The following is a 72,089-nucleotide window of genomic DNA, read 5'->3' as shown; positions in this document are numbered from 1 at the left end:
AATATCATTGAACAAAAATATATGGAAACAATCCATAGAAATACAGACTTCACAGTTAACACTATGTCAATAAAAACATATCTTTCAATAATCACTCTCAACATGAATGGCCTAAATGCATCAATAAAACCATACAGGGTTGCAGATTGGATAAAATGACAGTACCCATCCATATGTTGTCTACAAGAGACCCATTTTGAACCTAAGGATACATTCAGACTGAAAGTGAAGGGATGGAGAAGAAACTTTCATGCCAATGGGCCTCAAAAGAAGGCTGGGGTAGTGATTCTCATATCAAATAAATTAGATTTTAAACTAAAGACTGTAGTCAGAGATACAGAAGGACACTACATAATTCTTAAAGAGATTATCCACCAAGAAGATCTAACAATTGTAAATATTTATGCCCCCAATATGGGAGCAGCCAACTACATAAGACAACTGTTAATCAAGATAAAGAGTCATATTGATATGAATACATCAATAGTAGGAGATCTTAACATGCCACTCTCAGCAGGATACAGATCATACAAGCAGAAAATCAATAAAGAAACAAGAGCACTGAATGACACATTGGACCAGATGGACCTCATAGATATATACAGAACATTCCACCCTAAAACAACAGAATACTCATTCTTCTCCAGTGCGCATGGAACCTTCTCCAGAATAGACAACATACTGGGTCACAAGTCAAGGCTCAACGGATACCAAAAGATTGAAATTGTTCCCTGCATATTCTCAGATCACAGTGCATTGAAACTGGAGCTCCACCACAGGGAAAAGTTTGGAAGGAATTCAAATACCTGGAAGCTAAAGACCACCTTGCTTAAGAATGCTTGGATCTGCCAGAAAATCAAAGAAGAACTTAAACAATTCATGGAAACCAATGAATGAAGACACTTTGATCCAAAACTTATGGGATACAGCAAAGGCGGTCCTAAGGGGGAAATACATAGCCATCCAAGCCTCCCTCAGAAAAATTGAAAAATCCAGAATATACCAGCTGTATCTACACCTTAAAGAACTGAAAAATCAACAACGAATTAAGCCAATTCCACACAGAAGAAGGAAAATAATCAAGATTAGAGCAGAGCTCAATGAGATAGAAACTAGAGATCTGGTAGAAGGGATCAATGAAACTAAAGCTGGTTTTTTGAGAGAACCAATAAGATCAATAAATTATTGGCCAAACTAATCCAAAAGAAAAGAGAGAAGGCCCAAATTAATAAAATTATGAATGAAAAGGGAGAGATCACAACTAACACCAAGGAAATAGAAACAATCATCAGAAATTTTTATCAACAGTTATATGCCAATAAGTTAAGCAACCTAGAAGAAATGGATGCATGCCTGGAAAACTATAAACTTCCAAAACTAAACCAGGAAGAAATTGACAACATGAATAGACCAATAGCTCATAAAGAGATTGAAGCAGTGATCAAAAATCTCTCCAAATCAGGGGCCAAGAACCTGAGAGATTCCCAGGGGAATTCTACCAAACATTCAAAGAAGAAATAATACCTATTCTCCTGAAGCTGATTCAAAAAATTGAAGCAGAAGGAAAACTTCCAGTCTCTTTTTATGAAGCCAACATTACCCTGATCCCCAAACCAGGCAAAGACCCCACCTAAAAGGAGAATTTCAGACCAATATCCCTGATGAATATGGATGTTAAGATTCTCAACAAGATCCTAGCTCATAGATCCAACAGCACTTTAAAAAGATTATCCACCATGACTAGGTGGGATGCATCCCTGGGTTGCAAGTGTGGTTCAACATTCGCAAATCAATCAATGTGATAGAACAAATCAATAAGAGAAGAGAGAAGAACCACATGGTTCTCTCAATTGATGCAGAAAAAGCATTTGACAAAATCCAGCATCCGTTCCTGATGAAAACGCTTCAAAGTATACGGATAGAAGGAACATTCCTGAACTTCATAAAATCTATGAAAAACCCACAGTGAATATCATCCTCAATGGGAAAAAGCTGACAGCCTTCCCTTTGAGATCAGGAACACGACATGGATGCCCACTCTCACCACTCTTATTCAACATAGTATTATAAGTCCTAGCAACAGCAACAGCAACAACAAAGAGAAATAAAAAGTATTCAAATTGGCAAGGAAGAAGTCAAACTCTCTCTCTTCGCAGATGACATGATACTTTATATGGAAAACCCAAAAGACTCCACGCCCAAACTACTAGAACTCACACAGCAATTCAGTAATGTGGTAGGATAAAAAGTCAATGCACAGAAATCAGTTGCTTTCTTATACACTAACAATGAAAATACAGAAAGGGAAATGAGAGAATCGATTTCATTTACTATAGCACCAAGAACCATAAGATACCTGGGAATAAACCTAACCAAAGAGGTAAAGGATCTGTACTCGAGGAACTACAGAACACTCATGAAAGAAATTGAAGAGGACACAAAAAGATGGAAGACCATTCCATGCTCTTGGATCAGAAGAATAAACATTGTTAAAATGTCTATACTGCCTAGAGCAATCTATACTTTCCATGCCATTCCGACCAAAACTCCACCGGCATTTTTCAAAGAGCTGGAGCAAACAATCCTAAAATTTATATGCAATCAGAAGAGACCCCGATTTGCTAAGGAAATGTTGAAAAAGAAAAACAAAACTGGGGGCATCGCATTGCCTGATTTCAAGCTTTAGTACAAAGCTGTGATCACCAAGACAGCATGGTACTGGTATAAAAACAGAAACATAGTCCAGTGGAACAAAGTAGAGAGCCCAGATGTGGACCCTCAATTCTAAGGTCAAATAATCTTCGACAAAGCAGAAAAAAATATGTGGCGGGAAAAAGACAGTCTCTTCAATAAAAGGTGCTGGGAAAATTGGACAGCTATATGTGGAAGAATGAAATTCGACCATTCTCTTACACCATACACAAAGATAAACTCAAAATGGATAAAGGACCTCAACATGAGGCAGGAATCCATCAGAATCCTAGAGGAGAACATAGGCAGCAGTAACCTCTTCAACATCAGCCACAGCAACTTCTTTCAAGATACATCTCCAAAGGCAAAGGAAACAAAAGCAAAAATGAATTTGGGGGACTTCATCAAGATCAAAAGCTTCTACAGCAAAGGAAACAGTCAGCAAAACAAAGAGGCAACCCACAAAATGACAATAGGTATTCGCAAATGGCAGTACAGACAAAAAGCTGATATCCAGGATCTATAAAGAACTCCTCAAACTCAACACACAAAAAACAGATAATCATGTCAAAAAATGGGCAGAAGACATAAACAGACACTTCTCCAATGAAGAAATACAAATGGCTAACAGACACATGAAAAAACGTACATCATCAGTGGCCATCAGGGAGATTCAAATCAAAACCATATTGAGATACCACCTGACACCAGTTAGAATGGCCAAAATTAAGAAGACAGCAAACAACATGTGTTGGAGAGGATGTGGAGAAAGAGGAACCCTCTTACACTGTTGGTGGGAATGCAAGTGCGTACAGCCACTTTGGAAAACAGTGTGGAGATTCCTTAAGAAATTAAAAATAGAGGGCGCCTGGGTGGCTCAGAGGGTTGAGCCACTGCCTTTGGCACAGGTCATGATCTCAGGGTCCTGGGATCGAGTCCCGCATCAGGCTCTCTGCTCAGCGGGGAGCCTGCTTCCCTCTCTCTCTCTCTGCCTGCTTCTCTGTCTACTTGTGATCTCTCTCTGTCAAATAGCTAAATAAAAAATCTTAAAAAAAAAAGAAATTAAAAATAGAGCTTCCCTATGACCCTGCAATTGCACTACTGGGTATTTACCCCAAAGATACAGAGGTAGTGAAAGGAAGGGCCATTTGAACCCCAATGTTCATAGCAGCAATGACCACAGTCACCAAACTGGAAAGAACCAAGATGCCCTTCAACAAATGAATGGATAAGGAAGATATGGTCCATATACACTATGGAGTATTATGCCTCCATCAGAAAGGATGAATACCCCACTTTTGTATCAACATGGATGGGACTGGAAGAGATTATGCTGAGTGAAATAAGTCAAGCAGAGAATGTCAGTTATCATATAGTTTCACTTATTTGTGGAGCATAAGAAATAACACGGAGGACATGGGGAGATAAAGAGCAGAAGGGAGTTGGGGGAAATTGGAGGGGAAGATGAACCATGAGAGACTATGGACTCTGGTAAACAATCTTAGGGTTTTGAAGGGGCGGGGGGTGGGAGGCTGGGTGAGTCTGGTGGTGGGTATTATGGATGGCACACATTGCATGGAACACTGGGTGTGGTACATAAATGATGAATTCTGGTACACCAAAAAGAAATTAAAAAGAAATAAATTTTAAAATATAAAAATAATAATAAAAAATGAAAGAAAAAAAGGAAAAGGTAAATGAGTCATAGAAGAAAAAGCCAATTTTGGATATGGTGACACCACCACTGTTTGGGGAGGTTTAATGTATGAAGACATAACACAACCGAAGGCAGTTGCCCAAATAACTGAGCCACCCAGGCGCTCTCCCTCTGTTTTCATCTAATTTTTTCATCCTTTTCCCTGTGTTCATCTGTTTTCTTAAATTACACATATGAGTGAAACTACAGAGTTGTCTTTCTCTGATTGACTTATTTCACTGAGCATACTATTTTCCAGTTCCACCCACATCATTGTAAATGGCAAGATTTCATTCTTTTTGGTGGCTGAGTAATAGTGCTTGTGTGTGTGTGTGTGTGTGTGTGTGTGTACATATATACATATATGTGTATATAATCCATCTGTCAATGGATGTCTGGGCTTTTTCCATGTTTTGGCTATTGTGGACAATGCTGCTATGAACATTGGGGTAAATGGGCCCCTTTGACTCACTGTGTCCCTTGGATAAATACCTAGTAGTACAATTCCTGGGTCCTAGGTGAGTTCTATTTTTAACATTGTTTTTAAGATTTTATTTATTTATTTGACAGAGAGAGATCGCAAGTAGGCAAAGAGGCAGGCAGAGAGAGAGGAGGGGAAGCAGGCTCCCTGCTGAGCAGAGAGCCTGATACGGGGCTCGATACCAGGACCCTGAGATCATGACCTGAGCCGAAGGAACCTTCATATTGTTATCCAGTGTGGTGGCACCAGTTTGCATTCCCACTAATAGTGTAAGAGGGTTCCCCTTTCTCTGTACCCTCGCCAACATCTGTTTTTTCCTTGAGCTTTTCATTTTAGTTATGCTGACCGGTATGAGGTGGTATCTTATGGTAGTTTTGATTTGTTTTTCCCTGATGATGAGTGATGTTGAGCATTTTTTCATGTCTCTGTTGGCCTTTTGTATGAAGAGGAATGTTAGAGGTAGGATGGTTTTTGAGGCCTCACTTTTTTTTTTCCATTTTATTTATTTTTTTTTTCAGCGTAACAGTATTCATTGTTTTTGCACAACACCCAGTGCTACATGCAAAACGTGCCCTCCCTATTACCCACCAGCTGTTCCCCCAACCTCCCACCCCTGACCCTTCAAAACCCTCAGGTTGTTTTTCAGAGTCCATAGTCTCTTTCGGTTCGCCTCCCCTCCCCAATGTCCATAGCCCCCTCCCCCTCTCCCAATCCCACCTTCCCCCAGCAACCCCCAGTTTGTTTTGTGAGATTAAGAGTCATTTATGGTTTGTCTCCCCCCCAATCCCATCTTGTTTCATTTATTCTTCTCCTATCCCCCTAAACCCCCATGTTGCTTCTCCATGTCCTCATATCAGGGAGATCATATGATAGTTGTCTTTCTCCGATTGACTTATTTCACTAAGCATGATACGCTCTAGTTCCATCCACATCGTCACAAATGGCAAGATTTCATTTCTTTTGATGGCTGCATAGTATTCCATTGTGTATATATACCACTTCTTCTTTATCCATTCATCTGTTGATGGACATCTAGGTTCTTTCCATAGTTTGGCTATCGTAGACATTGCTGCTATAAACATTCGGAAACACGTGCCCCTTCGGATCACTGTTTGTATCTTTAGGGTAAATACCCAGTAGTGCAATTGCTGGGTCATAGGGTAGTTCTATTTTCAACATTTTGAGGAACCTCCATGCTGTTTTCCAGAGTGGTTGCACCAGCTTGCATTCCCACCAAGAGTGTAGGAGGGGTCCCCTTTCTCCGCATCGTCGCCAGCATCTGTCATTTCCTAACTTGTTCATTTTAGCCATTCTGACTGGTGTGAGGTGATATCTCATTGTGGTTTTGATTTGTATTTCCCTGATGCCGAGTGACATGGAGCACTTTTTCATGTGTCTGTTGGCCATCTGGATGTCTTCTTTGCAGAAATGTCTGTTCATGTCCTCTGCCCATTTCTTCATTGGATTGTTTGTTCTTTGGGTGTTGAGTTTGCTAAGTTCCTTATAGATTTTGGATACTAGCCCTTTATCTGATATGTCGTTTGCAAATATCTTCTCCCATTCTGTCAGTTGTCTTTTGGTTTTGTTAACTGTTTCCTTTGCTGTGCAAAAGCTTTTGATCTTGATGAAACCCCAATAGTTCATTTTTGCCCTTGCTTCCCTTGCCTTTGCCGTTGTTCCTAGGAAGATGTTGCTACAGCTGAGGTCGAAGAGGTTGCCGCCTGCATTCTCCTCAAGGATTTTGATGGATTCCTTTCTCACATTGAGGTCCTTCATCCATTTTGAGTCTATTTTCGTGGGTGGTGTAAGGAAGTGGTCCAATTTCATTTTTCTGCATGTGGCTGTCCAATGTTCCCAGCACCATTTATTGAAGAGGCTTTCTTTTTTCCACTGGACATTCTTTCCTGCTTTGTCGAAGATTAGTTGACCATAGAGTTGAGGGTCGATTTCTGGGCTCTCTATTCTGTTCCACTGATCTATGTGTCTGTTTTTGTGCCAGTACCATGTTGTCTTGATGATGACAGCTTTGTAATAGAGCTTGAAGTCCGGAATTGTGATGCCACCAACTTTGGCTTTCTTTTTCAATATTCCTTTGGCTATTCGAGGTCTTTTCTGGTTCCATATAAATTTTAGGATTATTTGTTCCATTTCTTTGAAAAAAATGGACGGTATTTTGATAGGGATTGCATTAAATATGTAGATTGGTTTAGGTAGCATGGACATTTTCACAATATTTATTCTTCCAATCCAGGAGCATGGAACATTTTTCCATTTCTTTGTGTCTTCCTCAATTTCTTTCATGAGTACATTATAATTTTCTGTGTATAGATTCTTAGCCTCTTTGGTTAGGTTTATTCCTAGGTATCTTATAGTTTTGGGTACAATTGTAAATGGGATTGACTCCTTAATTTCTCTTTCTTCAGTCTTGTTGTTGGTGTACAGAAATGCAACTGATTTCTGTGCATTGATTTTATATCCTGACACTTTACTGAATTCCTGTACAAGTTCTAGCAGTTTTGGAGTGGAGTCTTTTGGGTTTTCCACATATAGTATCATATCATCTGCGAAGAGTGATAGTTTGACTTCTTCTTTACCAATTTGGATGCCTTTAATTTCTTTTTGTTGTCTGATTGCTGAGGCTAGGACTTCTAGTACTATGTTGAACAAGAGTGGTGATAATGGACATCCCTGCCGTGTTCCTGACCTTAGCGGAAAAGCTTTCAGTTTTTCTCCATTGAGAATGATATTTGCGGTGGGTTTTTCAGAGATGGCTTTGATAATATTGAGGTATGTGCCCTCTATCGCTACACTTTGAAGACTTTTGATCAGGAAGAGATGCTGTACTTTGTCAAATGCTTTTTCAGCATCTATTGAGAGTATCATATGGTTCTTGTTCTTTCTTTTATTAATGTGTTGTATCACATTGATTGATTTGCGGATGTTGAACCAACCCTGCAGCCCTGGAATAAATCCCACTTGATCGTGGTGAATAATCCTTTTAATGTACTGTTGAATCCTATTGGCTAGTATTTTGGCGAGAATTTTTGCGTCTGTGTTCATCAAGGATATTGGTCTGTAGTTCTCTTTTTTGGTGGGATCCTTGTCTGGTTTTGGGATCAAGGTGATGCTGGCCTCATAAAATGAGTTTGGAAGTTTTCCTTCCATTTCTATTTTTTGGAACAGTTTCAGGAGAATAGGAATTAATTCTTCTTTAAATGTTTGGTAGAATTGCCCTGGGAAGCCATCTGGCCCTGGGCTTTTGTTTGTTTGGAGATTTTTGATGACTGTTTCAATCTCCTTACTGGTTATGGGCCTGTTCAGGTTTTGTATTTCTTCCTGGTTCAGTTGTGGTAGTTTATATGTCTCTAGGAATGCATCCATTTCTTCCAGATTGTCCAATTTGTTGGCGTAGAGTTGCTCATAGTATGTTCTTATAATTGTCTGTATTTCTTTGGTGTTAGTTGTGATCTCTCCTCTTTCATTCATGATTTTATTTATTTGGGTCCTTTCTCTTTTCTTTTTGATGAGTCTGGCCAGGGGTTTATCAATCTTATTGATTCTTTCAAAGAACCAGCTCCTAGTTTCATTGATTTTTTCTATTGTTTTTTTTTGGTTTCTATTTCATTGATTTCTGCTCTGATCTTTATGATTTCTCTTCTCCTGCTGGGTTTAGGGTTTCTTTCTTGTTCTTTCTCCAGCTCCTTTACGTGTAGGGTTAGGTTGTGTACTTGAGACCTTTCTTGTTTCTTGAGAAAGGCTTGTACCGCTATATATTTTCCTCTCAGGACTGCCTTTGCCGTGTCCCACAGATTTTGAACTGTTGTGTTTTCATTATCATTTGTTTCCATGAATTTTTTCAGTTCTTCTTTAATTTCCTGGTTGACCCATTCATTCTTTAGAAGGATGCTGTTTATTCTCCATGTATTTGGGTTCTTTCCAGCTTTCCTCTTGTGATTGAGTTCTAGCTTCAGAGCATTGTGGTCTGAAAATATGCAGGGAATGATCCCAATCTTTTGATACCGGTTGAGACCTGATTTGTGACCCAGGATGTGATCTATTCTGGAGAAGGTTCCATGTGCACTAGAGAAGAATGTGTATTCTGTTGCTTTGGGATGAAATGTTCTGAATAGATCTGTGATGTCCATCTGGTCCAGTGTGTCATTTAAGGCCTTTATTTCCTTGTTGATCTTTGGCTTGGATGATCTGTCCATTTCAGTGAGGGGAGTGTTAAAGTCCCCTACTATTATTGTATTATTATTGATGTGTTTCTTTGATTTGTTATTAATTGGTTGATATAGTTGGCTGCTCCCACGTTAGGGGCATAGATATTTAAAATTGTTAGATCTTCTTTGTGGACAGACCCTTTGAGTAGGATATAGTGTCCTTCCTCATCTCTTATTATAGTCTTTGGCTTAAAATCTAATTGATCTGATATAAGGATTGCCACCCCAGCTTTCTTCTGATGCACATTAGCATGGTAAATTTTTTTCCACCCCCTCACTTTAAATCTGGAGGTGTCTTCGCGTCTAAAATGAGTTTCTTGTAGGCAACATACTGATGGGTTTTGTTTTTTTATCCATTCTGATACCCTGTGTCTTTTGATTGGGGCATTTAGCCCATTAACATTCAGGGTAACAATTGAGAGATATGAATTTAGTGCCATTATTAGTCTGTAAGGTGACTGTTACTGTATATTGTCTCTGTACCTTTCTGATCTACTACTTTTAGGCTCTCTCTTTGCTTAGAGGACCCCTTTCAATATTTCCTGTAGAGCTGGTTTCAGTTTTTGTTTGTCCTGGAAGCTTTTTATCTCTCCTTCTATTTTCAATGATAGCCTAGCTGGATAGAGTATTCTTGGCTGCATGTTTTTCTCGTTGAGTGCTCTGAATATAGAGGCCAGCTCTTCCTGGCCTGCCAGGTCTCTGTGGATAACTCTGCTGCCAATCTAATATTCTTACCATTGTATGTTACAGACTTCTTTTCTCGGGCTGCTTTCAGGATTTTCTCTTTGTCACTAAGACTTGTAAACTTTACTATTAGGTGACGGGGTGTGGACCTATTCTTGTTGACTTTGAGGGGGGTTCTCTGCATCTCCTGGATTTTGATGCTTGTTCCCTTTGCCATATTAGGGAAATTCTCTCCAATAATTCTCTCCAATAGGCCTTCTGCTCCCCTCTCTGTTGCTTCTTCTTCTGGAATCCCAATTATTCTAATATTGTTTCGTCTTATGGTGTCACTTATCTCTCGAATTCTCCCCTCATGGTCCAGTAGCTGTTTGTCCCTCTTTTGTTCGGCTTCTTTATTCTCTGTCATTTGGTCTTCTATATGACTAATTCTTTCTTCTGCCTCATTTATCCTAGCAGTGAGAGCCTCCATTTTTTTTTCCACCTCATTAATAGCTTTTTTGATTTCAACTTGGTTAGATTTTAGTTCTTTAATTTCTCCAGAAAGGGCTTTAATATCTCCAGAGAGGGTTTCTCTAATATCTTCCATGCCTTTTTCGAGCCCGGCTAGAATGTTCAGAATCATCATTCTGAACTCTTGATCTGACATATTACCAATGTCTGTGTTGATTAGGTCCCTAGCCTTTGGTACTGTCTCTTGTTCTTTTGTTTGTGGTGATTTTTTCTGCCTTGTCATTTTGTCCAGATAAGAGGATATGAAGGAGCAAATAAAATACTAAAAGGGTGGCAAAGACCCCAGAAAAATGCGCTGTAACCAAATGAGAAGAGACCCCAAATTGTGGGAGGGAGAAAGGGGATAAAAAGAGGTTCAGAAAAAAAAAAGAAAAAAATTTAAAAAATAAAATAAAGAAAAAATATAAAAAAGAAAGAAAAAATATATATATTTAGATAAACTAGTCAAAAACCGTTAAAAAAGAAAAGGGTAAAAGTTTTAAAAAATTTAGCAGAAGAAGAAAAAAGAAAAAAAATTGAAAAAAAAGAAAAAAAAAATTGAAGTAGCCGCAAGACTAAAGAATCATGGGGAGAAAGCCATGAGTTCCGTGCTTTGCTTTCTCCTCCTCTGGAATTGGGCTGCTGTCTTAGGAATTGAACCTACTTTCCTTGATAGATGAACTTCGTCCTGGCTGGATATTTTGTTGATCTTCTGGGGGAGGGGCCTGTTGTAGTGACTCTCAAGTGTCTTTGCCCGAGGCGGGATTGCACCGCCCTTACCGGCGGCCGGACTAAGTAATCAGCTCGGGTTCGCTTTGGGGAGCTTCTGTTCCCTGAATGCTTTCCGTAGAGTTCCGGAGGACAGGAATGAAAATGGCGGCCTCCTAGTCTCCGGCCCGGAGGAGTCGAGAGCCCGGGGCCCCACTCCTCAGTGCGCCCCCAGAGGACAGCACCCAATCACTCCCGTATCCCCAGCCTCTAGCCGCGCTCCGAGCTCACCCAGCCCGCGACCAGTTCAAGGTAACCCCGAGCTGAGAGTTCAGTCCTCAGCTCTGTCTCTGTAGCCGGCTTCTCTGTTCTAATACCTGGGAGCTCTGTGACACTCCGACATCCCCGATCCTTCTGTGACCCTGCGGGACCTGGGGCCACACTGACCCCGCGTGGGCTTCACCCTGGTTTAGCCCCTGGAGCAATGTCCCTCAGTGGAACAGACTTTTAAAAGTCCTGATTTTGTGCTCTGTTCCTCCGCCGCTTGCCGGGAGCCGGCCCCTCCCCCCGCGGTCTATCTTCCCGTCGTTTTAGATTCACTTCTCCGCCAGTCCTACCTTTCAGAAAGTGGTTGATTTTCTGTTTCTAGAGTTAGTGTTCTTCTTCTCTTCGCTCTCCCGTTGGATTTGTAGGTGTTTGCAATGTTTAGATAAGCTATCGAGCTGATCTCCTGCTACCTGATGCAGTCTCAGCCTGCTACTTCTCCGCCATCTTGACTCCACTCGAGGCCTCACTTTTTAATAGACAAGAATCAATTAACTCTATCTCCCCAGACCTAGAGTAAATTCCATCCCCTTTTAATTTCAGAATTTTTTTTAACAGTCAATGATTCTGAAAAATCCCTGGAATGCCATCTATGTTTTTAGAATAGAGAAAGAGATGTGGAATCCATTTATGATGGTGAGCTACTATGCCCTTCCATTCCCATGGGACATTTGGCAATAATGCTGGAGGTTAAGAAACTGCTCTTTTGTGACTGTAGCTGGACTCATATTCATAGTGTGGTGGTTTAATCCCTCACTCCAGTTAAATTCCACTGTATTTTGTGCAGGAGGGTGTTAGTGATGTAATTCTCAGAGTAATGAGAATTTGTGTATATAAAAACACTTAAGAAAGACCAGGTACCTGAAATCCAGAAAACATGACTTGCTCAATGTCACAATATAAATATAGCTGAGGTGAACCCAGATCTAAGATCGCTTGACATCTAAATTAGTCCTTTTCTCACTATATATTCCATATAGCCTCTTTTATGAGAAGGGGAACATTTTTATAAGAAGAGTTTGGATGATGAATAGCGTATAGTTGAGAGTAGCTCTCCCTAATTATAACTAACCTTTAGCAGAGTGCTTCATGTCATGTTCATGGAGAAAGTCTTAAAGAATACCCAAAAGCATGATTATAGTAATTGTTCAGCATTCTTGGGAATCATTGCCTGAGTTTATGTTTTGCTTTTGCCACTTACTATGCTGCTATTAAATCTCTGCTTTTGTTTCCTCATTAATAAGATTGAGATGATGACAGTACCTATCTCATTTAAAGATTCAAAGATGCATGTAAGTACAACCAAAGAATGGGCCAAAAAGCCTTTGAGAAACCACAGTTTGCCCATGATCTTACAGTTATTTTTATGCATACGGTCCTCTTGGACCTGTAAGGGAGAACTTGCCATTTTTACTATATGTAAAAACATTGTTGCAAGGGGAGAGATACTATTCAAGTAAGAGGATTGTGAAAAATATGTGTCTACAAAGGACAGGATTTGAAACTTGGGATATTTTTTATATCTCTTCATGTGTGATTCACATTTTACCTCAACTCGAAGCAGATGCAGGAGTCTGCCTAGCAAATCCTGTTATAGACCAAATGGAAAAAAAAATGCAGTGACCTTCAAATTACCATGACAACGAGGCACCTCTAGTTCAGGTGAATCTTCCAGTCTTGGAATATGATTGAACCTGGAATTGAAAGTCAAGGGGTCATGAAGGAGCTCTTTGGCATTGATACAAATTTCTAGCCCTGAAGACATGGACAAAAATGGATTATTAAAGATCCCCTAGGAAATGATTATAAACTTAGATCTTCCAGACCCTAGAGGATCCTTCAAATGATGCCTCCTGCTCTGCTGAGTGGGGGTGGTTGTGGTTCAAATTTGGTATCTAAAACAAAAGTCTGAACAGTTTGGAGAAAGACAAAATGTTCTATCCACCCCCTTTCCTCTGATCCCAGCCCATACCTCCTGTAGGTCAGAAAGAGGTAGGGTCTGAAGCAAGCAAAATCTATTTTTCTTCTATTACTCCTAGGCAGCTGACACTATCAAATTCCTTCTCTCCTTCACTTCCTCATTGTTACCTCCCTTTCTATATCCATTTTTTTGCACTGTTACTGTATCACTATAAAACAGGACAAGAAGTGCCTGGGGCTAGGCAAGAATTGAACTGAGAACAGTCTGAAGAAACCCTTTCTTGGACTTGCTCATGGTGAAAATCCAGTGATTTGGCTAGAGTACTCTTCAGGAGCTACTGCCTGAAGAACTGGAGGGCTTTTCTGGCTTAATAACCAACCAGTGGTATTCGATATGTGGACATAGGATAGTAGTTGAAACCTGAGTCTGCAGGGAGGTAAGAAGACCATGAGAGAAGATGATGAGAGAGATAGTTGTCAGAGCACCTTGGTTGAAACCATTTTATTTTATTTTTTTTGAAGATTTTATTTATTTATTTGACAGACAGATCACAAGTAGTCAGAGAGGCAGGCAGAGAGAGAAGAGGAAGCAGGCTCCCCGCTGAGCAGAGAGCCCGATGTGGGGCTCGATCCCAGGACCCTGGGATCATGACCTGAGCCGAAGGCAGAGGCTTTAACCCACTGAGCCACCCAGGCGCCCTGAAACCATTTTATTATCCCAAATCCATCTTCTCACTGTTACCCCTTTCTTGCCTGAATAATCATTGGGAAGAATAGGGCTTAGCTGGGAATTAAGTTATTCCTGAACTCCAAGATGTGGTGAAAGATACAGAAGTGTTTTTAGCTATCTTGATCACTCAGCTAGTGCCTTCAAAGGGAAGAGAATCAAGAATATAGCTGCCACTGACTAATATTGGCTCAACCACACTCTGATGGAGGAGACCTTCTTTAAAAGCTACTACATATTTCTTGATACAGCAGCTGGCATTATTTTTGGGTTAGAACCCAAAAGCTCCATTAAGACAAGGGCTCTGGCCATGGGCACCTAAGGGTTGAGAAACAGGATATGAGTTAAGGGACTTAAATGAATTATTGCCAAATAGAAATTACCACTGATTATGATAGATGATGAGTTGGCTTTGGAAAAAACTTAGGATAAATAGTAAATCCTGCCATTTTCAGCAAAAGAGAGTGCTGGAATTCTATAATGATCACAGAAAATAGCTCTAGTAACAAGCCCCACTAGGCACTAAGTTGATTATCAGTACCCAAAGTTACAATAGTCATAACATTAGCTATTCTGGAAAGACTAGGAAAAAGTCAAAGCAAAGCCCTAACCATGACTTTCCTTCCATATCTAATCCGGAATCAGAAGTCCCTTTACTTCTTCCCTTTTATTTCTTGTCCTTTCCCTACGTTGGTAAGGAGAGTGCAATGGCCAGAAGACAGTCTGGATGATCTACAAACAGCACCTAGATTAAGCAGTGAATAAATAAGCAGTGAATAAATACACCATATGGAAAATAAGAAATAGGATAGTCAATATCATGATTATGCTTCCAGTCAATATCATGATTATGCTAAGTCAGCCGATTGTCCCATTTTATGCCATTCTTAATTGAGCCAGAAACAGTGCTCAATTCCCTCTTTGGAATTCCAATCCTTGGGCACTATTGGCTCTATTAGGTTATTTTTTGATTTATTGTTTTGTTTGTTACCTGCCCATCTTTGGAATAAGGCATGCTGGAGGAATGGCCATATTAGAGGAAATAAACCTGTAAGGGAAGTTATATTCTAAAGTGGCAGTCTTTAGAATAGCAGGCCACAGAAAGACCCTGTTATCAAGCAAGGGCTCCTATATCCTAGAGGCCCCAAACATGTTAATTTGGTAGGGAGGAGAGTGCACATTTATCTAATAGGCCGATTAACCAGATACCAATGTTATTTAGTTGCCTTTATAACCCTTGTCTGTATTCTGATCCTTTCTCACCTTAGTGTTTACAGCTTTACCTTGCCAAGTTCTGCCTGTCCATTTCCTGATATTTCCTGATATCTCTGGAATACCACAATCTCACTTTTACAGAGCTAGCCTTTCATATAGGCAGAGCTATATAGTGCCTATGTGGTGTGACTTCCAAGGTACAAGAAGGCCTTATTTCTCAATCCTGTATTTCCCCTTCTTGGTAACTGATGTCTGAAATTCCATTATTTAAAGATGAGTCTTTGATTCTTTAATATTTGACAAAACAGGGACTATTTTTTTATTGTGTCATGTTAGTCACCATTCAGTACATCTTAGTTTTTGATGTAGTAGTATTCCATGACTGTTTATGTATAACACCCAATGATCCATGCAATACATGCCCTCCTTAATACCCATCACCAGGCTAAGCCATCCCCCCTCCCCAATCCTCAGTTTGTTTCTCAGAGTCTATAGTCTCTCATGTTCATCTCCCCCTCTGATTTCCCTACCAGATATTTGTTGAGCATCACCTTTGGGCAAGGCACTGCTGTTATATTGGGTGCAGGAACAGAAACACCACACATCAGGTTCTTTCTTCCAACCTATGGCAGATAGTATTAAAGTTTTGGCACTTAATTCTGGTAGGCTTAGTCCTTAGAGACTGCTAATTGCCTGAAAAAATACAATCTTCCCTTCTTGCTTGACATGTGGCTGCTCAGCTGGACTACAATTTCCAGCCTCCTTTGCACTTACATGTATGCAGATGATTGTTATAACCACTGAAATGTGAGTGGAAGTTATATGTGCTATTTCTGGACCTGGCTCTTAAGACTTAGCATATTATTACCTCTCCACTCTCTCACCTCTTCCCACCACCTGCAACAGAGATGTAATAGCTACCTTCAACCTACGCTACCTTCAACCATACAATGACAGTCATTCCCTATGAGATGAAAGTACAATTACTTGGTAAGAAAACAAGTCCCTGAATGACTAAGAAATTGAGTTGCCCCTCTGACTTGAATTTTCTGCATTGGGGGTGTCATGTAGGAAAGGGAGTATTTGTTTAAGCCATTGAATTGTTGATTTTCATCCTTATAGTAGCCCACTCTTCTTTCCATAACTCAAAACAACTGGATACAGTCCCATAATCCTTTACATAGCATTTCAGGTAGCTACTGCTAAAAATTTAGAGTTGTTACACAAGATAAAATTTATTTACCATTCTAGCACTAAAAGATAAAATTTAAGAACAGATCATATTTTGAAAGAAGTTGGTGAAGAAGCTGGAGAACAGAAGGCTCGTAAGTCTCTGAGAGGACAGGAAAGGGATTAAGAAAAACTGGGACATGGGAGGTGTGGAGTGGGATAGGGTGGCTGGGTTATGGACATTGGGGAGGGTATGTGCTATGGTGAGTGCTATGAATTGTGTAAGACTGATGATTCACAGACCTGTACCCTTAAAGCAAATAATGTAATATGTTAATTTAAAAAAACTGGGGACAATACTAACCTTACCTTTAAAACCTTCTTTAGGCCTTCTCTGGTTCATAGTGTAAGTTGGAAAGATATGCTCAGAGAAATAAGACCTTCAGTTGCAGACAAGTGGCCAGGGGGAAAAGAAAGAATAGATATGTCTTGCGAGAAAGCCAAGTGAGTTCTAGTATTTTGCCTTATTAATTTCTGAACAACATTGGAAAATAATAATTGACATTAGTTCATGCACTCCAGTACTGGACCTACCTAAGCTGTGGGGAAACCTCATGGAAACAATTAATAGGCTTAAATGAGTGGAGTATACTGTTTATTTTGTTTAGTCCCTTCATTTGGTTTTCACGGCATTCCAGAGAGAATATTATCCAGGGTGACAATAATTTGAGGATCACTTTGTTCTGTGGTAGACTTTATCTAGAAAATAGTTGAAGCCACATCACAGTGTACCTTGTATTGTAGGAAGTATTAAACATTCTCAAGGCCAGGGGCTCCACTGGGAAATGTGGATAAAGATGAATGTAAATTTTATACTTTATGTCCACAGATCTTTTCACTGTTGGCAGTGATATTTAATACTAAAAGCAGTAATCACAGTCACAGATAATCTTGGGAACTAAAAGTCAAAATCAGATGTGTTATAATTTGAACAGTTTTAACACCCACTATTTTGGATTGCTGACAGTCCCTAATGTAGATGCAAGCCATCAATCTAAAACAGTGGTTGGTCATCGCAACCAGATTGGGACCCTGGGATCAAGTCCCATATAGGGCTCCTTGCTCACTGTCTCCCTCCGACCTTCTCCCCTCTTTTATGTTCTCTCACTCACTCTCTCTGAAATAAAATCTTTTTATTTTTTTAATTTATTTATTTTTTCAGTGTAACAGTATTCATTGTTTTTGCACAACACCCAGTGCTCCATGCAAAACGTGCCCTCCCTATTACCCACCACCTGTTCCCCCAACCTCCCACCCCTGACCCTTCAAAACCCTCAGGTTGTTTTTCAGAGTCCATAGTCTCTTATGGTTCGTCTCCCCTTCCATTTTTTTTTATAAACATATAATGTATTTTTATCCCCAGGGGTACAGGTCTGTGAATCGCCAGGTTTACACACTTCACAGCACTCAGGATAGCACACACCCTCCCCAATGTCCATAACCCCCTCCCCCTCTCCCAACCCCACCTCCCCCCAGCAACCCCCAGTTTGTTTTGTGAGATTAAGAGTCATTTATGGTTTGTCTCCCTCCCAATCCCATCTTGTTTCATTAATTCTTCTCCTATCCCCCTAACCCCCCATGTTACTTCTCCATGTCCTCATATCAGGGAGATCATATGATAGTTATCTTTCTCCGATTGACTTATGAAATAAAATCTTTTTAAAAAATAAAAGAAAACATGCCTGGGTGGCTCAGTGGGTTAAGTCTCTGCCTTGGGCTCACGTCATGATCTCAGGGTCCTGGGATTGAGCCCATCTGCTCGGCGAGAAGCCTGCTTCCCCCTTTCTCTCTCTGCCTACTTGTCATCTGTCAAATAAATATTTTTTTAAAAGATAAAGGAAAGAAAATGGAGAGGGAAGCATATCATAAGAGACTATAGGAAACAAACTGAGGGTTGCTGGAGGGGAGGTGGCAGTTGAGGGGATGGGGTAATTGGGTGATGGGCATTAAGGAGAGCATGTGATGTAAGGAGCACTGGGTGTTGTATGCAACTGATGAATCACTAAATTCTACCTCTGAAACTAGTAATACAGTGTATGTTAATTACCTTTATCCAAGATAAAGGTAATGCATACCTAAGTACACATCAATAGAAAACTGGTAAGGAAGATGTGGCATATGTATACAATGGAATATTGTGCAGCAATAAAAATGATGAGCTCTTGCTATTTATGGACCAAGAGGGTATTATGCAAGTGAAATAAACTGAGAAAAACAAATACCATATGAATTCAGTCATGTAGAATTTTTTAAAAATGAATAAACAAAAAGTGGAACCAGACCTATAGAGAACAAACAGATGGTGGCCATAGGGTAGGAGGGTACAAGGATGGGCAAAATAGGTTAAAGGAAATGGGATATACAGGCTTCATTATGGAAAAAGTAATCAGAGGAGTAGGGAATTAAATAGCATTGTTATAGCATTGTATGGTAATAGGTAGTAGCTACACTTGCAGTGAGTGTATGTAGAGAAGTTGATCACTATGTTGTACACCTGAAACTATTGTAACATTGTGGGTCAACTATATTCATATTCTTTTTTTTAAGATTTATTTATTTATTTGACAGAGAGAAATCACAAGTAGGCAGAGAGGCAGGCAGAGAGAGAGGGAAGCAGGCTCCCCGCTGATCAGAGAGCCCGACGCAGGGCTCGATCCCAAGAGGCTGGGATCATGACCTGAGCCGAAGGCAGAGGCTTTAACCCACTGAGCCACCCAGGTGCTCCTATTCTTTTGGTTTGTTTTTTTTTTAAAGATCACCTTTATCAAGTCAAGGAAAGCAAAATAGTTAAGAGTTTAAAGGTATGAGGCCTGTCCACAGGTTTCCCCATTTACCATATAATTATCATGATGCTCCATCATTTGGCTAATTCCTAAGCATGGTCAAGATCCTTCAACTTGTATTCCTGGCCCCCTTCATTTTTTTTTTGTTAAGTTGCATCTATAACTAGCAATTTTTATGCCTAATCACTGTGAACAGAATGGCTGGCTCAATTTTAAACCCAAATTAAATTACAAAATTTTCAATTTAAAATGGTAGAAGGTTGCCAATGTCTACTAGTCCCAGTAACATTACCTGAGGACATAATCCCAGAAATACATAAGGAAAACGTCTCATAACAAGGGTAAAAGAGTAAACCAACAGGAGGCACAAATTAATCTGTGGGTGTGGCTTTGGCCTAGAACAAAACATGACTAGGAACACACAGTGATCGCCCCATCCTTATCCCACAGAACAAAAGCTGGAAAATACTATTAACTGCTTTGACACTTTCTAAATATTCCTGCTGCCCCCTTTGAAACTGTCACATCCGACCTTTCCTCATTAAGCAGACTTGGTGCTTCTCACTTCCTCTCCATCAGAGGACTGAAACTGAGATTTTTGAGCACCAGTGGTATCACAAACCCAGGAGTAAGCAGAGCAAAATCACAAGACTGGTTAAGTCAGCTCATGAGGGAATCAGGGCTGCCAATGGAGTCAGACCCTCATTAGATAGCCAAAAATTACCTCAGCAAGAACTCTTCCTAACTTCCCCACTTTTCTCCCACCAATGTATCCCTGTCCCACACACCTAGCCTTGCAGGGAAATGAAAATAAACAGCAAGGGTTAACTAGGTCCATTCCCTTTCAGAAGCAACACATCATGATAAGGGTCAATTTTACCACCTGACACCCTATTCATTTATAACACGGTTATAATGAGTTCTCCAGATATCAGTATCATAAATATATGTACTGAAGTCACTTAGGCCATGATAACTTAAAAAGACTTTGTCTTCAGGGGCACCTGGGTGGCTCAGTGGGTTAAGCCTCTGCCTTCGGCTCAGGTCATGATTTCAGGGTCCTAGGATCGAGCCCCACGTTGGGGTCTCTGCTCAGCGGAGAGCCTGCTTCCCCCTCTCTTTCTCTGCCTGCCTCTCTGCCTACTTGTGATCTCTGTCAAATAAATAAATAAAATCTTTGAAAAAAAAGACTTTGTCTTCAAAGACAGTATTTTGTCACTTAGTCAAAAAGGAGTATCAACTCTTACCTATAAGCACTACAAGGAGTCATATTCCTATGAAGCCACCAATCTATATTTGGGTATTTAGCCATTCAGAATTCTAGGATTACCAAAGATCCATTCACCTAGTCAGGATTCTTTTGTGACTTCATTCTACTTCCCACATCCTTACAAAAAGTTTTGTTATGCATTACTCCTACACCACCCCCATACCTCAATAGTTTTTTTTTTTTAAGATTTTATTTATTCGCTTGACAGAGAGCGACATGGCGAGAGAGGGGACACAAGTAGGGGGAGTGGGAGAGGGAGAAGCAAGCTTCCCACCAAGAAGGGAGCCCAGTGCGGAGCTCAGTCCCAGGACCCCGGAATAATGACCTGAGACAAAGGCAGACGCTTAATGACTGAGCTACCCAGGCACACTGCTTCTCACTTTTTTTCTATTGGGTTTGTACTTCTCAGTATCCCTGGCCAAAATCACAGAAAGAATAAAGAAATGAGACCTCCAACCATTTATCCATGGTGGATGATTAAGGTAGTTAAAAAAGAGAGAGAGAGAGAGAAATTATTAGTGTACCTAGGAACACTGAGGTAGAACTTGTCACATCAAAATACAAAACTTTCAAAACAGTACATTTTATTTGACATTAGACAACATTCCCCAATTTCTCTCAGCTGTGACATGTAGATGGCTTTACATTGTTTTTGTGGTCACCCACGCTGAGCAAGGTCTTTCAATCTTCAAAACACTCAAAACTCAAATATACTGCATTTCACATTAGTTTACAAGTCCAAGTGTATCTTCCCATTTATCAGAGTATTTGGCATAAGTGCCCTTTTAGGTAGAAAGGTAGAGACGAGGCTATTTCTTTAAAGACGACTTTGTTCACAATTTCATTTATGCCATAAAAATCAGATGACAGCATGTTCTTATCAGTAGTAGTCTTAGGATGCCAGAAACTGTGAAAGGATGGCTTTTAGTTACTTTCTCCTTTCCAATTTCCAATAATGTAATCCCCGACCCCAACCTGAAAATAGGAGCATTACAGAATCCAGCTGGCACCACATATTAAAAGCCAAATGTTAGAATTTAGTTGGTAAACATATAGTCCAAAATTGTTTCTCAAAAACTTACAGAAGTGAGTGGTAACAAACTAGTGTGTCCTCATTTCAACAATGACCAGTTATTGGAATTGAATTAAACTAAAAAAAAGCAATCCCCTAGTTAGACTTGGAGGTAATGCTCTCAAAACCAATCCAAAACACAAGCAGGCTGCCCTTCAAAATGCTTTGACCTTCTCTTTCACTCTTCCTCCTAATCCCACCCTCTTGTGAGTGATTTAAAAATAGAAAAGGTCAAAGCCCAGTTGGGCACTAGATTGAGGTTTTTGTTTTTTTTTATCGTTTACCTCCAGTTTTTACCAATTACTTCCAATTTCTATTATTTTTTAAATTAGAACACACTAAAATTAAGCTATTTTTATTCACTGACTTAATTCCACTATAAGAGATCCTTTCTTCGACATGTTTTGATGGTGAGATTTCTAAAGGTTAAGTTGCAAAGCTGTTGCAAAAGAAAAATCATGTCTCTCCCATTATGTTATGTACCATCTGAAGATTGTTCTTCAAAGAGATCTATTTAGGCAGAGTATATCTATCAGAAAGCAGATAAAATTGATAAATGCATTTCAAAACCTATTGTGGCCTGAGTATGAGGGTTTCCCCAAGGCTGGTACCAATGAGACTGGGGTTTGGGAATTAGTTGTTTTTCATCCCTCCTTCTGCCTAGCAGTGGTCACAGCCATTTCTCCTGAGAGATGGGCCAGGGAAAATAAAGTGTCTACTATAAGGGAACTTCCTCACACTTAATGAGCTAGCTCAATAGAAAACCCTGCTTATTGTAGTGGCCAGAATGGTAGAAGAAATACAGAACAGGAATTAAAACCCACAACATTATTAAGGGACTAAGCCATGCCCCTAATCAGAAAACAGTCCGAAAGAAAAGTTTTAAAAGTCCTCTGAGAAAGCATTCATTTTTTTCATGTCTCTGGGGAGAACTGGAAATATAACAAAAAACCTTATATGTAACAGGCATTCAAACATACATGTAGAATGAATAAATTAATGAACAGTAACTTCTTATATTCTAGTCTCCAGGGTAATAAAAAAATCAAGTTTCTTTCAGTCATGATCTTTTTTTGTTTTCTGTCTAGCAATTAACAGAATACCTTGAAAAAGACACTTCCATTTAAGGAAGAATTTCATTCCAATTTTTTGTTTTGTTTTGTTTTACTGCATCTCCAAGATAAACTAAATGCATTTTATACCAGATCTGCTCCAATTTAACATCACTTTCAGTGTTAGAATGAATGAATACAAAGTCCCCGCTTATTCCTACTCTACAAAACATGCCAAAGAGAAGGTGGCCATTTGTTCTCGGTGTCTTAATATCACAGCTGCTCAATAATATTTTTCAAGTAATTAAAGAACGACAGTCTCATTAAATTTTCTGTGTTTCCACCATAGACTGGTGAGATTAAATTACATTTTGGCCTAGGACTTTTTAATTTCTTAATTCTCAGCATTTGAGAACATACTTTATTCAGGGTAAAATAAATTTTTGCACAAAATATGGAAAATGTAGGAAAAAATCTTTTACTCAACTGGCTTCCTGACTCTAAGCCAGGTCAGTGAGCAAATATTTTTAAAACCAGTAATTTCATCTTAATTCTCATCTTAAATCATTCATCTATAATAAAAACAGATATGAAAGTAATGAATTAAAAGGCAAGCCTTAAGCACCCTTATAACAGCCTTCTGGATTTAAACTAGTCAATGAGCAAGTGACACTGGGACTTTCTAGAACTAGGAATAATTCTTCATTTAATATTTAAAAGAACCATGTCTTATTTTTCTATTTTTTTCATACCTAAGGCATGTCAATGTGCATTTTCTGGAAGAGACCCACTCAACTAATTTATCTAGCATAATATGTTCCAGAAAACAGGCACTCAAATATTTGCTCAAAACTCAGTATTTTCTTATCTTCATCTATAATCGGTATTCTAATGCCCTTGAGACTTAGCCCATTTCACTTCTCTTAAGACCTAGAATGATGTATTATTCCACATGAAAGATGCTCTATTTATCAAATGAATCTAAAAGCAAAGCCATTTGATTTTACTCCTGAGCCATTTATTTTTTACTCCTTTAATGACTCAAGCCAGGCCAGGGTAGATCGAATTCATCTCCACATTCAGCATTTTAAAGACTGATAGAGAACTGTTAACATCTTGCTTCTTAAAAAATATTTTCCATTTCTTCAGCCAGGCCAGGGAGCAAGTACCTCTGATTCAGATTTTGTCTTTCCACAGAGGTCAGCATTTAGCATACTTCCTGGCACAATTCTATTTTCCCCCATGTTTTTATTAAATAAGTTTTGCAGTGCTTAAGTAACTTCTAGTCTGGTTCTCCCACCTACTTCCTTATTTCCTCCAATGAATACCCCATAAAGATAAAATCATTTTCATATCCTAGGGCATGCACAGTTCACAGCCTCACAGAAAATAACCAGTAATCATTCATTAAGCCAAGCTATTTCCTTTTATCTATATAGAACAGCAGGCTGTGTAAATTTGAACAGATCTCTGATAATGAACTTTTGCATCCCCACTTGTTAGATCTCTGGGGATAAAAGAAAATAATCAATGTTCACACTGCAGATATTGTTTTTATATGTACAGCAGTGCAAAACTTATAAATTGATTTATACATTATCTACTGCTACCCAGGACACAATAAAGATGATTTATCTTCACATCTCCAATGACAAGCAAGACGAGTGGCATGTAATAGACAATTATTACCCAGTTTTACACTTATCAGATATTTAATCCTTTGTATATTATATTCAGTGTTCAATAGTTAACAATTTTTCCTCAAAAAATTTTCAACTTTCTTCATAGTATAATGATGACTGTGATATAATTTTATAATCCTAGTACTCAGCACCAAATTAGAAAATAAGTAGTTACACTTACATGGTGCTTTAGAGTTCCTAAAATACTACACATGTATTGCCGTATCCTCAGCTGTAAGCACAATGAAATGGTAAGTCTGTGTATCTCTTTACTGCCTATAATATTTTTACCTAGTAAGCATCTGATGATACTCACTCATTCAACAAGTATTTAAACCCTCAGTTTGTATAGCTATTTATACAACTTTCATCACATTCAAGCACACAATGAGAATTTTGTAGAGAAAATGCCTATCTCATAGAAAGTTTTATTCACACAGAAACAGCTAATGTCTTCGATTTATACAGCACTTTAAAAAGTGCAAAGGCAATCTCAATCATTACATTTTCCTGTCACCTGGGAAAATATACTGGTGATTATTTAATTTGACATGACCAGTAAAGTCTTGATTAAAACAAGCAATATCTAATTCCTTACATCTAAATAGTCTAGGACACAAACCTCTTTCTTATTACATGAGAGCATTATCTTAGATTTCATAGTACCCAAACAGTACTGGCCCATAAAAGGTAATTAATATTCATCCACTCATAAACATGTAACCCACTGGTATTGATATAATGCTTTATTTATAAGGCACTTTAATATGCACCTCACAATCTGAAACTTTTAATTCCATAATGAAAACACTTCTTTTCCCTTTGAAAATGGTATGTTAAAGTGCTCACAACAGCTTAATACCCTGTGTTTGCAGTATATTTTATGGTTTCAAAGCAGTTTCCATGCATTTGCTTCTCTGCTACCTAGAATACTGTACTTTTGCTTAAAATTACCAGAGTAGAGGAAACACAATAGCCACAAATATAGGAGTTATTCATTTATCAAACAATTCCTAATATCTGCACAGTATTACATACTTCTAACAAAGTACTTTATTCAGGCTTCTTTTAATCTTTGTATCTATAGTGTCTAGTACAGTAGAATGTAGATATTATGTCATCAATATTCATCCATCAACTCTGAAACTCTTAAATCTTTATAAATGTTTTATAGTTTACAAATCACATTCATGTATTTTTCTTTAAGTCACATGGATGTGATAAGAAATAAATATTGCATCCTGAGTGCACAGGGACAGACACAGAAATGATATTATTATTCAGCACATAGTCCCCAGTACTTACATCAGGGGTGATAAAAACTATGGCCCCCCCAGACCAAATCTACTTGGTTCACAAGCTAAGAATAGCTTTTCCTTTTTAAAGAGTTGTAAAAGAAAAACATATGTCAGAGACCATATGGTCCACAAAACCTTAAGTATTTACCATCTGACCCTTTATATGGAGTGTGATAACTCCTGATTTACATAATGCTTAACAACTGACAGAGCACTTTAAATGTTACCTGTGCATGACTGCCAATATACTATTAATGGGAATGCCTTTTTTCTGTGCTTTACAGTGCTTTCACATATATTCTCAGTTATTTAAATTATGGTAAGGGGGGGGGAATCAAGGTAGGATTAAACCTGCTAAATATTTCCAAGTTCTCTCACCTTTAAGCCTAGAGGTGGGTATTAAATCCAGGAGCAGTTTTGGCACAATCTACCAAAATATTAGGCCACTACTATAAGCAGGGGGTTCAAAGTGTCTCCTTGGGGCCTCACTTCATACTAGACCCAATCATTCATTTTGTAACCATTACTAGAAAACCCAAACCCCAAGAATCCTGCTCACCCAAGCTCAAAGAAGAAAGGTGTTGCAGGTTGGTGCTTCTCAACAGTATGGCACATCTGGGTATTTCCTGTCTAATTCTTTTCATTGGCCTGGAACATCTCTTCACATTTCCTCTAGATAGTCTGGGACTTTTCCCCCCAACAGCCTGATGCTTGCCTTTGCTCATCAGGCTAGAGCTTCTAAGGAAAAGGGAGGACCGAAATACAATGTTACCTATATGCGTCTCTCAAGGAGTGTAGGTGAAGAGAAATGGGAATTTAAAAAAAAAAAAACACTTAAAGCTCAAAACTGTGATAAAAACTGGCTTAAGACTGGCCCAAGCATAATATTGCCAATCTAAAGGTAATCCTAAGGTAACAGCAACATCAAAAAGGGCTCCTCAAAAGAAGTGGACTTAAATAAAAGCATAAGAACTGGAAAGGGAGAACTAAAAATGTCCAAGGGTAGAGAGGATAACAATAGAAAAAAAAAGATGGGGTTTAGTGTTCTCATCTCGGGATTTCCTTTGGTCTTGAGGTTTCTATCCTTCCCGAATTCTGTGTCATAGGCTTCTAGCTTCCCACCTAATTTAGTCTTGAGACATCATTCTTTCTTTCGCCTTCTGTCCATCTAGACAAGCAGGAATCCCAGGGCTTTCCATTCTTGGATCTTGGGTTTTTATCTGAAGTCTTAGACCTTGTGTCTTAGGTCTCAAGTCTTCCATGGATCCCCACACTTAGGCCTACAGTCTCCCACTCTGGGTCTTTGGACTTCTATCTAACTCAAGACTTGAACTTTCCATCCAACTCGGTCAGGTGTTCTATCCAACAAAAGCGACATGCTTACATCATAGCTGTCAGGGCTTTGATGGCCTCAAGCCTGAGGATTCCATCTATCTTGAAACACAGGTTTTTTCCATGTTTGTCTTCAGGTTTCAAGTCTCAAACCATCTGTTTTTTTACTTTAGGCCTTCTATCCATTATGGGCCTTCCACCTGGTGCATCATAGGTCTTGGATCATCCATCTCACACGGTGTCCTGGCATAATGAACAGCTCTGCAATGCTTATTTTGATAGCTGCACTCTGTGCCTATTGGGAAGGGGTTAGGAAACCCCTTTGTCACAAACACACACACATGACCACATAGATGCACAAAATATGCAAGGAGAGAAGATGGCATAAAGTCAAAGAGAGGGGAACACAGACATATAAAGAGGCTGATACACTCAAAGGTAAGCACAAGGGGGAAACCAGAGAAGAAACAAGAGAACAGAGATGAATGCTGAAATGGAAAATCACAAAGAACAAAGAGACATTTAGACGGCAGGAAAGAAAGAGAAAATGGCCCAACAGAAGCAGAAAAAATATACAGAAAAGAGAAATGTGAGATAATAGTAGAAAAAGCAGGAGGAAAGCCAGAATGAGAAAAAGGTGAAATGTCAAACAAACAACAAGGGGAAGGGAAGACCAGCAATCAGAGTTCACAACAGTAAAAGAAGAAAGGTATAGGCAGGACAAGTAATGAACAAAAAGCACACAAGTATGCAACACAGAACAAAAGGGAAGAACATAGAAAGAAGAGCCAGATCTAGGAGAGCAAAGAATCAGTAACAAATTGAAAAAAACAAAACAAAACAAAACTAGAGAGACATCTAAGACAAGACAGACCACTCTTAGGAACAAAAACCAGAATGAGACAAAGATGCACAGAGAAGAAACTAGCAAGAGAATCATGGGATGGCTAAGACACATTTTAGATAAAGAACAACCAAAGAGATTCAAGAAAGAAATAAACAAGCAAAGAAATACACACTTAGGAGTAAAAAGATAAGCACAGACAGACATTCAGAGGAAAAGGGTAAGAAGTAAAGACAAGATACAATAAGGGGCACAAACGGCATATGTGAAGCATCACAAAAAAGAAACAAAAGAAAACCAAAAAGTACATTAATAATTAAAATAAACTACAATTAGTACTAATACTACTTATATTACTAACAGTAATAATTATTATAAGAACCACCACCAACTTAAATGTTTTCTATTTATAAACTTATACCTTACAAATTTCTTACATAGAACCAAAACATGCCTGCCATTAGATGGTATTTGTGGTCACCTGTATTATGTCATATCAACTTATACAACTTCTTAGTTTACTTTTAACTTATCATGGACCAAACTTCACTAAACACTTTACATACATGATTTCATTTACTGTCACCTACAAGTCTAACCAAAAACTCTAAACTGACAAAAGACCATACACCTAGTGAGTGGCAGGAGATTTAAACACAAATTGTGAACCTTTCAATATTCTGCTTCAACTGTTCACAATGATTTCCAAAAGAGCCAAACAAGATGCCATAGATGTATGAATATAATAATAAAGTGCCCTTAGAGAGCACCTAGTCAATCCCCTCACTTTATATCTTTACTTTTCCCCATTCCTTAAAAAACAAACTTCGTTTTCACATGGTTCACAACTATAATGGCAACTTCATGGACTGGGCTTCCTTTAACACTAAATCTGCAGATATTCTTTCACAAGAGGTGAGAAAGATCCACTCTTTCAGCAAAAAGAACAAAAAAACCCTCTTTATTTTTTAGGCTTCTACAGTTTAGTCCTCTAAGAGTGGCAAAACATTTACACAGTGAAGATAAAGAGACAAGGTGAGGCTCAATTACTTGGACACAACTGATAGGCAAACTGTAATATCTTTGAATTGCTTCAGTCAACCCAGTTGGTAAATACAGGTTACTGGTTATCCTCAGCTCTCACATTGCACACCCCTCCATGTTATAACATCATGCTTCATCCCATACAAACCTACAACAAATAAGCTCATAGTTAAAATGATCCTCACAGGATTACAACACCAACAACTTACTTCAGTCTGCTGTTCTAAAATGCTAGTGTGCCAGGCATGTTGATCTTCCTTCGGTATGTTCCACTTTGTTGCGCTTTGCACTGTTTTGGGGAGACAGTGATTTGGCAGAAAAGAAGGAACAATCAGGACCTATAAAAATGACAGGGGAAACCATGTAAATGCCATATAGAAGTATTAACTGAGTACTGTGCAAGAGTAATGGGAAGATATAAATTTACGAGCTATGGAAAATATCTCTATGAAGCTTAGAAATAAATACATAAAGTTGAAGCCTTTAAGTCCCTAGAGAGAAAACTAACACAAGGTTTTTGTTCAAAAGGATAGGAAACTATGGCAAACATAGAAACACCATCAATCACAGTCTTAGTCTTCTGGTGGAATAATCTGTACAAACTCTGTATAATCAGGGTTTACTACTTACTGAATGGTTACCTCCATCTCCTAATCTGCATCCCCCTAATCAGCTTCTCTTACCACCAACTTAAGAGTACACAAGGTCCTAGTTCTTTAGAGCTTACCTGACAACAGAACTTGTGCCATTTCTGGTCAGGTTCCATTAATTAACAAGCATACAACTCCTATTTATCTTCTCAAACAGCTTGTTTTGTGTTTTAGCCCAGAGACATCCTAAGCCATCTTGACATATTTAAATGATTGTCAAAATTCCCCAGCAAGGCTTCAAGAAATACTCTGGGGACCAGAAGATCCAAAATGATGATCTCCCCATGATCAATGTCACAGATGTGGCAGTTGTTGCCCATGTTCTCCTAAAAGAAAGAACAATTAAGCTGTAAGTCTCTACCACACAACAGTCCCACCCTAAACATCCTAACTCATGCAGCCTCCTACTCTCTTCACATCATTTCACCCATTTCACACCCAGTTGCTTCCCAGGTTAGTTAGGGAGCTATTTTTTACCAAACCAGACACAGTCAGTAATGATGGAAACAATCTCAATGGAAAGCTATGTGCAATATAAAGCAAGGTCAAAATTAATAGGTACTAATTATGTTTTTAGAGACACAACTTACGCACCTCTGAAGGGTGGTGGTGGTTTTGAGAGTTCATCTTCCTCCTTTGGACCAGGGAAGAATCTTGATAGAACCTCCTGGCCTAGGGTTGTTGCCCAGTGGTAGTGAGCTTTTCCCCTGGAGGATCCTCATGCCCCATCTCCACCTAGGGATCGTCAAAGGGAACAGGTCACTAACACTGTAGAGCAACAAGCCTATTCTTCTGAGGACGATCTGGAGAAGAGATCAGAGAAAAGTGTTACTGAAATGCAGAACACTGGGAAAGTCTGTCCCAATTAGCAACTTGTAGTTAAATTAAACCATGTCTACCCTTTCCTCCATATGGATTGTTGGGTGAAGATTGAGAGGTGAAGATCTAGTGCTCTATATCCTAGCTATAAGCCTCGTAAAGCCTAGTAACATGTAAATTCTTCTATTCATTCCAGCTCCATTCCTTGCACCTCCCCTCATCTCCAAGAGCAATTCAGAGCTGAATAATTACCAAAATTCCCATACTGTGCTTTTTTTTCCAGTCACCACTGATAAGCATTTCTCTAGAGTGTATTATTAATATCCTATTCTCATCATAAAATATAGTGGGGTTCAAGAAATCAAGGAGTTGAAAACAGTAGAAATAAAGTTTTCTCAACCAAGTGAGCCATCAAGTCACTAAGAAAAGCTTCCATGTGATCTGACCTTATAGGTTAAGAATTCTTCTTCACATTGCCTCAGGCTTCTTTAATAAAGCACTATTTTAAAAACTGAGTAATCTACCTCAATCAGAGTACCTCTCATTCTAGTTTTATAGCATTTCCCTCTTTTAAAACTTGTATGTCGGGATGCCTGGGTGGCTCAGGTCATGATCCCAATGCCCTGGGATCGAGTCCCACAGTGGGCTCCTTGCTTGGCAGGGAGCCTGCTTCTCCCTCTGCCTCTGCCTGCCACTCTGTCTGCTTGTACTCGCTCTCACTCCTCTCCTCTCTCTCTCATAAATAAATAAATAAATAATAAATAAATAAAAACTTGTATGTCAAGCAGTAAGTTGCTAGAGTGCTGCCAAGGTAAACAAAACTGTATTCTACTCAATACACATGGTACATTTCTTTTTTTTTTTTTTTTTTTTTTAAAGATTTTATTTATTTATTTGACAGAGAGAGATACAAGTAGGCAGAGAGGCAGGCAGAGAGAGTGAGAGGGAAGCAGGCTCCCTGCCGAGCAGAGAGCCCGATGCGGGACTCGATCCCAGGACCCCGAGATCATGACCTGAGCCGAAGGCAGCGGCTTAAACCACTGAGCCACCCAGGCGCCCCCACATGGTACATTTCTTGAACAGCTTATATAAATGGGTCCCAGGATATTCAGAGAAATCAAGAATGGTTACAGGCATATAAAACACAAGTTATTACAACAGCTAAGCAAATCTATGCAAAAGGATAAACAAGATACAGAAAGCTAGGGAACCAATAAATAGCTTTCACAGAACCTTGGGTCTCTATTTTTCTACCTTTCAATAATTCTATGATTCCTCAAATTTAAAAAGCCTCAAGTATTTTTTTAATTAATTTATTTATTTCCAGCGTAACAGTACTCATTGTTTTTGCACCACACCCAGTGCTCCATGCAATACGTGCCCTCTCTATTACCCTCCACCTGGTTCCCCAACCTCCCACCCCCCGCTCCTTCAAAACCTTCAGGTTGTTTTTCAGAGTCCACAGTCTCTCATGGTTCATCTCCCCCTCCAATTTCCCACAACTCCCTTCTGCTCTCCATCTCCCCATGTCCTCCATGTTCTTTGTTATGCTCCACAAATAAGTGAAACCATATGATACTTGACTCTCTCTGCTTGACTTATTTTGCTCAGCATAATCTCTTCCAGTCCCGTCCATGTTGCTACAAAAGTTGGGTATTCATCCCTTCTGATGGAGGCATAATACTCCATCATGTATATGGACCACATCTTCCTTATCCATTCGTCCGATGAAGGGCATTGTGGTTCTTTCCACAGTTTGGCGACTGTGGCCATTGCTGCTATAAACATTGGGGTACAGATGGCTCTTCTTTTCACCACATCTGTATCTTTGGGGTAAATACCCAGTAGTGCAATTGCAGGGTCATAGGGAAGCTCTATTTTTAATTTCTTGAGGAATCTCCACACTGTTCTCCAGAGTGGCTGCACCAACTTGCATTCCCACCAACAGTGGAAGAGGGTTCCCCTTTCTCCACATCCTCTCCAAAACACGTTGTTTCCTGTCTTGCTAATTTTGATTATTCTAACTGGTGTAAGGTGATATCTCAATGTGGTTTTAATTTGAATCTCCCTGATGGCTAGTGATGATGAGCATTTTTTCATGTGTCTGATAGCCATTTGTATGTCTTCATTGGAGAAGTGTCTGTTCATATCATCTGCCCATTTTTTGATATGATTATCTGTTTTGTGTGTGTTGAGTTTGAGGAGTCCTTTACAGATCCTGGATATCAACCTTTTGCCTGTATTGTGATTTGCAAATATCTTCTCCCATTCCGTGGGTTGCCTCTTTGTTTTGCTGAGTGTTTCCTTTGCTGTGCAGAAGCTTTTGATCTTGATGAAGTCCCAAAAGTTCATTTTCGCTTTTGTTTCCTTTGCCTTTGGAGACATATCTTGAAAGAAGTTGCTGTGGCTGATCTTGAAGAGGTTACTGCCTACATTCTCCTCTAGGATTCTGATGGATTCCTGTCTCGTTGAGGTCTTTTATCCATTTCGAGTTCATCTTTGTGTATGGTGTAAGAGAATGGTCGAGTTTCATTCTTCTACATATAGCTGTCCAATTTTCCCAGCACCATTTATTGAAGAGACTGTCTTTTTTTCCATTGTATATTTTTTGCTGTTTTGTTGAAGATTATTTGACCATGAAGTTGAGGGTCCATATCTGGGCTCTCCACTGTTCCACTGGTCTATGTGTCTGTTTTTGTTTTTGTTTTTGTTTTTTTTTAAACATTTATTTGACAGAGACAGATCACAAGTAGATAGAGAGGCAGGCAGAGAGAGAGAGAGAGAGGGAAGCAGGCTCCCTGCTGAGCAGAGAGCCCTATGTGGGACTTGATCCCAGGACCCCGAGATCATGACCTGAGCCAAAGGCAGCGGCTTAACCCACTGAGCCACCCAGGCGCCCTATCTGTCTGTTTTTATGCCAGTACCACGCTGTCTTGGTGATCACAGCTTTGTAGTAAAGCTTGAAATCAGGTAACGTGATGCCGCCAGTTTTATTTTTGTTCTTCAACATTTCCTTAGCAAATCGAGGTCTCTTCTGATTCCATACAAATTTTAGGATTATTTGCTCCAGCTCTTTGAACAATATGGGTGGAATTTTGATTGGAATGGCATTAAAAGTATAGACTGCTCTAGGCAGTATAGACATTTTAAAAAGTATTTTTTTAAGATTTTATTTATTTATTTGACAGAGAAGCAGGCAGAGAGAGAGGAACAAGCAGGCTCTCTGCTCAGCAGAGATGTGGGGCTCGATCCCAGGACCCTGAGATCATGACCTGAGCTGAAGGCAGAGGCTTAACCATTTGAGCCACCCAGGAACCCCAAGTTTTTTTTTTTTTGATAGAGAGAAAGAGCACAAACAGAGGGAGGTGGGGGGGGGGGCAGCGTGGGAAAGAGTACAGGGAGAGGAGAGACAATCTTAAGCAAACTCTATGCCCAGTGTGGAGCCCAACACAGGGCTTGATCTTCTCACCACCCTGAGATCATGACCTGAGCCAAAACCAAGAGTTGGAGGCTTAACTGACTGAGCCACCCAGGTGCCCCAACCCTCAACTTTTTAAAATAAGGAAATGACAGTAACAATAGAATTGGGCCTGCCAAAACAGGGCTATGACACATATTTAGTTGGTACTATGCATCAATGAATCCTCAACACCTAACTAGCAGTCTGCCAAAGGATTGTAGAAATAATTTCAAGGGCTGCTAATCAGAAGGTGTAGGTTTGTTTGATCTTTCCCACTAAGTTGCTTTGAGATGTGAATGGAAGTAAGTTATTGTTTTGCATCTCTCATTTTTTGTTTATGAAATGGGAATCAAGTATGCTTGCCCTTACAAATCTCACTGGAGCCTAACTCTGAGGGATAAATTAAATAATAAGCCAAACTCATCTTTAATGTTAAAATATATACGGATGTGCAAAAAACATAAAAAAAACTTTAGGAATTGATTAAAAAAAAACTGTCTCATGTTCTGTTTTAAAAAGTAGAGCTTCAGGAAGTTAAAGTCCATAAAGCCAAAGACAGAATTCCCACAATGATGAGCTCTCCAAGTTATCTTCTTCTCTCAGGTGGCATGATAGCCATCATTTTAAAGATTATTTGGAGCTTATCCAGATTCTCAAAAAGAAAGATCTGCTTGGGGCGCCTGGGTGGCTCAGTGGGTTAAAGCCTCTGCCTTCGGCTCAGGTCATGATCTCAGGGTCCTGGGATTGAGCCCTGCATCGGGCTCTCTCCTTGGCGGGGAGCCTGCTTCCTCCTCTCTCTGCCTGCCTCTCTGACTACTTGTGATCTCTCTGTCAAATAAATAAAATCTTTAAAAAAAAAAAAAAAGAAAGAAAGATCTGCTGAATGTGAAGCTGCTTACAGCTACTTGTAGTCCTCATGTTTCACATGCTGAATGTCCTTGAGAAGAAACATGGGTCTCAGGAGGGTAACGGACTGCTGAGAAATCCTCAACAACAAAAAAATCTAGGAAACATTAGATCTGAGGACTGGAATAAGAAACATAAATGAACCCAGAGCATCTCGGTAGTTCCAGAAAGTAAGAAAGTGCTCAAACAAAAAGCAGAAACCCACAAGGATGGGTTTATGTCCAACGAGCCAACTGAAAGAACTTCCAAAGTCCAAAACTAGAACAATCTGAATAAAAATAAGTAGTAATAACTTATTATCCAGAATATAAAATAAATATTCATGATTCCATATTGATATAAATGAATTATTAAATAAATAAACTAGGGAATAACAGACACATTTCCTGTGCAGAAGAATTCCAAATAACTTATATAAACACTCAACCATCAGAGAAGTGAAGCATAACTCCCCATTCTTTTTTTTTTTTTTTTCCCTTTTTATTTATTTTTTTTTTCAGCGTAACAGTATTCATTCTTTTTGCACAACACCCAGTGCTCCATGCAAAACGTGCCCTCCCCATCACCCACCACCTGTTCCCCCAACCTCCCACCCCTGACCCTTCAAAACCCTCAGGTTGTTTTTCAGAGTCCATAGTCTCTTATGGTTCGCCTCCCCTCCCCAATGTCCATAGCCCGCTCCCCCTCTCCCAATCCCACCTCCCCCCAGCAACCCCCAGTTTGTTTTGTGAGATTAAGAGTCATTTATGGTTTGTCTCCCTCCCAATCCCATCTTGTTTCATTTATTCTTCTCCTATCCCCCTACCCCCCCCATGTTGCTTCTCCATGTCCTCATATCAGGGAGATCATATGATAGTTGTCTTTCTCCGATTGACTTATTTCACTAAGCATGAGAACAAACAATCCAATCAAGAAATGGGCAGAGGACATGAACAGACATTTCTGCAAAGAAGACATCCAGATGGCCAACAGACACATGAAAAAGTGCTCCACGTCACTCGGCATCAGGGAAATACAAATCAAAACCACAATGAGATATCACCTCACACCAGTCAGAATGGCTAAAATTAACAAGTCAGGAAATGACAGATGCTGGAGAGGATGTGGAGAAAGGGGAACCCTCCTCCACTGTTGGTGGGAATGCAAGCTGGTCCAACCACTCTGGAAAACAGCATGGAGGTTCCTCAAAATGTTGAAAATAGAACTACCCTATGACCCAGCAATTGCACTACTGGGTATTTACCCTAAAGATACAAACATAGTGATCCGAAGGGGCACGTGTACCCGAAAGTTTATAGCAGCAATGTCTACAATAGCCAGACTATGGAAAGAACCTAGATGTCCATCAACAGATGAATGGATCAAGAAGATGTGGTATATATACACAATGGAATACTATGCAGCCATCAAAAGAAATGAAATCTTGCCATTTGCGACGACATGGATGGAACTAGAGCGTATCATGCTTAGTGAAACTCCCCATTCTTTAAGCACATAGTGGCTTTCCCTTCAAATACAGTACGGGAAGGGAAAAAAATAATTTTAATATAATAATAATTTTAAATGTTAAGTAGAGAAACTTGACAAACAGTACCTTAGTCAACTGGTAACAGTCAACATCAATATCAATAGTGTGTGGGAGGCCGCAATAAGGCTTGAGACCAGGACCAAACCGGCTCTGACTTGTGTCTCCTTTAAAGTCCGAGTAGCCTAACAAAAGGCTTAGGACGGAAAAGTTGAGTAGCACTGAGAAAGGGTCTGTGCTATGTGTTGTGGGCTAGCCAACGCGATTTCCCACACGTTTACTAGTTAGATGAGAGCAATTTGGTTGGGGTCATACATTCATAACTGGTCCTTGCTGTTCCAGCACAGCTCATGAATCACTCTTAGGTTTGTTGTTACTCCGAGTATCAATATGGAATAATTGTACTAACATCAGCCATTGCCTGCAGGTGCTTATCTGGAGTAGGCAAAACAGGCCTGGTCAACAAATCATTAATAGGCTTGTGCTGTGCTTGCACCAGCCATGAACTGCAACATTGTAAACTATGTTTTGAGTTACTTTGGAGTCAGTGCAGCTGGTTAAGGAATTATCTGTAGACAAAGACCACTGTCCTTGGAGGGTCTGCATTTAGACCGTGAGAAGTAGATAATGGGGAAGTCTGGAGGGTTTTTTGTGCATGTAGCAAATTCTTTTGTAATCAGTTAAATATAGTTATTGTTCGCTATATAATGCCTTGCTGCCTTGAGTAAACTCGGCACTGTTGGACATCCTCCTCAGTGCTCCTCCTGCCCCCATCTCTTTGTCTCTGAACCTCTTCTTTGCACCATCCTCTTACCCTCACGTTCCTGGTCGATTTGCCGTGCTGACCGTGACAATAGTGATATGTCACGTTGATAGTATGTATTCGAGAACGAAGACTGCTATGATCTTCTTCCCAAAAACTCGAGCCCAGTCTAGCCACGAGAAGAACATCAGACAAATCCCAACAGAAGGACATTCTACAGACTACTTGACCATTAGTCCTCAAAATTGTCAAAGCCATTAAAAACAAGTTAAGTCTTAGAAATTGCCATAACTAAGAGCCCAAGGAACACACAGCTACTAGATGCAAGGTGGTATCTTGGATAGGATCCTAGAACATAAAAAGAGCGTAAGAGAAAAACTGAGGAAATGTAAATAAAGTATAGACTTTAGTTATTAATAATATATCAATATTGGTTCAGTAATTGTGACAAATGTATAAGAGTACTATAAAATGTTAATAATAGGGGCACTTTGGTGGCTCAGTGGGTTAAACCTTCTGCCTTCGGCTCTGGTCATGATCCCGGGGTTCTGGGATCGAGCCCTGCATCAGGCTCTCTGCTCAGTGGGGAGCCTGCTTCCCCCTCTCTCTCTGCCTGCTTCTCTGCCTACTTGTGATCTCTGTCAAATAAATAAATAAAATCTTTTTTAAAAAATGTTAAATAATAGGGGCGCCTGGGTGGCTCAGTGGGTTGAGCCGCTGCCTTCGGCTCGGGTCATGATCTCAGGGTCCTGGGATCAAGTCCCGCATCGGGCTCTCTGCTCAGCAGCGAGCCTGCTTCCTCCTCTCTCTCTCTGCCTGCCTCTCTGTCTACTTGTGATCTCTCTCTGTCAAATAAATAAATAAAATCTTAAAAAAAAAGGTTAAATAATAAAGTAAAATGGGTATGGGATATACAGGAACTCTCTCTATACTATCTTCCAAAACCATTCTGAATACTCTAAAATAAGAAAGGTTTTTTTCTTTTAAATCTGCCAACTAGATGTTGAAGGTTTATAGATTGTAGTTTTTTTTTTAAGCATGCAAAATGGAACCTGAGAACTGGTAATTCTGTTTTCCATATTTTGCTGCAGTTATGTGCCCTCATCGTTGGCAAAGTGTTTGTTTATAGAGTTTTAATTGTAGTCAGTTTTTAAGATGAAACACAGAAGCCCAAATATCAAAATCCGTAATATCAAAAAGTTATTAAAATTAGCAACTTAAACTCTTGTTCTTGTTCATCAATGGACCATACAAAAGGACCTACTCAATCCATTATATAAAATGAAGGCAGCAGTTATAGCAGTTTCAGTCAAGGGAGACATGTAAGGCTGGAAAACTAATGATCATAAGAGAAACTGTATACCAATTACATTATACAATGGCAAGCATACTAACAGACATAAAATATAAATATGCCAAAAGTTTTCAAAAGTATAGATTAAAGTAACCTAGATATTTTATAATGAGATCCAGTAACATAAAAATACAGCATGCCAAAAGTTTTCAGAGCTATGGATAAGGTAACCTAGACATTTCATAATGAAACCCAGTAATGTATACTGATCTTCCAGCCATATCCCTATTTTGAAAATGCTATAAACATTCAATTACATATTTTATGCAGTAAGAAGGTATTGAGTCTGCTGAATAGGTTCTAATATTTCTGGGGAAACTAGAAGAATAGCATTCCAGTTGGTCAAACAAAATAATTCTTTAAGTCTACCCATCATCTAAGAAATCTAGGACAAGTAAAATTTAAATTTTGCTCCAATCTCTCACTCTAACATGAAGAAATCAAAAGCTCATTTCCAACATAGTCATCAAAACAGTAAAGTGTTCTTTATCAGACTCATTTGTACAGGGTACACAAGGAGCCTAACATTCCATGTCTCAGTGCTCTAATTTGGAGAGGTCAAGTAGGATCAAGTAAAGCTTAAATCACCAATAAAAACAGCCAACTCAATGCCATCACTATAATGATATATAATCTTCATGGCCATTGAAGTTTAGCTTGTTAAATTCATAGGATCAGCTAAGTCTCAAACAAATACTTGAGATCCAACTTGAGTTGGATTTTGAGAGACACAGCGTTAAGTGCTATTTGTCTGTAGCCAAAACTATGGTAGTGAGAAAATCAAGTTTTCATCCGATCCAATCTGTACGACTTGAGGCAGAAGAAGGCATTAGCTCTATTTAATCCTACACATCAGTAGTCTTCAACATCCAAATTTATAAGGTTTGAAGAAACCGCTCAGGTCAGGTATCAGTTTTCTTCTTTCTTTAAGCTGGTATAAAAATTCTCCCAGGATGTTTTCACAAATTTAGCCACCACCACAGATCAACGTATTAAATTCTTTACTTAAGTCAAAAACTCCCATGCAGGTACACATTTGCCAACCAGGGCCCAGATATCCTGAAAAATTATGAATGATTAATCATAGCAACCCTAGGTCTTATGATTTTCTACAATTTAGGGAGGTGGTAAGAGAAATTTGTAGATAAAGTTGGAGAAAGATAGGTAGAAAAACTAAAGGGGGATATGGGAAAAGATGCACAAAACCAGGGTTAGAAAACTTCCTCCAATCCTGTATATTAAAGTTCTATAAGGAAGAAAGTCAGAAATGAAAACACAAAAACCACTTAGACAAATGCCAGGAAGGAGGGAAAGAAGGAAAAAAGAAAGAAAGAAGAAAGAGAGAAAGAAAGGCTCTATTTTTCCAAAAGACAAAATGTCATTTTCAGGGATTGAGATACTCAATTCAAGTCTCTGTCTTAATTCATCAGCTATCCCTAGACACTGAAGTTGAGACAGATGGTGATTTGATCCAAGGTTAGAGTCAGAACCAAAGGATAGGCATTCTTATTCCCAGCTCAGAACTTTTTCATAATTCTGCCAGTATTTCATTCCTTCTGCCCCCAAACCCATGAAAAAAACAATGACTCCCTCTATGGGGACCTGGGTGACACAGTCAGTTAAGTGTTTGAGTCTTAGTTTCAGCTCAGGTGGTGACCTCATGGCGGTGTCATCAAGCCCCACATCAGGCTCTATGCTCAGAGTGCAGTCTGCTTGAGTTTCTCTCTCCTCCCTCTGCCCCTCCCCCCATCTCATTCTCTCTCTCTCTCTCTCCGGAATAAAAAAATCTTTTAAAAAGGTGATTCACTCTAAAAAATTATGTGCTTCATTAAAATGCATTTGCAAAAAAAAAAAAAAACAAAACAAAACAAGAAATACTGGTGTAGTGTCTGTAAACCCTCTGCCTACATAATCCCTAAGTAAACAGACCAAGGTGCTCCCTAGTCACACTTTATATTTTCCCCTTGCCACTTTGCTCAGTAAGTATGTCTCCTCCTCTCTTCTTCCTCTGTGCCCCACAGAACTTTCCAACATTTTTTATGGTACACATCAAACTGCCCAACACCACAATGATTTGTTCATTTTGGCATCCTCATCAAGAATCATGTCTTTGGTTTTGTAACTTATTCCAGTGTGTGACTCAATAAAGTCTGTTAACACAAGGATTATCTCAATTTTGAAGATGCCCACATTTCCAGAGCATCCCATTTTATAAATGCTAGAGACTTTATTTCAAGCAATGAATTGAAATACAACTCCAAGATTCACCTTTGGATGCTGTCCAGTGCAGGCTTCAATCCACTTAAAGTTGATCCATCCTTCCTCTTGAGTGGGGTACAGAACCAGCTCAGAATTCATCCCTTTAAAACAAATTCCAATAGTTATACTTGTATACTCATAGAGAATAATTTGTTTAGTAACAATAAAAGATGTCACAAGCAGAGACCAGTGTTTCTCAAATTGGGGTGATAAGAACCCTGGGGGTTTGTGGATATATCTTCATGGATCCCTAAATCCTACATAAATTATATAAAACATTGTATATCTTTAATAAAGATCTTAAAACTGGAAAACATGTTTACATTTCAAATCACTTTCTTTAAGTCAACGTTCCTCAAACCATATTCTTTACGATCTCAAAAATTTCTGTTCCTTTAAAAGGCATTTTATCCTGACAACTTACTTAAGTTTGAGAAACAATGACCTAGGCAACATTTCCAAGAAGACTTCGGACCAATTGTATACTAACCCCAATCAGTCAGACCGGGGGATGCCATTGGCATTGGTGGGAAACAAGCCATGAGGAAATATGGTTATGAATTAAAATGGGCAGTAAGGGATGCCCATGCAATATGGTTCTTCTTGCTCCTGCCAGGATGCATAGATGTGCACCAAGAATGTCTCAAATTTGATGTTAATATTTTTTTTCAGCTGGACCTCTGTGTTTGTTTTACATCAGAGAGACTAAGATTTTTAGCTTACCAAGGTTATCTGTTGAAAAGCTGAAGGGGAAAGGGTATTATTAACTTCATAAAGTAGACAATGTCATAGCTTTCTTATAAAACTTACACTTCTCCATTCACTTCTTGCCGAACAGGTTCCACAAATATCTCAAACTAAAAACATCACTACTCGTGTTTTGTGGCAGAGATAGAATTAAAAGGCACAAAAAGCAAACATATCACATTTATACCCCCAAACTGAACCTTGAAAAGCTCAAGCTTATAATGAAATTTAACAATGAACAATTTCCCAGCCTTAGCATATAGCCAAACACAACACCTAGGCCTTATCTCTGTAATCACTTTTCATACTTCCAAAAGGGGTAAAAACCAAATTACATTAAAATAAACCAAGTGGACTACACATATGGCTGTACTATTAATCATATCCTGGACCAAAGGGAAAAAGTAAAACCACTTCCCTCTTTATCCAACTAACTTCAGACCCTAGTGGGCTCCCTTTTTAAAACTCTGTAACTTATAATTCACACAAGGCAGCACTTGATTATCATTTCCTAAAGGTATTTCAAGTGTGCTTTTATTAGTTCCTCTGCAATATATCACAGGAATGAGGTTATACAGGACCATATCATTTCTACCCCTCACTTTAGTGTTAACTAGCATAAGGCTGGGTATATAATATTTTTGTTGGTTAACTCATATGGTGAAATAGATATCTATCTATCTATCTAGCAATAGATAGATATAATTGCAGATGAGGTAGGAACAGGGAAGGAGACTTAAAGATCCTCCTTTCTACAGGTAGCATTTAAGAGAAGGAAAATAGAACAGGGAAAAGATTACTTAATAACTACAAAGTAGTACTTACAGTATTCTAAAGAGCCAGAGACTCTTCTTACAGCTGTCCAAGGAGCTAGTAGTGTATACTGCACCCTGAGCTGGGTGGATCTTTTGACATCCTTGTCAGAGGAATAGTATCCTTTTTCAGTGATTACAAAGAACTGCTGTTGTGATAATTAGTTATTTGCTTCAGCAGTTCCACATTAGAGACTTCTCTGCCACACCCTGCACACTAGAGGCTAGGATATTATTCATTTTACCAGGAAGCTATCTCACTGTTGAAATTTATGTCCAGAAGAATGATTAGAACTTAGCTTATTTCTCCTTTAATACAAAACAGGGAAATTGAGGGGCGCCTGGGTGGCTCAGTGGGTTAAAGCCTCTGCCTTTCACTCAGGTCACGATCCCGGGGTCCTGGGATCGAGCCCCGGGTCGGGCTCTCTGCTTGGCAGGGAGCCTGCTTCCTCCTCTCTCTCTCTCTCTCTGCCTGCTTCTCTCCCTACTTGTGATCTCTGTCAAATAAATAAATAAAAATCTTTTAAAAAAACAGGGAAATTGATACTATCATTTCTAAGTCCTCACTTCAGTGTAGTGAGTGCTTCAGGCTACTTTAAATTAGCAGAATTCAACAGGGTGCATTTAATATATGTTAATTAAGGTGAACTATGGTTTTCAAAAGTGCCTCAGCATATGTTCTCTCAGTTCATTCTTTGAAAGCAATCTTCTTGAAATAAGTAGGGGGTGGGTGATGATCCAGATGAAGAAATTTAAGGACTAGAAAGTTTGGGTAGTTTCTCTAAAAGTGAATGGTGGTAAAGCCCAAATAAAGAATGGTTTTAAAATGGTGGTAGAGCCCAAAGATATGTGTCTTAAGAGTTCCACTCTAGAACTCTTGGGAATACTTAAAATAGTAAGATTCATAGTGGTCTATCCACAGACCCACCACCCATAGTAAAATGAGAGACACTGGTCATCAAGTACATGGTATAAATGGGTTTTTGGACTTCAAAAATTAAATGACCAGGTTTACAATTCCATCTTGCAAACAGCACTTCTTTATTGTATCCTGGCAACCAGCACTGTACAACAGCAATATACAAGAGGGGAAGAGAGATTCTTGGCCAGGCAATCTGCTCTGGAAGGAAGAATGCACAGATGGTGCTAATCTTTCTTCCTGGGAGACAATTTTCAACTGATACTTATACTGAAAATCAGTAATGAGGGGTGGCAATCCAGCTTTCTAGGCCTGACTTGCCTTGAGCATTTTGCTCAGTAAAGCAGTAACAGAGGTGGGCAGGGACGGTTCCTGTCCCAGAATGTGACAACTGGGATTGCATCATTAACAAGTGCAGAAAAAGGAGTGAAGGCCCATCCACCTAATTCAGGTCTGCTTTTGGTAGTCAATACTGCACATAACATCAAAGTGATAGGGAAATCTTGGGCTGATGAGCTGAAAAATGGGACAATCAGTACTGTGTTAACACAGAAGGGACTCTGGGTAGTCAGCAATGCAATGCAAAGAAGTGTCTGATGGGTGGGACTAAGGAAAGTGCAAATGAGGCATTACAGCAATATAAAGTGGGTAAGGCAATGACATCAGGGATTATTAATGTATTAAGTCCAAGAGAAAGGGCCTTGCCCAGTCAACATTCCCCAGCAATAAAGCAAAAGGGGCAAGGGATGGGGGCGGGGCAGAAGGACAATCTTATTCAATGGCTGAATACATGAACACCTGAAACTGTGACAAAGGTCCATAGGAAGGGTCCAAGGGTGAGCACGGGATGGGAAGAGGGATAATAAGGGGAAGACCATGAGTACTTGGAATTTTATACATAGGAGCAATACAAAAGGAGAGGGAGTATGGGTTGCTATTTGATAGACAAGTTCACGGCATATTGCAACGTTTATACTTAATTATGTCATGCAAAATTGGGGCTGGGAGTGTTATGTCTAACAAGGCCAGGGAGGAAAAATCCATTGCTAATTGCCGTTGTGCCCATTAATAGTCCCAGAAGTTTTGTGTGGTCAGCAACCCCTATAGTAATGCAAAGGGGTTTTAAGGGAATGTTATCCTAAACCTAACAGAAGGGAACATAGATAATTGCCCATTGACAGTCCAAGAAAGAGACCGTAGTCAGTACCCCTAATGAATACAAAGGGAGTACAATAGGTCCCATAATTGATAGTGGTGCATATTAATTGTCCAAGAGCTGAGGTCATGAGAGCAGTTCTCAGCAGCAATCCAAAGGCAGTGGTAGGGCCACAGAGCATCCTTTCACACTGCACAGATCAACAAACAAATACAAGTATGTATATTAATAATCTCAAGAAGAGCTCATTTATGGTTAACATGCCCCTGATGCAAAGGGGGTTTTATGGGATGCAATTTATGGTTAACATGCCCCTGAAGCAAAGGTGGCTTGAGGGGATGAAAAGTTGGACAATTGCAATTATACACATTAAAGTCCAAAAGAAAGGGCATTAGAGGTAAACTGCATCTCCTTACTCCAAAGCAAAGAGGGTACAGGGGTTCTAGTATAAGGCATGCTTAGCAAACTGCACTTATACACATTAACTTTCCAAGTGAAGGAGTTTAAATAGTGGACACTACCTGCTAAACATGCTAAGAAAGTAGGTAGGGTCCTTATAGAGTACATAAAACAAGGAAAAAATTCAACTGTACATATTCACAGTCCAAAAGAGGACCTTAGTTCATCAGCATACTCTGCTGTATTGCAAAGGGAAGGTAAGAGTGTAGGGCCTTAGTCTACTGAAGACAGCAGACAATTTCAATTGATGAATGAATGTTAGCAGTTTGCTAGAAAGAACTTTGGGAGAAAACAGTATATCCTGCAGCACTGCAAAGGAGGTACGATAGTTCTGGAAGTAATAGGGTTGCGGAAAACTACAATCCTGCATATTAACTATTCAGATGTAAATGTCTTAGCAGTGGGCACCACCTACTGGAAGGCTTAGAAGTAGGGGTGAGGGTGTCTCCTCATCTAGTGCGTAAGAACCTGGACAAATGTAATTATGCACATTAATAGGACAAGTTAGGCGTTAGCAACCTTGGTATACTCAATGACATACAACAGGTTAGGATGAACTAAGCTGCAATCATGTACACTAATGCCCAAGGGATATGGTATGGTTAATTAAAACCAGTACTTTGTACAAATGTACAAATGTAAGGATTAAGTAATGGGAACTCCCTGCTAAAAGGTATAGAGAGTGGGGAGAGAGGTGCCCATATTTAATGTGCAAGAACATGTACAAATGAAATTATGCATAATCACAAGCCATGAAAAAAGGCTTTAGTGATCAGTACCCCTGCAAAAGGAGTCTGAGAGGGTAGTACCTTATTCAAATGGGATGAAGCACGTGTAGTTACGCACATTAATATCCATGGTGCATAGTTGTGGTCAATTACAATTGTGCTCCTTGACTGCTCACATATAACAGCCTTGTAGAGGGGGCACTCACTGCGTAACAGATAACAGACAGAAGGAGTGGGGAGAGGTGTTCTTCTCTGGTACACAGGAACCCAGACAAATACAATTATGCATCTTAACAGGCCAAGAAATGGGACCTTATGGGTCAGAATTCCCTGCAGTACTTCAAAGGCAGTGTAAAGGCAAAGAATCCTAATTTAATTGTCATTACACATGTTAACAGTTTGAGGAAGGGGCTTTAAATTGACAGTATCCCACTCAGTAAACCTCAGAGGTTCTGAGAAGAGTCAGGGACAAGTTAACTCAAAGGAGAGTGGACAAGTGAAACTACACACAGCCACAGTTCCAAGAGAAAGGCTATAATGTGGTCAGTCACCCCTGCTTTGGTAAGTGCAAAGTCCTGAACTTAAAGGTACAGTTGTGGACAACCGAGTGGGTACAAAACAACGAAGGTTGTGCAGATTAACTGCGTTAGTGTGTAAAATCTTGAGTAGTAGGCACCTCCCACTGGAATATAAACAGCATGGGGAAGATCCTTGCCTGGTGTACAGGTGTAAGAGCAAATGTTAAGTATGCACACACAGTCCAAGAGAGTGAATTTTGGCTAGTCAGAAGCCCCTGCAATAATGTAAATGGGGCAAGGAAATGAGATCTTATTCTAACATAAGGGAGTAAGGATTGCTGTAATTATGCACATTTAAACTGCACAGGAGAAGCAGTCATAGTTGGTCAACACCCCTGACACAGAGAAGGTGTGATAGGGATGGGATCCCAGTACAATACGGCACATTAACTGTCCAATAGAAAGACTGTAGGTGGTCAGTACCCCCCAGTATAATACTAAGAAATAAGGGTATTAGCTTATCAAGAGGGCACATGAAAGAAAGAATTTTGGGATACTAGCATCCCCTGATGTGTTTAAAAAAAAAAAAAGGAGGACCATAAACATTGGAATTTTGCACACCAATAGTTCCAGAAAAAAGTAACTGAGGTAATTAATTCAAAGACCATACAGGGGACTTAAATGAAAGACACAGTATGTCAATTACCATGGTTCACTTTATCCTAGTACAAAGGTCTTAAAGTGCATCCACTGCTGAATACAAGTGAAATTAGAGAAATCTTATGTAGTGCAGAGGAAAAGAACAAATACCATTATGCACATTAACAATACAAAAAGGGGGGGGTGGCTTGGTTTTCAGCAAACCCCTACTGTAATGCTAAAAGGGTAGGAGTGAATGGGATACATCTTAATTGTTCCAAGCACTTCTGAGGTGATGTAAAAGGAGAGGGCACGGGATCCTACACTAACAAAAGGGACCACAATTGCATTTAAGCACAGCCATGGTCCCAAGTACCCTCTGCTATAGTGTAGAGACTGTAGGAGGGCGTGGAAAACTATACTAACAAAGGGAACCACTGCTAAAATTAAGCACGTTATCTTTTCCAAATTCACTCCCAGATAATGTATGTAAAGGGAGTTGGTGTGCATGGGATCCTACAAAACAGAAGGTACCACAGCTGTGAGAATCTGACAGGCCCAAGTACTCTCTGCTATAACGCAAGTTGGAGGTATAGGATCCTAAACCAAGAGAAGGGAACACAGCTGCAATTAAGTACCTTTCAGTACCAAAACTGCTCCCAGGTAGTATAAAGGGAGGAGGTGATCATGACTAGCAAAATGGACCACACCTATATTTAAGCACATTGAGAGTCCCAAGTAGCATCTGCTGTAATGCAGTAAAGGGAGTTAGAGGGCATCGGATCCTAAACTAACAGAGGGCACCACAGGTGCAAATGAGCACTTTAACGGTCTCAAAAATCCTCCCAGGTAATGTAAAGGGAGTAGAAGGGGATGGGATCCTAAACCAACAAAAGTGACTACGCCAGCAATTAAGTACTTTAACAGCCCCAAGTACCCACAGCTATAATGCAAAAGAGGAGGAGAGCATGGGAAAACTAAACACACAAAAGGGACCGCAGCTCCAACTGAGCATTTAAACAGTCCCCAACAATACATCCTTAGGTAATGCAAAGTGAGTTGGAAGACAGAGAATCCTAGGTTAACAAAAGGGATCAGGACAGCAATTAAGCCCATTAAAAGTCCCAAATATCCTCTGCTATAATGGAAAGAAAGTTAGAGGGCATGGGATGCTTGACTCACAGAAGGGACCACAGCTGCAAATGAGCACATTACAGTCCCAAATCTGTTCCTAGGTAATGCAAAGGGAGTTGGAAGGGACTAGAAACTAGACTAATAGAAGGGACAACAATTGTAATTACACAAGGTAACATTCCCAAATCTGCTCTCAGTAATAGGGGAGAAGGAAACAAGATCCTAGACTAAGGGATGGGACCACACCTGCAATTAAGTACTTTAACAGTCCCAAGTACCATCTGTTGTAATGCAAAGAGAATAGGAGGGCATGGGAAACTATACTAAGAAAAAATTCTCAATTTAGTACTGTGGCACCTTCCAACAGTCCCCAAAATCCTCCCAGGTAATGTAAACAGAGTAGGAGGAAATGGGATCCCAGGAATTACAGAAGGTACAAGAGCAGCATTTAGTTAACAATTAACAATTAGCATTTAATTAAAAATTAACAATCCCAAGGACCCTCTGCGGTAATGTAAATTAAATAGGAGGACTTGAAAAACTATACTAATAAAGAGACAACCGCTGCAATTAAGCAACTGAACAGTGCCAAATACACTGCCAGGTAGCACAAAGGCAGTTGTAGGGCCTGGGATACTAGACTAACAGGAAGGACCGCAGCTACAGTTAAGCCTATTAACAGTCCAATGCCCTCTGCTGTAATACATTTGGAGAACACTGGGATCCTATAACAACAGAAGGGACCACAGATGCAATTAAGTACTTTTTAGCTCCAAATACTACCAGGTAATGTGTAGGAGATGGGATCCTAGACCACTGGAAGGGACCACAGGTAAAATTAAATATATTAATAGTCCCAAGTAGTCCTTGCCGTGTGCAGGAGGAGTTGGAACACATAGGACCCAGACTAACAAAAGGGACCACAGTTGCAAATGAGCACATTAATAGTCCCAAATCCACTTCCAGATCATACAAAGTGAGTAAGAGGGGATGGGACCCTAGACAAAGAAAAGGGACCACAGCTGCAACTAAGCACTTTAACAGTCCCAAAGACAATCCCAGGGCATACAAAGGGAGTTCAAGGATGTGAGATCCTAGACTAACAGAAGGGACCACAGCTGCAGTTGAACACCTTAAAGGTCTCAAGTACCCTCTGTTGTAATGCAAAGGAAGTAGGAGGGCATGGGAAACTAGACTAACAGAAGGGACTGCAACCACAGTTAAGCACAGGAACAGTCCCAAATGCCCCGCCATGTAATGTAAAGGGAATAGAAGGAGAATGGGATCCTAGACTGACAGAAGGCACCAGAGTCTCATTCAAGCATCTTTAGGTGCCAGGTATCCTCTGCTATAATGCATAGGGAGCTGGAGAGGATGGAATCCTATGTTAACATAAGGGGCAAGGCTTCATTTAAGCATATAAGAGACTCATAAACATTATGTATAATGCAAAAGGAGTTAGGTGGGTATAGGATTCCACCTTAATATACGGGACCATAGCTTCATTTAAGCACTTTAATGGTCTCATGTAATAGTCTCATGTAAACTCTGTAATGCAAACTGAGTAGGAGCAGATGGAATCCTAGACAAACTAAAGAGACTCTGGTGGCAATTAAGCACATTAACAGTCCCCCAAGTATCCTCTGCAGAAATGCAAAGGAAGTAGAAGGAGATGGGATCCTAGATGAACAGAAGGCATCATAGCTTTTGAGGACCTTAAAGATCCCAACTACCCTCTGCTGTAATACACAGGGAGTTGAGGAGGATGGAAACCTACCCTTAAGGGACCATGGCTTCATTTAAGCACATTAACAGTCCCTGGATGCTCCATGATAATGCAAAGGGAGTAGGTAGGGATAGGATCCTAGTCTAAAAGAAGGGACCATAGCTGCATTAGAGTCCATTAACAGTCCCTCACGCCCTCAGGGGTAATGCAAACCCTGTAGGAGCGGACAGGATCCTAGACAAACAGTAGGGAGTATAGCGCCAATTATGCACAGTAACAGTCCCAAGTATCCTCTGCAGTAATGCAAAATAGGAGAGGACGGAAACATAAACAGAAGGAGACACAGCTGCATTTAAGCACCTTAAAGGTCTCAAGTACCCTCTATGTAATGCTAAGGAAGTTAGGTGGGGATGGGATCCTACACTAACAGAAAGTACCACAGCTGCCTTTGAGGACCTTGAAGATCCCAACTACACAACTCTGCTACAATGCATAGGGAGTCAGAGAGAATGAAATCCCTACACTTACATATGGGCTGTAGCTACATTTAAGCACATTAATGGTCCCATGTACCCTCCATGATAATGCAAAGGGAATAGGAGGGGATAGAATTCTAATCTAACAGAAGGGACCATAAGTACATTTAAGCGTATTAACTGTTCCTCTCACCACTGGAGATAATGCAAACCCTGTAGGAGGACATGGGATCCTAAACAAACAGAAAAGACTATAATGGCAAGTAGGCACCTTAACAGTCCCACATATCCTCTGCAGTAATGCAAGGTAGGAGAGTATGGAAACAAACAAGGGGACACAGCTTTAAGCGCCTTAAAGGTCCCAAATACCCTCTATGGGAATGCACAGGAAATTAGAGAGAATGTAATCCTACATTAACATAAGGGATCATAGCTGCATTTAAGCATATTAACAGTCCCAAGTACCCTCTGCAATTATGCAAATGGATTAGGTGGGATGGAATCTTAGGTTAACTGAAGAGACCTTAGCTGCCTTGAAGCACATTAACAGTCCCTTGTACTTTTTATGGTATTGCAAACCCTGCAGGAGGGAACAGGATCCTAGACAAACAGAAGGGACTGTAGTGGCAGTTAGGCACATTAGCAGTCCCTTGTGCCTACTATAGTAAATGGAAACCCAAAAAGAGGATAGGATCCTAGAACAGAAGAGACAGTAGCTGCATTTAAACAGTTAATTGTCCCTTGAACCTTCTGTAGCAGTGCTAGTTTAGGAGAGGATGCGATTACAAACAGAAGGGACCGTAGTGGCAATTAGGCACATTAACAGTCCCAAGTATCCTCTGCAGAAATGCATAGTAGTAGGAGGGGATAGGATCCTCAACTAACAGAAATCACCAGAGCTGCCTCTGAGGACCTTGAAGATCCCACCTACTCTCTGCTGTAATGCACAGGGAGTTGAAGAGGATGGAATCCTCCACTTAAGGGACCATGGCTTCATTTAAGCACATTAAGAGTCCCCTGGATGCTCCATGATAATGCAAAACGAGCAGATAGGGATGGGATCCTAGTCTAACAGAAGGGACCGCAGCTGCATTAGAGCACATTAACAGTTCCAAGTACCTTCTGTAATAATGCAAACAGAGTTAGGTGGAGACCAGGTCCTAGGTTAACAGAAGAGATCTTAGCTGCGTTTAAGCACATTAACAATCCCTTGTATCCTCTGTGGTAACGCAAACGGTGTGGAATGGGATGAGATGGTAGACTAACAGAAGGATTGTAGAAGCAATCAGGCATGCTTACAGTCCCAAGAATCCTCTACAGTAATGCAAAGTAGGAGAGGATAGGAACATGAACTAACAAAGGCAGCTTAAAGCTGCCTTTAAGCACCCTGAAGGTCAAAATTACCCTCTGCTGTACTGCACAAGGAGTTGGCCAGGATGGAATCCTACACTAACATAAGGGTCTGCAGATTAACAGTCCCATGTACCCTCCATGACAATGTAAAGGGAGTATGTGGGAATGGGTTCCTAGTCTAACAGAAGGGACAACTGGTTCTCTGCAATAACGCAAAGAGAATTAGGTGGGGATGGGAACCTAAGTTAACAGAAAAGACAGTAGCTGCATGTAAGCGCCTTAACAGTCCCTTGTACTCTCTTTGGTAATGCAAACCATGCAGGAAAGGCTAAGAATCTAGATAATCAGGACTATAGTAGCAATTATGCACATTAACCGTCCCAAGGAGCCTCTGCAGTAATACAAAGAAGTAGAAGGAGATGGGAACAGAAACAGAAGGGGCCGTACCTGAATTTAAGCACCTTAAAGGTCTCAAGTACCCTCTGCTGAAATGAAAGGAAGTAGGAATGCATGGGAAACTAGATTAACAGAAGGGACTATAGCTGCAATTTAGCTCATTAACAGTCCCAAACACCATCTGCTCTAATGCACAGAAAGTGGGAGGGTATAGGATCCTAGACTAAGAGAATGGGCTGTAACTGCAGTTAAGCACATGAACAGTCCCAAATGCCCTGCCATGTAATGTAAAGGGAGTAGAATGGGAATGGGATCCTAGACTGACAGAAGGCACCACAGCTACCTTCAAGCACCTTAAAGGTGCCAAGTACCCTCTTCTATAATGCACAGAGAGTTGGAGAGGATGGAATCCTATATTAACCTAAGAGACAAAGCTGCATTTAAGCACAATAACAGTCCTGTGTACACTGTGTGCTAATGCAAAGCAAATAGAAGGTGGACGGCATCCTAGACCACTGGAAGGGACCACAGGTAAAATTAAATATATTAATAGTCCCAAGTAGTCCTTGCCGTGTGCAGGAGGAGTTGGAACACATAGGACCCAGACTAACAAAAGGGACCACAGTTGCAAATGAGCACATTAATAGTCCCAAATCCACTTCCAGATCATACAAAGTGAGTAGGAGGGGATGGGACCCTAGACAAAGAAAAGGGACCACAGCTGCAACTAAGCACTTTAACAGTCCCAAAGACAATCCCAGGGCATACAAAGGGAGTTCAAGGATGTGAGATCCTAGACTAACAGAAGGGACCACAGCTGCAGTTGAACACCTTAAAGGTCTCAAGTACCCTCTGTTGTAATGCAAAGGAAGTAGGAGGGCATGGGAAACTAGACTAACAGAAGGGACTGCAACCCACAGTTAAGCACAGGAACAGTCCCAAATGCCCCGCCATGTAATGTAAAGGGAATAGAAGGAGAATGGGATCTTAGACTGACAGAAGGCACCAGAGTCTCATTCAAGCATCTTTAGGTGCCAGGTATCCTCTGCTATAATGCATAGGGAGCTGGAGAGGATGGAATCCTATGTTAACATAAGGGGCAAGGCTTCACTTAAGCACATTAACAGTCCCATATACACTGCTGTGCTAATGCAAAGCTGATAGAAGGGATTGTAAAACTGCAATTAAGCCCATTTACAGTCCCAAGTAGCCTTGGCAGTAATGCCAAGGAAATAGGAGGGGACAAGAACATAAACTATCAGAAAGGGCCATAGCTGCATTTAAGCACCTTAAAGTGCCCAAGTACTCTGTGCAGTAACGCACAGGGCGTTAGAGAAAATGGAATCTTATAGTGATATAAGGAACCATAGCTGCCTTAGAGGACATTAACAGTCTCAAGTACCGTTTGCAATAATGCAAAGGAAGTTAGAGGAGGGCTGGATCCCAGGCTAAGAGAAGAAACCATAGCTGCCTTTATGCACATTAATATAGTCCCTTGTACCTTCTGTGGTAATGCAAATACTGTAGGAGGGGATGGGATCCCAGACAAACTGAAGGGACTATAGTGGCAAGCAGGCACATTCAGAGTCCCAAGTATCCTCTGCAGTAATGCAAAGTAAGAGGATGGGAACATAAACAGAAGGGGCCATAGACCGTCTTTAGGCACCTCAAAGGTCTCAACTACCCTCCGCTGTATTGCAAAAGAAGTAGGAGCGCTTGAGAAACTAGATTAACAGAAGGAACTACAGTTGCAATAAGCTCATTAATCGTCCCATTGCACCCTTCATAATTCAAAGGAAACAGATGGGGATAGGATCCAACCCAAGGGACCGTAACTGCAATTACGCATATCAACAGTCCCAAGTACCCTCCTGCAATAATGCAAAGGAATTTAGATGAGGAAAGGATCCTAGGTTAAGAGAGACCATAGCTGCCATTTAAGCACATTAGCAGTCCCTTGTACTCTCTGTAATGCAAACTCAGTGAGAGGGAGGGGGCTGGGATCCTAGACAAGCTGAAAGGCCTCCGGAAGCAATTATCCATATTACAGTCCCCAGTATCCTCTGCAGAAATGCAAAGGAAGGAGGGGATGGGATCCTAGATGGACAGAAGGCACCACAGCTGCCTTTGAGGACCTTAAAGATCCCAGCTGTACAACTCTGCTGTAACGCACAGAGAGTTGAAGAGGATGGAATCCTACACTAACATAAGGGACAGAGCTGCATTTAAGCACATTGACAGTCCCATGGACACTTTATGCTAATATAAAATGAGTAGGAAGAGACAGGAACCTAGACTAACAAAAGGGATTAATGGCTGCGATTAAGAACATTAACATTTCCAAGTATTCAGTGCAGTAATGCAAAGGAAGTAGGAGGGAATGAGGGCACAGACTAACAGAAGGGACCATAACTGCCTTAAGCCCTTAAAGGGCCCAAGTAGCCTCTGCAGTCATGCAAAAGGAGTTAGGTGGAAATGGGGTTCTAAGTTAACCACAGGAGACACTGGGGATCACAATTTTGCATACGAACAATTTTAAGAAAAGAGCCTTCGATGATTAGCACCTTTTAGATGTAAAGATGGTGCAGAGTTCCTAATACAAAAGGCTCGGTCTAATCAACTAATATTGTACACATAGTGTCCTACGTGTATAGTTCTTGAGTAGTAAAGGTCCCCTGCTAGAATACAAAGGGATTGGGTGTGGCTAGTTCACAGAATATGTGCCAATGCAATTATGAAAATTATCAATGCCAGAGGATCCTTGAGTTATCAGCCCACATTATAGTGTGCAAATGGGATACAATGGCCCTTTCAAATGGACAGGACTCTGTACAACTGTAACAGTGCAAATTAACTGTTCAAGAACTGAGTTCTTGAATAATCTGCACTCCCTAGTAATATCCCAAAGAGATTAGGATGGGGTGAGATTTCATTTTTTATGGCACAGCACCATGGATATATGCAATTATGCACATCAGCTTTTTAAAAGAAGTGACCTCGGGTAATCAGAACTCCTCATAAGTGATGGCATAAAGATAAGTTTGTATCCTAGACTAACTGTTGGGGCAATGGGCAGTGAAGATTTTACATATTAATGCTAGGTAGTAAGCAGTCTGCGCTACCTAGGAGTAATGAAAAGGGCATGGGTGGATCTTATCTTTTAGGCAGAACCAAGAAAAATGATGACTGTATGCATTAATATCCCAAAGTAAAGGACTTAGAGAGGATGGGCACCTCTGCTACAACGCAAAGAAGTTGCAAAGGATTTGTGTAATGAACAGGGGTGTGGACAATTGGGATTATACTCATTAATCATTCAAGGAACATGGTCCCAGGTAGTCAGCACTTCATAGTAGCAATGCAAAGGGGATGAAGGGACATTGATTACTGGGCAAGACAATGTACAATTACAATTTGGTACTTTAATCCCAGAAGCAGGACAAAAATGGTAGAGTGCCTTTGTTTAATGAACAAGGCTGATACGATTGGGACTGAGCATGTTAACTGTTTGAAGACTCACGTTTTCTGCACCCACTCCTGAATTCAGCAAAAGGGTTTTGGACTGGGATCCAATCCAATGGGCAGGATTATGGACAATTAAAATTACACTCAGCATAGAGTTCAGGTGATCAGCACAATTTATGAACACTGCCCAGAAAACTAGGACTGTGACTATTGCACCAATGACAGAGGAATGGTTTCTCCTTCCTCGAGGGCAGGGGAGAGATAATGAATAACCAAAATTATGAACAATAGGTGTCTGATATGAACCTTTCAACCAACATTTGGATTGTTCTAACATGGGACAGTGGACAAATGGGACTGTGCACATTAACTGGAAATGACTCAGGTAGTCAACTCGGGAAATAAGCAACGCTAGAGGAAGGGTATCCCAGTCTTATGAACAAACAATGGACAATTTATTTTTAGCACCAAATCAATGCAAGCTGGGAATGACTTTAGGGGTGATGGCTGGGGCTGGGGCTGGGGCTGGGCCTGGGGCTGGGGCTGGGGCTGGGGCTGGGGCTGGGGCTGGGGCTGGGCCTGGGGCTGGGGCTGGGGCTGGGGCTGGGGGCTGGGGCTGGGGCTGGGGGCTGGGGCCGGGGGCTGGGGGCTGGGGCCGGGGGCTCGGGGCTAGGGGCTCGGGGCTCGGGGCTGGGCCTGGGGGCTCGGGGCTGGGGGCTGTGGCTGGGGGCTGCAGGGTCGGGGCTGGGGGTGGGGGCTGGGGGCTGGGACTGGGCATGAGGCTGAGGCTGAGGCTGGGGCAGTGCTTGACACAGGGCAGGGAAAGGGCTGGTGTCAGATGGTGGGTGTGGGGCGGTTGCTGGGAGCAGGGCTGGGGAGGATCTGGGGGCTGTGGAGACAAGGCACCACAGAACATTGAAACTGTGGGCATTAACACTCAATAATGTTTTACTAGAGGAACAAGTCCACAGCAAGTAAAGTTTTCTGACAAGTAACTCATTAATTAGTGCAGCATTCTGGATAGGAACAAAGCAAGGCCTGGACTGGAGTGGACCTTCAAATATTCCTTATTACATTTAATCATAAAGTTAAAATTTTAATTATTTCTGTGTTATGACTCTTCCAAAATCCAAAAGGAAGTAGTTTAGTAAGTCAATTTCAAAGTAAAAAGTAGCAAAAACTTTTTAAATGCTGGTTTGACTTTGACTACCTAAAGCCAAGAAAATAGTTTAAGCAATCTGTAAAAAAGAAATTGAAAACTTTAAGGAACTTTAAGGAACCCAAAAATGAAAACTCATTTAACGTAACTGAATTCTACATATAAGCTCCTAAAAACATTCCCACAATAGTCACTTACAGGTTAAAACTAAAACTAGCAAACCACATAATCAAACTATGTAAGACTGACATCCAAGAAATAAATATAAATCAAAATCCGACCCCAGCATTAGCCACGGGGTAGGTGTTCCTCTTGAGGAAGGCAGGGATTCCTCTTCTGCCACCTGTTGGCCAACGATCATCTGTGATCCATTCTGGTTCTTGCCAGGTCTCACCACCATGTTCACACCTGGCAAGCATGGAGCACTGCCCCTGGCCACATTGCAGAAGAGCAAAGGCCCGGGGGAGGGGGGGTAGACTAGCCATAGGCCATGGCACCAGTGCAGAGAAATGAGGGTTAGGTTCAGCCCAGAGCCAAATAGCCAGCACTGCAAGAAGCAGTGCTGGAGGGGAGGGAGCAAATTAGAGGGGAGGGAGCAAGTGAAAGGGGAGGGAAGTGGTAAAGGCAAGTGTCCTTGGAAAGACCTTGGGTACCACCCACTGGGAGAAGACGTACAAACATGGCTCCTCTGCTTCCTTCTGACTGGCTGAATAAAGACGGCAGTGAGGTGCTATGCTAACTCACACAGACTAATTCCATTCTCCAGTAATTGGCTATGCCCAATTCTACCACCCTTTCTGATTGGGTGGGTCATGCGGCAATCCAACATTGTCCATCCCACCTTTCTCCCACTTTTCGCGGCAAACACAACAACGCCCGCCATCTTTAACAATGCGGCAGGCCCACCTGGTCCAAAGCCCGCCAAGAATATAGCGGGCAAAAATCCCCGCCATGACGTCCACGTGACAAACTGCCATGATAACCAAATGACAAGGTCTGCCATATTGCCCCTGTGGCAAAACCTGTCAGAAAATACATACGGCAAAGACAAGAGCCCGCCATGTTTTACACTGCGGCAAGTACTCCAGCCGCCATCTTTTACTATGTAACAGAATATTTGCACCGCCATGCTGTGCACTAGAACAAAGACACCACCATGATGTGGCCTTCCCGCCACATGAACACTGCGGCAAAATTGGGTCCGCCATTTTGGACACTCTAACAAAGCAGAGAGCCATGCTGAGCAATGCCGAAAACCCAAAATCGCCATTTTGAGCCGTGTGCCCAAGTGTTCTCCCTATCATTTTCAACCAGCCTCTTGTAACATGACACAAGACCACCCTATTTTTCTACTTCATGATACCACAGTTCATGCAAAGGTCCTAACAAGCCCCAAATCAGCTCACTCAAAACATTTAGCTAATGCAACACATATAGCTGCCTTTGCCTGTCCCGCTATCCATCTTAGCTCCCTAATTTATAGTTGACACAAACAACCAGCCCCCAGCCGACCCGCTAAAGTGGCCGCCATCTTTCCTCTCCAGCCTAACCCCTTAGCCTAACTGCAAAGTCATCTCCCAGCCAAAGCCGCAGGTCCACTCACACAACACCAAACGTTTAGCAGCATAAATTTGCAGACATTCCAGATAGCACAACCAATACTTCCATCCATAAAAGACCCCGATGGGCAATGAGAAAAAAAAAAATCTAAACAGGTATCCACAGCCCCGATGGGCAAGGAAAAAAAAAAATTAAGGCAGGTATCCGAGGCCCCGATGGGCAAGGGAAAAAAAAAAAATAAAAGCAGGTATCCGAGGCCCCGATAGGCCAAAAAGTAAAAATTTTTTTAAAGCAGGTATCCATTGCCCCGATGGGCCAGGGGGTTGGGGAGAGAGAGGGGGACACAGCAGGTATCCGAGGCCCCGATGGGCTAAGGAGAAAAAAAAAATAAAAGCAGGTATCCGCGGCCCCGATGGGCAAATTAAAAAAAAAAAAAAGAATTAAAAGGCAGGTATCCACAGCCCCGTTGGGCAAACATAGTAACGATGACAATAATAATAATAATGAAACCCGGTATCCACAGCCCCGATGGGCAAAATATAGAATAGAGAAGAAAAAAGGAAACTAAAATCATTCCAGTGAAAAATTCCTTTAAAATTGAAAATCGCCTCAAAATATCCCAAATATCTGAAAAATAGGGAGGAGGTGTCAAGAAAACACTTGAAGGAAGTATGGAATTATTAAAATATTTTATGGAATCTTGGTGAATTTTCTTAAAGAAATACGCCATAAGAGGTGGTTGGGGCTGGAAAATGTTCCAGAAAGAACCACAGGGGCAAAGATATCTACCGTTAGCGAGCTTCCAAACCGGGAAAGGAAGAAATATGGCGGCAGCAGCAAATTTCAGTGCTTTAAGAAGTGAGGGGGAGGGGACCTGAGGGCGGAGGGAGTAGAAGAGGAGTGGCTTAGAAGATTGAAAGCCAGACATCTTTGTGGTTTAACTGGTTCAAAATTTAACCAGTAACAAGAAAAAGGGAGCTTTCAAGAAAACAGCAACATGTTAGGAAGAACACTAGACTGGAAGTAGGCTTCATTTCTTGACCACAAATTCAATGGGTTTTCAATGGGTTCTTATCTATAAAATAGGGACGCTGCGTAAATCAAATTAGGTAACTGTTGCTAAAATTCTCCACAAACAGCATAGCAAATGAAAGGGTTTTAGTTTAGTTTGGTTTTGAAATGGGAAGGAGGGGGAGGTAAAGCTTTGATATGTTGATAAAGAATCCCAATACCTCTTTCAGCCAGAGTTTATAACTCCCCCCACCAAACGTTTTAACCAAGGAAGCTAGAAAGGGCACTACATTAAGGTTAGATCCCTCTCCAAAGGACTTTCTCTTCCATTATCTAACGAGATAGTGCCCGTTTATTCCCATGTTTTTTACAGATAATGAAGCTGTTACGTGATATGCATGAGGTCACACCATGATTTTGAGACAGCGTATTTTCTACTCCAGCATTCTACCTTTGTATGGCCCCGGTCATAGAAATTAGAAGTGCTTTTAAGTCAAACGGTGAGCAAGAGAAAGGTAGGAACAGAAGGTAATTCACAGAATGTCATCTTGGCCTCTAAATAACTGAGAAGCTATACTGTTTGTGAGCTATTTGCAATTGTAAACCACGAGTCCTTAATCTTTAGTATTTTCCTGTTTCCTCCATGAATCTGATGACCCCTGACATTGAACCAGTCATAAGGGCACAGCAGCGAAGTTCACTCACCGGCAGTAAGTGATAGGCAAAAGCTTATATAAAAGCCAGAGTTGCCCCAGAAACCTAGCTCTTTCAGCGAGAAGCATTTAATCTCATAAACTGTCCTATATTGTTTATCAAAGAAACAATGGAGAACCAGAGGGAGACAATGAAAACTAAGTATCACACAATGACTCCTAGAAAGTCAGAGGATACATTGCCCTCCCACTGGCTGAACTAGGAAGTGTAATTATTAACCCAAATACTGTCAGGTAAGCATGCCCTCCAGTCTCCAGAAAACAAAGTATATAAAATTTTCTTCCTTAAAGGATATACTCCATCTTCTAAGTGCTCTTGGTTCAGATACAAAAAAAAAAAAAAAGTATCTGACTTGTCATTCCAAATGAGGGAAATTGTGTTGTACAAGTGGTAGCTTTGAGAAGACAATGCTAAACACAAAGAGAATCTAGTAACAGAATTTCAGTTTGAAAGATAATTTTCCACAAGAGCCTTCCTGAAAAATTAAACTATAGAGCAAAAGCCTACAAACAAAACCCGTTATGCTTCCCAGATTTGGGGCAGGAAATGGGATTATAATTCTGAATGTCTTTAAGATCTCACCTAATTTGGGGCGCCTGAGTGACTCAGTGGATTAAAGCCTCTGCCTTCGGCTCAGGTCATTGTCCCAGGGTCTTGGGATGGAGCCCCGCATCAGGCTCTCTGCTCGGTGGGGAGCCTGCTTCCTCCTCTCTCTCTCTCTCTCTCTCTGCCTGCCTCCCTGCCTAATTGTGATCTCCATCTGTCAAATAAATAAATAAAATCTTTTTAAAAAATCTTACCTAATTTAAGTTTTCACACCTAATTTCTTTCTAATGAAAGAAATGGGGGAAGGGAGTCTTATTGTGTAGGTTGGTAAATTGAGATTGAGGGATATTGTTTTTTGTTTTTTTTTTTTTTTTTTTTTTTTTTGCTTTTGGTTTAAAGGCTAGTGACAGCATTAGGATCCCAGAGTAGAGGTCCTTGGACTCATACCTTTTGTTGCACTTTAGTGAAATAATTATGTTGATAAGATTGCCTTGTGTATTAGATCTCTCTAGTGAGAACTGTGGAATTTGTGTGGAGTTCTAAATCACCATAATGATCATGGTATATTTCAAAAATAATAATCATAGCTGTAAAAGTCAGTCTCTACAACCACTTTGATATCACTCAGTTATCAGAGAAAAACAATGATTATATGAGTACTATTCCCTTAATACCTGGGCTTTCTGCCTGGACTCACCAGTAGGACTTAAAAATCAAGCCAACTACCATCAGCAGCAACACCATCAGGTCACCTGAACTAATCTTAAACTCCTTCTCTGCAGACAATGAACTAATAGTATCACCAAGAATCTGAAACCCCCCCCCAATAGAATTTAATGTGTTTCAGTTTATAGTGTTTTTAGCATAGGTTACCAATCATCAGAGTAACTAGGCCTGCCTAATATGGCTCTGTCCAATAGAATTTTCTACAACTGTGGTAATGTTCTATACTTTCTAGACCTTGGGTTAAAGAAATTTTTCTTAAATAAGACTCAGATCATCAATTACAAAAGATTGATAAATTTGACTTTTTAAAATTAAAATGTTTTGTTTCACAAAAACACCTTAAAAGGTAAAAGACAAGCTATCAACTGGTTGTCCCAGAGTTCTGCAGCCAGGCTCTGGTTCCTGAAGAGCAGCCAAGCTAGCAGATTACTCCCATCGGCTCTCACAGGAATTTCTTTCATGGGATTGGGTGAGATTAGGCCACCAAAATGGTGATGACATGCTGATTCTAGGTGATTCTCATTCACATCAGACACAGGACATTTTCAGGCTCTACGCTACTAAGATCTACAGCCGACACAAGCTAAAAGAACTGCAGAAGCAAGAAATCTATATTCTTCTGATACAAAAGTTTCTGAAGAGTCATTGCATTGGAAGTTATAACAGTGTTGCTACCTTTTCTTATAATGGAAAGTATAAAATTAGCCAAGTATGGTGCATTGACAATAAAGAACTTGAAGAAATGGTTTCTGGGCCTGAAAAGGAAGAGGTGGTACATGGCTGTTATGAAGAATTTTCACATAAACTGTTGAAAAAAAATCTGTAACTACCTCTTTCTACCCATTATTCTAAATCTTCATTGTTAAATTACTATACTTCACATGGGCCCATGAATTTTAGAATTTATTTTAATTGAATTACTTACATAGAAAGCTCTCCTCCAAATTTTTGCCTAAAATCGTGCATGCCTTGGAGAAGCCCTGTTTTCTCCTGTCATTTATCACCTTTGTGCTTGAATTATTCCTCTCCCTCCCCTACCCTCAGACCTCAGTCCTTTAGTTCACATTCTTCCCTTTGCCTTTACTACTACTACCTGGCTTTTTCCTGAGGCTATACCCTGCTTTGTCCACATCTTCTACTTTGGGCTCCCAAATGCATGGAATACAACAGGAATTATATGAGAGGAAGGAATTAAGACCTCTTTCTAAAAGATTCCAATTATTCCACTTCTAGGCTTGTCATTTTGTTAACCTGTACTTCCTCTATCCTGCTCAACTAGTTCAAAAAAAGGCAAGAACTACCTGACTTAGCCGGCAGATGGCAGCATAAAATTATCAAAGAAATGCTGAGCCAGACTGTAGAAAAGGAGCCAAGGTCTTATACTAAGCCCAACTAAGGTATGAATTGAAAGGGGAGATACCCTATTCATACCAATTCCGTAGCAGAAGAAAGAGCAAAAGAAAAATACTCACATACCCCTAATTCCAACAGTCCCTCTGAATGGGAGTTTGTCCTTGGCTTCAATGCAGTGCCATTTAAAGAGGACTTTCATAAAGTGTTCAGAGTCAAATTAGCGGATTGGTGGGGGCCTTAAAGGCATTATTAGTAAAAATAAATAAATAAATAAACAGTTAAAGAAACTAGGACATATTATGGACATGAGTATACTTGGGGACTGGCTCATTACAATTCATAAGGACTGTCTACAGTGGGAGAAAAATGATAAGCTTTGTTGTGTATAGCTTTATATAAATAAGAATGTCTGAATACTCTGAGCTGTCCAAAGATGGAATGAACTACCCCCAAAACTGGTAAGATGCCAATCTCTGAAGGTAGGAAAGCCAAAGATGGATGAGAAGAATCCTCAGAGAGAAAAGTTGGGCCCCATGTCCTGTAAGGATCTTCTAACTAGCTCAAGATCTTGTATATGGGATCTTACCTCTTCTATTTTTGTAAGGTTGTAATTAGTGAGTACTACCATCACATAATAAGTGATCACTATGATTACATAGTAATAAATGATTCTTATGATCAACTGAAGGCCAAAAATTTAGATAACCTAGATGAAATGGACAAATTTCAAGGAACACACAAACTACCAAATTTGCCTCAAGAAGAAATAATAAATTTAAACAAACCTATAATCAAGTAAGGAGATTGAGTCAGTAAAGAAAAACCTCCCAACAAAGAAAAATCCAGGACCAGAGGCCTTCACTGGTAAATCTGCCAAAAGTCCGAGGAAAAGTTAACACCAATCATTCCCAAACTTTGTCAAAAAACAAGAGTGAGAAACACTTCCCAACTCATTCTATGACACCAAAGCCAGATGAAGACACCACAAAAAAGGAAATCTACAGGCCAATATTTTTTATGTACACAGATGTGGAAATTCTTAGCAAAATATTAACATCAAATCCAGCACCATATAAAACACTTATACACCAAGACCAATTGGAATTTATCCCAGGAATGCAAGAGTACTTCAACATCTGAATATCATAATCATCTTTTTTTATTATTTTTTTTAGATTTTACTTATTTGTTTGTCAGAGAGAGAGAGAGCGTGTGCAAGCAGGGGGAGCGGCAGAGGGACAAGCAGGCTCCTCGCTGAGCAAGAAGCCCAATGTGGGACTCTATCCCACGACCATGAGATCATGAGCTGAGCCAAGGGCAGATGCTTAACTGACTGAGCCACCTAGGTGTCCCTGAATATCATGATCCTCTTAATTAATATAGGAAAATCATTTGATAAAATCCAACTTTTTATCATCATAAGAACAGTCATAGGCTATAAAGAGAAGGGAACTTCCTAAATATGGTATAGGGCATTTGTTTTTGTTTTGTTTTGTTTTGTTTTTTTAAAATTTTTTTAAGGATTTTATTTATTTATTTGACAGAGAGAAATTACAAGTAGGCAGAGAGGCAGGCAGAGAGAGAGAGGAGGAAGCAGGCTCCCTGCCAAGCAGAGAGCCCGATGCGGGACTCGATCCCAGGACCCTGAGATCATGACCTGAGCCGAAGGCAGAGGCCCAACCCACTGAGCCACCCAGGCATCCTGTTTTGTTTTGTTTTGTTTTAATTAAAAAGCCCACAGCTAATCACTCAATAGTAGAATTCTGGAAGTTTTCCCTCTAAAACCAAGAACAAGAATGCCTGTTTTCACCACTGCTTTCAGCATTGTCCTAGAAGATCTAACCCAATCAATTAGGCAAGAAAAAGATATAAAAGACATCCAAATTGGAAAAGTAGAAGTAAAATTATTTCTATTTATAGATGACATGATGATATATATATGTATATAATCTTAAAGCAATCAATAATATTATTAGTGCTAATAAATGAATTCAACAATGATACAGGCTACCAAATCAGCTGTATTTCTATACAATAGCAATGAACAATTTGAAAAGGAAATTAAAAATATTGTGCATAGTAGCCAAAAGATGGAAACAACCTAAATGTCCATCAACTGGTAAATGGGTAAACAAAATGTGGTCTAGCCATACAATGGAATATTATAGACTAATAAAAAGAACGAAGTACTGAGGTATGCTACAAGGTAGATGAACCTCAAAAACATTATACTAATTCAAAGAAGGCACACACAAAAAGGCCACATATCACAAGATTCTATTTATATGAAATATCCAGACAATGCAAATCCAGAGTCAGAAAGATTCATGGTTGCTCAGGGCTGATGGGAGTAAGGGAAATGGACAGCTGCTTAATGGAAGAGGTTTCCTTTTAAGGTCATGAAAATGTTCTGGAACTAGATATTGGACATGGTTGTACAACATTCAAATGTACTAAATATCACTGAATGGTAGACTTTAAAATGGTTCAGATGGTAAATTTTATGGTATGTGTATTTTATAACAGTTTAAAGAAGAAAATGTTGGCAAAATGGGGGAGGTTGTGGACATATTGGGGCCCTGACCTACCATTTAAATAGTTTGATTACCCTGATAGAGAGAAGTCCAGCAGCTTCCAGCCATTCCAGCTACCCCAGCTAAGGTACCAAACCAGTGACCAAAAACTATCATGGGTTTTCCAATCACAGCCAAGCTCCTGGTTGAAAGAAGCTGCATGAGTGACTCCAGACAATGCCACATTAATCAGAACTGCCCAGTTGAGTCTAGCCAATCCACAGAATCATGAGAAATAATGAATTGTTGATGTTTTTAAGCCAAAAAAAAGTAAAAAAATAATGTAGCCCCGGGTGATTTGACAGCACAAAAAAGTTTACTTCTCCAAAAAGGTGAAATAGGAACAGACTGTAGCTCACGTTTTAAAAAAGAATTCAACAAAGAAGAATAACTTTGAATAAAATTATTGACCTGGTCAAAATTGACCTGGTCCCAATTCCGAGCAGCATAGGCAATCAGTGGTAAAAGAGGAATGGCCATACTTGCCACTCAGAGTCATGTGCTGTTTCTTTCTTATCACCTCTCAGATTAATTCTATCCAAATTGGGATATATGGCTGTTCTCATGTTTAATTTTGTTGTTGATATATACCAATCTAATAGGCTAATACACTAGGTCAGTTGGTCTCAAAAGAGTGATAGATCCAGCAAACCAGCAGCATCAGAATTATTTGAAGTTGTTTGTGTTGGGTTCCTTTCTCTGCAATGATAATAACTACCACCATATATTGAACACATATTCCATGCAAAAGTTTTAAATATATTATTCCACTTAATGCTTACAAAATATATTATAAGTAGTCTTCGTCATACAGATGCATAAATCAATCTCAGAGATCTAAGATGATCTGCCCAGGATCACACAAACTAGAAATGGAGAATACTGACATTTGAAACTGATCTGTCACTGAATGCTAGAAATATGTTTATTTAAAAACAGGATTTTAAATGGATGGGGAACTCCAAAATCTAGAGTCCTAGAAAGTAGGAGAGAGGAGCCCCAATCCACTATAGTGACATAATCACCATGCTGTACTTAGATCCTGAGAACTTTTATAACTGAAAGTTTGTACCCTTAGACCAGCATCTCCTCGTTTTTCCCACCCTACCCCCTGGCAACTGCCATTCTACTCTCTGCTTCAAAGAGTTGACCTTTTTTTGATTCTACATGTAAGTGATATAATACAGTATTTGTCTTTCTCTGACTTACTCAACATAGCATAATGCCCTACAGGATTATTCATGTTGTTGCAAATAAAAGGATTTCCTTCTTTTTTATGGCTGAATAATGTATGTGTACATGTTTGTGCTGTATGTGTTCACAGCTATATACAGTCACATTTTCTTTATCCATTCATCTGTTGATGGACACTTAGGTTGTTTCTATATCTTGGCTATTGTGTAATAATGTTCAGTGAACATGAGAGTCTAGATATCTCTTTGAGAAATAGATTTTATTTCCTTTGTATATATACCCAGAAGTGTGATTGTAGGATTGTATGTAATTCTATCTTTAGTTTTTAAAAAATATTGTATTTATTTATTTATTTGAGAGAGAGAGACAGAGCACATGAGTGGGAGGTGGGGTGGGGAGTGTTGAGGGAGAGGGAGAAGCAGGCTCTCCACTGAGCAGAGAGCCGGGCACGGGGCTCGATCCCAGGACCCTGAGATCGCTTAACCAACTGAGCCACCCAAGCAGCCCTCTATTTTTAATTTTTAAAGGACCTTCCATATTGTTTTCCATATGGCTGTACCAATTTACATTCCCACCAACAGTGTGCAAGAGTTCCCTTTTTTTTCTGGGTGTTGAGTTGTGTCAGTTTCTTATATATTTTGGATACTAACCCCTTATCAGATACGTTATTTGCAAATATTTTCTCCCACTCAATAGGTTTCCCTATAGTTTTGTTGATTGATTCCTTCACTGTGCAGAAAATTTTTATTTCGATGTAGCACCAAATTTTATTTTTGGTTTTAATTCCTTTGCCCCAGGAGACATATATAGAAAAATGTTGATATGGCCAATGTCAAAGAGGTTACTGCTTGCACAATCCTCTAGGATTTTTATTTTAAAATTATTTATTTTTTATTTTTTTCATTAAAAAATTATTTTTATTTTTTATTTTTTTTAAAGAAAGCATGAGCACGTGCATGAGTCAGGGTGGGGAAGGGTAGAAGGAGAAGGAGGAGAGAGAGAGAATCTTAAGCAGGCTCCATGTCCAACACAAAGTCTGATGCAGGGCTCGATCTCACTACCCTGCGACCACGACCTGAGTTGAAATCAAGAGTCAAACACAACTGACTGAGTCACCCAGGCACACTTAGTCTAGGATTTTTATGGCTTCAGGTCTCACATTTAGGTCTTAATCCATTGTGAGTTTATTTTTGTGTATGGTGTAAGAAAGTGGTCCAGTTTCATTCTTCTGCATGTAACTGCCCAGTTTTCCCAATGCCATTTGTTAAAGACTACTTGGAGTATTCTGTGACTGGCATAGTCCCTGAATGCTAGCTTAGGTCTAGACCTACTAGGCAAACCCAAAGAACAGTTCCAGTGCAGTTTCACTTAAATCTTCTTGTACTCCAAAAGGACTTTGTCTAATTAGTCAAGTAGCTTTAAGCATAAATTCCCTGGAAACATGACAAGCTTCTGATCTCTCATGCAGAAATCCTTTTCCATTTTCTTTTTTTTTTTTTTAAGATTTATTTGTTTATTTGAGAGAGGAGGTAAGGGGCAGAGGGAGAGAATCCTCAAGCAGACTCTCGCTGAACACAGAGCCTGACATGGGACTCCATCCCATGACTCATGAGATCTTGACTTGAGCCGAAACCAAGAGTCAGAGGCTTAACCAACTGAGCCACCCAGGGGCGCCCCTCCATTTTCAAAATAAGCAAAACCAAAACCATTTGCAAGCCTTAAAGTCACCTTTCCCTGATAACTTACTTCCTGTTGCATCTTTTTTGTTGCTCTTTAGCATCATTTTTTAAACATATCATTAGTTGTAAGAGTAGTCCTTCTGCTTAGAATTGAGTGGAAATAAGAGTTAAATGAGTTTGGGACACCTGGGTGGCTCAGTCAGTTGAACCTCTGGCTCTTGGTTTTGGCTCAGGTTGTGATCTCAGCGTTGTGAGATCAAGCCCCAGTTCAGGCTCTGCACTCAGGGTGGAGTCTGCTTAGGATTCTCTATTCCTCTCCCTGACACCTCCCCCCAGCTCCCGTTTTCTCTCTCCCTCCCTCTTTCTCTCATTAATTAATTAATTAATTAATTAAATCTTTTAAAAAAGATTTAAGTGAGTTTCTCATGATGATTTTTTTTAATTTTGAGATTATTATAGATTGATTGGCATGCAGTTGTGAGACATAATACAGAGAAACCATGTGCCGTTCACTCAGCTTCGCCCAATGGTAATATCTTGCAAAACTTGATAATATGTTACAACCAGAAAATGATGCTGACATAGTCAAAATACAAAACATTTCCATCCCTTGAAGAATGGCTCCTGTTGTCCTTTCTTATCCATAGCCACCTTCTTGTCCTACCCCCTCCACACACATCATGAACCCTGACAACCACTAATCTGTTTTCCATTTCTATAATTTTGTCATTTCAATAATGTTATATAAATGGAATACTACAATATGTAATTTTGGGGGGTTGGGTCTTTTGCTCAGCATAATTCAGTAGAAATTCATCCTACCTGTCATATGTATCAATAGTTCATTCTTATTATTGCTTAATAGCATTCCATGTATGGATGTATCCATTTGTTTAGCTATTTACCTGAAGAAATACATCTGAATTGTTTACATTTTTTGGCTATTAAGAATAAGGACGTGGGGCGCCTGGGTGGCTCAGTGGGTTAAAGCCTCTGCCTTCGGCTCAGGTCATGATCTCGGGGTCCTGAGATAGAGCCCCACATCGGGCTCTCTGCTCAGCGGGGAGCCTGCTTCCTCCTCCTGTCCTGTCTCTCTCTGCCTGCCTCTCTGCCTGCTTGTGATTTCTGTCTGTCAAATAAATAAATTAAATACTAAAAAAAAAAGAATAAGGACGTTATGAACATTCATTTGCAGGGTTTTATGTAACCACGAATTTTCATTTCTCTGGGATAAATGCCCAAGAATGAACTTTCTAGGTCATATGGTAGTGCATGTCTAATTTATAAGCTGCCAAAGTTTTTCCAGAGTGACTTATTATTTTACATTCCAACTGCAATATATACATGATCCAATTTCCCTGGCCCTTCACAAGCATCTGCTATAGTCATTAGTTTTCATTTTAAGCATGTTGGTAGGTGTATAGTGATATTTCATTGCAACTGTATTTCACAATTGGCTAATAATGTTGAACATTTTATTTTATTTTATTTTATTTATTTGACAGAGAGAGAAAGATCACAAGTAGACAGAAAGGCAGGCAGAGAGAGAAGGAAGAAGGCTCCCGTTGAGCAGAGAGCCTGATGTGGAGCTTGATCCCAGGACCCTGAGATCATGACCTGAACAGAAGGCAGAGGCTTAACCCACTGAGCCACCCATGTGCCCCAATGTTGAACATCTTTTATGTAGACTTTTATTTGCTATCTGTATAGGTACCACGGTGAAATGTTTTTTTACATTTTTGCCCACTATCTAATTAAATATTTTGGAGGGTTTTTTTTTATTTCTACTATTGAGTTGTGAGAGTTCTTTATATATTCTAGATACTAGTTCTTTGTGAGATATGTGGTTTGCAAATATTGTCTCCTGATTTGTAGCTTGTCTTCTTTTTCAATTAAATTTTTAATTTTTTTATAAACATATAATGTATTTTTATCCCCAGGGGTACAGGTCTGTGAATCGCCAGGTTTACACACTTCACAGCACTCACCATAGCACATACCTTCCCCAATGTCCATAACCCCACCACCCTCTCCCTACGCCCCTCCCCTCGGCAACCCTCAGTTTGTTTTGTGAGATTAAGAGTCTCTTATGGTTTGTCTCCCTCACGATCCCACCATGTTTTATTTATTCTTTTCCTACCTCTCAAACCCCCCACGTTGCCTCTCAACTTCCTCATATCAGGGAGATCATACGATAATTGCCTTTTTTCTGATTGTCTAGTCCTACTCTTAATATCTTCACTCAGATCATAGATTAATGAGAAGGGCTCAGGAATTTAAAACCTGACAGAGGCGAGAAGGTAATAAGCACCCCTAGAAAGGGAAGTAGAAAGGGAAGTAGCCATTTCTGAGCTTGCCTACAAGATAGAGTACAAGCTCCTTTGTCCACGGAAAGGCATTCATGACTGGATCTTAGAAGCTTATCTCCTAATTCAGTAGCAGCAATTTGAGATAACAGATTAGGCATTTGGTGGAGATAGCCATGAGCATACTAGAACCTCAAGTTACTTACAGCTCAGCTGGGAAGACGGTCTACAAAAATTAACTATAATGTTATGCAAAAAAGAAATAAATGCTTCCCTTTTTTAGTGGGGGAAACCTCCCCTCCCTCATGCCATTTCGCGCTCTAGCATAATACCCAACCCAGCCAGTGTCCCACATTCCAGAACCTTTCCGACATTTCTTCAGCCCCCAACTCGTCTATTAAATTATAACCGCTCTTTCTGCACCGTTTCCTCCAGCCAAATCAGAGAATTTGAATAGAGCTAAGATTTTGATGACTAATCCTGAGTTAATAAGTTTGTCTACCACTCTCAGATGAAATATTTTCATTTTGTAACTTTTTGTAAATTAAGCTCTAACCCAACATGGGGCTTGAACTCATGACCCTGAGATCAAGAGTTGCATACTCTACAGAGGGAGCCAGGCATGCGCACCCCAAATATTTGCATTTTAGCAAAACCTGATTGAGGTGGAATTTCAAAGATAGGTGCTGTATATGTGGCCGCCTATTCTTCCCATATATAGAGCTGACCCTGTGATACGGGATGTTATGCCCCAACCACCAGGCTCTGGAAATCATGATGAAGTTTGACTTGCTATAATCAGTAGAGGGATTGATAGGCTCACAGAAAGAATCAAAGCTACACTGTTAACTTGATGTTTGACTTAAGAGCACAGACACTTTCATTTGTGGGCCTCTCTGTGGTGCTCCCTGCCCATTGAGGCACACAGGCAGCAATGTTCTGGACGTATCCTTCTCTTCAGAGTTTCAGGAAAGATTTTTCTGACATTATCTTTATACGATAATGGAATGGAAGGCTTTTTCCTCTACAAAATGGATTTCAGGCAGGCACCAGGGCTTTCTAGGCGGCTCTGTCCCACTCCCATACTCCCATTGTAGACAGGCTCAGCCTTTACCACAACTCTGGTCTTCAATATCCAACATACAATGTCAAAACTGGAAGGTATTTTAATGATTACTGAATAAACTTTTTCTTTTCACAGATAGGGAAACTGAAGCCAGGACAGGAGTAATGGCCTTCCCACGGTCATGCAGCAAATTCTAGCAAAGCCAGAACGGTGGTTTTCCTATTTCCCATTACACTATATTCTTTGCTGCTTGCATTTCTGTGTGGTACTGAAATAGTTCATGTTTCTTTTGCCTCTAACCCCTGCCTTCATTCTAGTTTTCAGGACTCTAGGCTCCAAAGCGTTTATTAACTAGCCCCAGATCAGATGCCCTCTTCCATGCAAATACTCTTCTTCCTTACCCTCTACTTACCCTTATATATACACCACTCACTCAGCTCATGCCAAAGACCACAGTTTCTGTCACCTATCTGAGCTGGACAAAGTTTTATGGTAACGACCCTAGGAGTTTTAGAGCCTGTCCAATCAAGGACCAACACCATGAATAAGGGGTTCTGAGTTTCCAGCTTATGCTCTTTCTGCCTTTTTCACTTATCACCCACTTTTCACATATATGTTCTTTCTACTTCAGCCAAACCATGCATATTCCTATTTCTATGCTTTTATATGAAATGTGCTCATTTCAATATAAAGTCCAATTCAAGTCTTACTTCTCTTTGTAGCATTCTCTGATGATCACATCACGAGAAATTGTTTCCTTCTCTTCTAGCATTTTTAAAATTATTTCTAGTTGGGACACCTGGGTGGCTCAGTCAGTTGAACAGCCAACTTTTGATTGCAGTTTAGGTCATGATTTCAGGGTTCTGGTATCAAGACTCGCTTAGGCTCTGCACTCAGCAGGGAGGCTGCTTCAGGATTCTTTCTCCCTCTGCCCCTCCCCCCTCTCAAATAAATAAAGCTTAAAAAAATTAAACAGCATTATTTTTAGGATGCTTACAGTGCTGTATCTTTGAAAGCAGGAATCATGGTTTATTCATATTTGAATGTATCCTTGGCTCCAGTCCCAGTGGCTGGCACAAAGCAGGAACTCTTTAATAAAGAAATGGTTCCCAATCTTGGGCTCCTGTGACCACTGTCTGCAGTCATTCTGTGTGGTCATGTCCATACTGACAC

General features: G+C 40.2%; 1 long non-coding RNA gene and 1 pseudogene across 1 annotated transcript; one reads left to right on the top strand and one right to left on the bottom strand.

The window, feature by feature from the left end:
• Positions 1-21,008: 21,008 nt before the first annotated feature.
• LOC123934992 lies at positions 21,009-48,588 on the bottom strand. Its single transcript, XR_006816862.1, has 6 exons — positions 42,074-48,588; positions 40,511-40,602; positions 30,010-30,218; positions 29,493-29,741; positions 28,975-29,103; positions 21,009-27,895 (listed from the first exon to the last, which is right to left on the bottom strand). It is a non-coding gene; the product is annotated as an uncharacterized LOC123934992 (long non-coding RNA).
• Positions 48,589-72,073: 23,485 nt separating this feature from the next.
• Positions 72,074-72,089, top strand: part of LOC123934439 — a 209-nt pseudogene continuing 193 nt past the window's right edge.

Source organism: Meles meles, chromosome X (genome assembly GCF_922984935.1).
Source record: "Meles meles chromosome X, mMelMel3.1 paternal haplotype, whole genome shotgun sequence".
NCBI lineage: Eukaryota > Metazoa > Chordata > Mammalia > Carnivora > Mustelidae > Meles > Meles meles.
Note: the sequence above shows the minus strand (reverse complement) of the source record. Positions and strands in the feature narration are given on the sequence as shown.